The sequence below is a fragment of the Myotis yumanensis genome, unplaced genomic scaffold (assembly GCF_028538775.1).
Source record: "Myotis yumanensis isolate MYYU_CA2020_CCGP unplaced genomic scaffold, mMyoYum1.0.hap1 SCAF_2, whole genome shotgun sequence".
Taxonomy (NCBI): Eukaryota; Metazoa; Chordata; class Mammalia; order Chiroptera; family Vespertilionidae; genus Myotis; species Myotis yumanensis.
Window position 1 is genome coordinate 69,266,305 of NW_027223753.1, and position 69,394 is coordinate 69,335,698.

At 42.9% G+C, this 69,394-nt stretch overlaps 1 protein-coding gene across 1 annotated transcript; it reads right to left on the reverse strand.

The window, feature by feature from the left end:
• Positions 1-54,806: 54,806 nt before the first annotated feature.
• BARHL2 (BarH like homeobox 2) lies at positions 54,807-60,732 on the reverse strand. Its single transcript, XM_070403408.1, has 3 exons — positions 59,784-60,732; positions 57,701-57,926; positions 54,807-55,866 (listed from the first exon to the last, which is right to left on the reverse strand). The coding sequence occupies exons 1-3, from the start codon at positions 60,391-60,393 to the stop codon at positions 55,554-55,556; spliced, it is 1,149 nt and encodes a 382-aa protein (XP_070259509.1). The 5' UTR covers positions 60,394-60,732; the 3' UTR covers positions 54,807-55,553.
• Between the last annotated feature and the right edge of the window lie 8,662 nt (positions 60,733-69,394).

Genomic DNA, 69,394 nt, shown 5'->3' on the forward strand with positions numbered 1-69,394 from the left:
ATTCTGTCTTTTTTAACATACAAATTCTCCCCAACTTACCATCGGGTTACATCCTAATAAATCCATCTTAAGTTGAAAATACTGTAAGTCAAAAAATGCATTTAATACACCTAACCTACCAAATACCATAGCTTATCCTCGCCTACCTGAAACATGCTCAGAACACTTAACCGTCTACACTTGGGCAAGTATCTCGAGTTGTAGCTCAAGAGTAACTGCCTTCCTCTTCTTCTCCTCACCAGAAGCAGGAGAATCAGATGGGCATTGTGTAGACATGATGGGAAGTGAAATCACAGAACATAATAGCCAAAAAATGCTGACAACACTGTACACTGTGGGGTATCTGTTGTTTACCCTCACAATTGTGTGGCCAACTGGTCACTGTAGCTCACTGCCACTGCACAGCATCAGGAGAGAGGATTGTGCTGCATGCTAGCAGTACTTGCCCAGGAAAAGATCAACCTTCAAAATTCGAAGTATGATACCTACTGAATGCACAACATTTTTGCACCATCATAAGGTCAAAAAATCATAAGTCTGGGACCACTTCTATTAAATGAACCTTTAAACATGGTCTTTTCTGCTTAAATCACCCATCATTTATTGTTGTGGTATTTAAGATTCTTGACGTATAAATATATTGCTAACAGTGGTTACTTCTGGGGAGCAAACTTTGGGAATGGTGACTTTTTTGTGATACTTTTTAAATTTCCATATTTTTTTAACTTTATGCCTCAAACACTTCCCACTGCTCCTGTTTCCAGATAAAAGACGGCCATGTATTTTATATTAAATGCTTGATCCTTATTCTTCAAACAATAGAAGCAATTGAAGAGTTCTAAGAAGGGCAGTGCCTGGTCAGAGATGCATTTTAAAGCAGTATGAGCGTGGCTTTGAAGAGGACAAGACTACATGCAAGTGTATCTGTAAAAAGTCACTTGCAATAGTCCAAGTAGTTTATTATCAGGGCTTCAACTAGGGAAGACGTAGCCAAAGAATGGGATAGATTTGAGAGAATATTGAGGGGTAAATTTGGCAGAGAGTGGTGCCTAAATGGATGTGGAAGAGGACATAATGGAAGCTGTCAAGGGTAACTTCCAAGTTTCTTGTCTTCATGACTGAATTGGGATACCATCACATAAGACAGAATAAAAAAAAATGAGCTCTAGCTGGTTTGGCTCAGTGGACAGAGCGTCAGCCTGCAGACTGAAGGGTCCTGGGTTCAATTTCAGTCAAGGGCACATGCCCAGGTTGTGGGCTCAGTCCCTAGTAGGGGGCATGCAAGAGGCAGCTGATCAATTATTCTCTCTCATCACTGATGTTTCTATATCTCTCTCCCTCTCGCTTCCTCTCTGAAATCAATAAAAATATTTTAAAAAGAAAAAAGAAATGGAAGCAAGCTTATGAGAGATGATGAATTCTAGATGGTCTTTAGTTAAGTTCTGAGTAACTATGAGATATCTAGACAATGGTACCCAATAAATATTTGGAAATGGCAACCTAACATTCACAGATTCAATGCATCATCAGCATTTAGGTGATAAGAGTTGAAATCATGAGAATGTAGAATATCAGCTTTACAGATACACTTGCATGTAGGGAGAACAGAAAGTGTGAGCAGAGCACTGAGAAGTAAATATAGAATCCAGGAGAATATCTTAGGAATAGGCAAAGAAAATAAAGAGGATCTCATAAAAGAAATGAAGAAACAACAGTCAGGGAGGTTAAAGGTAAATAAGTATAGTGAAACATCTAGAAGCCAAAGATGTGCATAATTTCAAAAAAAAAAAGAGACAGAGAGAGAAATTGATCAACTATATGAAATTCAGTAGAAAGATCAAATAAGATGAAAGAATAATGTCCATGGACTTTGCAATTAGATGTACCAAAAAAAGAGTACATAATGAATGCATTTCTGGGGTGCTGGTCTGGAAAGGGTCTCTTTTACAAAATTTACTTAGGAACCTAGAATAAAATGCATATAATGGCTCTGTTGCTGTGGCTTAGTGGTTGAGTGTGGACCTATGAACCAGGGGGTCACAGTTAGATTCCCAGTCAGGGCACATGCCCAGGTAGCTGGCTCAATCCCCAGGTGCAGGAGGCAGCTGATCAATAATTCCTATCATTGATGTTTCTGTCTCTCTCTCCCTTCCTCTCTGAAATATATATATATATATATATATATATATATATATATATATATATAATGCCATTAAGAAGAAAATGTCAATATGGTAAAAATTATGTTCTGATTTGACCTGCTTATCTACTTTTCAAGTAATTAGGTTCTGATTTGGAATAAGGAAGGCAATTTTTACTTCTTCCTGTAGGCTCAGAAGCCCATATTTCTTCAATGGAAATATAAGCTGAAGGAATTATAAATGATCTACTCTTGAATATACACTCACTCTCTCTCTTCTCTGTTTTTATTACATTTTAAACAAGACTTTAAAAATGCTAACTTATCAGAAATACACTAGAGGAAAACGAAACAGCATGAATGTAACCCCCTACTAATGAGGCACTAATGCATAATTATTATAATACACATACTTCTCTCCATAGACGAATATTTATAAACACTGAAACAGTCTAGAAATCTCATGTACAGATTGTTTTTCTCTTGTGGTTTGTCCTTTTTTCTTATTGTGGTAATATTTAATATATTTCACAAGCTCGGCTCACTCTCTGAAAATACTGAATGAACCTATCTGTACATACACAGTATGTGCTGCCTTCAAGGAATATATAAAGATGACATATTCAGCTACATTAAACACACCACCATTATTAATTAGTTATCTCAATTTTAAATACTTAGAGTTGAGTTAACACAATATGTTAAAACAAAACCAGTTGAATTGAGTGATTTCAATAGATGGAATTTAGAGAGGAGATCAAGAGAAGCATACCATTCGAGTAGCCCCGATTAAACAATGGTAAGGTTTAAGGAAGCCCATTAAATAGAACCCCTTTCTCAGCCTGAGTTCTGAACCAATTGAGAGCTAAACAAGAGATAGAGATCAAGTTGTCAGCAGCACTACCAACAAAGGCCAGTCTGGGCTGGAGGACAGGGCTTAGGCTTGTGTCAGCAATGGATGGAAGTAAACTCATTCCCTCAGTCCTATGCAGTGCTGAAATGCAGGCCTGCCTGGCCATTAGGAAGGTCAAGCATTGAAGGAGAGTATTCTCCCAAGACCACTTTCACGTTGTATACATACTACCACTTGTTCATCTAATTTCCACTTTAGAAAATGTACATGGAAAATCAGATTAGGATGTGTGCTTCCTGTAAGCAGCTGAACACACACACACACACACACACACACACACACACAATCACACACTCAGTGGGAGCAAGTGACTAGGCTTTAAATGCCTGGTTCCTCTCTCACACTCAGTAGATAGATCACGCCTAGTACCTCTGTGGGTTGGAGTGAGTGGTGGAGCAAGAGGAAACTTCCTCTCCATGGGAACTAGAGGATTGAACAACAATGACTCCAATCCTCCTTGATAAATACAAATGCTCATTAACTGAATTCAGTCAATATTTTTCTTGGGTCCTTCTTGTCAATATTATAATAGTTAACCCTTTGTGGTCGTTTGTCTACTCTCAGCCACCAAAGCTTTTTTACCGTTCCGGTCGTATGTCTGCTCTCAGCCACCACAGCAAGGAACCGTACGAATCTTAACTCTATTCATTCATGTATCAGTTCATAATTTCTCTGAAAGCTCTTAAGTGTCTAAGCGACCGTGTCACGAACCAAAACATTGCCCCGACAAATCGGAGATATCGAAACTCAATGTAAACAAACGCGGTCGTTCCACACTCGCCATATAAAACACCGTGGTGAGTCAGTCGCCTTTTGAGACAAGCTTCGGAGATACTTCGCAAAATTTCAAATAAAGCTTTACAAATTACGTTTAACTGTAATTAGGCATTCTCGCTTGTTAAGATATTTCAAAATAATACTCCAAAATGGCAAAAAGAAAGTTACCGAAAGAAGTGTACTGCGAATCTGAAAGTAACGATGAAGAGTTTTATTTTGGCACCTTGAATACTGACTCTGACGTAGAAAGTGATAACGTTTGTAGTGATTCTACTAGTAGTGACATAGTTCCAAAAAAGAATTAATAAATCTTGTTTATCCTTCATAATCTTGCATGTTATGTATCACTGCTCTTTCAATGGAAATTAATTCCGACCAGTACGACACCCATGTCCAAATTTAATACGACCGCAAAGGGTTAATCTACAGATATGCACTGAATATGTATCTATAGACAGTTTTGTAGGGACTGGGCTTGAGCCTGAAATCATAATTCCCTGAACTAAGATCCATCTGCTAAGAAAAATTAAAATTCCTCAAAACCATCCTTGAAATTACATTCTGCATTATTCCTTCATTCAACAAGCAACTGAGAGTCTACAATACTCCAATTCAAACAGTGAGCTAAGGCATAGAGATATGAAGATGGACAATGTAAAATTCCTGGCTTTTAAGAAATAACCCCCTAAAAAGTGTTCAAAGAAATAATGTGCCAAATTATACTCAAGAAATAATGCCATCAAATTATTAAAGTTTATAAAATCCAAATATATAAGAGTGTTCGTGAAAAAAGTAGCCTCTCAGACCAGAGAGGGATAAGTTGGACCACTAGATAAGGAGTATTGAGATATCTGGGTAGTCACATGGGAAAAAAGTAAACTTTTCTGCATACCTCACACCTTAAGTCAAATTACATTCCAAATGGACCAAAATTCTAAAATGTTTGTTTTTATTTTAGAGAGAGGGGAAGGGAGATAGAGAGATAGAAATATCAATGAGAGAGAAACATCAATGGTCTGCCTCCTGCATGCCCCCTACTGGGATCGAGCCCTCAACCTAGGCATGTGCCCTGATCAGGAATCGAACCAGTGACCTCTTGTTTCATAGGTCAACACTCAACCACTGAGTTACATCAGCTGGGCTGGACCAAAGATTTTTAAATAAATGTACAGAAATAGAGGCTCAAAAGTTCTAGAAGAAAATATAGGGGATTTTTTTATAATCTTAGAACAGGGAAAGTCTTTCTAACTATGACTCAAAACCTGAAAGCCATGTTCCCACCTGGAGAATTGACTTGGATGCAAACTCCCTCATGTAGGAAGAATTTATGGCAGGTTACTTCTTCAACACCAGCAACGGAAAGCAAGCCTGTGCTGCTTCCAGTCTCTGACATCTTCAAACCCTCTAATGAGGTCAGGCCCACCCAGAAAATTTTCCCTTTTGATTAACTTAAAGTCAAGCAGTTAGAAACTTTTATCAAGTCTCCAAAATGTCTTCACCTCTAACATATTCTCTTGGTTAGAAGCAAGTCACAGGTCCTGTTCTCATTTAAGGAGAGGAAACTATACAATGGTGTCACTCAATAGGGATCACCTTATGGTGTGTGCCACATCTCCTTTGTATAGAAGAGTTCCAAGAGCTCTAAAAGAAAAACATAGAGTAGAAAAACTGGCAAAGAGAATGAATAGCTGAGATATAAAAGTTTCAGACAAAATATTCAAGTAGCCCTTAAGCATAAGAAAAAATGTTCAACATCATGCATACTAAGAAAATTGCCTTTTTAAAAATCTATCAGACTGGCAAAAATATGAAACTGTTAGTGTATTGTCAGTGAGGTAATATAAACTCTCAAGCATTGCTGGCATCAGTATATATTTGCCAAATACATATGAAGAACAATTAGTAATTGGCAATATCTATAAAGGCACATCTCCTGTGACCTAGAAATCCCTCTTTGAAAAATTTATCCTAAAGATACATCAGCATATCTGTGAAGATATACAGATTTTGGCAACATTTGTAAAAGTAAAAAAATGGAAACAACTTTAATATGAGATGATGAACAGGGGATGGGTTAAATTAACTATAGTACATTCATACCCTGGAATAATATGCAACTATATAAACACTGCTATGAAAAAAGTAATATGTAGAACAGTCTATATAAGTTATCTTTTATGTACAAAAGTAGAGAAAAAGAAGAATATCATTTGTATTTTCTTTCATATGCATAAATAAATTCTAGGATGATGATGACAAGTAGATAGATAGATGATTGATAGATAGATAGATAGATAGATAGAATCTTTTACAAATCATACCCTGTGGTTGTTTCTCCAATGCTACCTAGTCATAGTCAAACCTCCAGTTTTAAGTTCGATGAGAAATAAAGTTATATTATTCCAACATTCGAGGTGGAAAACTTCTTATAGATACAGCAGTAAAGTGGAGATTGCTGAATCTAAAATTAGCCAAATTCACCATATTCATACTTCTCATACATTTTTCCCTTCTTCCTATTCTTCAAGGTATTATAATAGCCCAGCTCTATACCTGATGGATACTAGTTACATATACTAAGTAGTTACATACTTGATGGAACAAGCGTGGTAAGGAACCTCTGACCATTACCCCCAGTATGCTCAACAAATACTCTCTAAACTAACTTCTACAGAAAATATTTTTCAGACACCTGCAATTGTGAGAATATGGCAACCCGAACTCCTGTATTTACCTCTGCTCCCTCTCATGCCCTATTAAAATGACAAGAGAGGAATTGAAAGCCATTAACCCACTAGGACAAAGCGAACAGAAAAGGAAACAAAAACAGGTGAGAGATCCTTCTATCTCACTTGAATATGAACAGGTGGTCATTCATTTTGTGAAGCAGAAAAACCTGAGGTCTGAGCCTGTAAAGGGGAAAACTAACCAAAAACTTTAGTCATGCCTTAGCAGCCCCCAGAAGACTGAATCTTAAACTGTGAGCGAGGAAAGCAGTGAGCCAGTCTAACTCATAAAGCAGAATCCCTGCAATGATCAGGAAGTAGAAATCCAGGTTCTTCTAGAAGTGAGTGCGAACAGGGGAGGATGACTAAAAATAACGATTGGCTGAAACCTTTGTTTAAGAAGCAACCAGAAAACCTCACATCTTCCTCCACTCTTGCTCCTCTCTCATCTAGGAGAAAGGACATGATTCATTCTCAGGGAAGAGAATGAACAGTAAGAGAGTCCATGACTGGGGACACTGGGGACAGTGAGGGGCATGAGCGCTATACTGAACACTGACTTACCTCCTTGGCTCCCAGAACACTGGCAGTCGATCATTCCCAGTCCGGGCAGGAGATTGTAGGTGTCTTCATAACCCCACTAAGGTCTGACTAGTCCAAGAGGAAAGTCTCAAGACACTGACTCCAGAGGTTCTTGAGTAAATAGATCTCTCTACAAGGAAGTCACAGTGACAGGCCGCATTCATGGGCTTGGAGCTGCCAATCCACTTGAAATGACATGCAATTACTCGCTGATTGGCAAAGCTCCAAATATGTGATAGTGCTCAATATTGGCTAGTATATAGGGAAACAGACCCCCTCACACACCACTAGTGAGAATGTAAATTGGCATAATCTCTTTGGAAAGCAATCTGACTATATATTTCACAGCAATTTAACTGGCAGGAATTTACCTCTCAGCAATTTTATTAGCAATTTACTTGCAAAAATAAGCCAAGCTATATGTGCAAAGATGTTCATTGGAGCACTGTTTATCATAAAAACTGGATCAGGGGGAGTGGAATTTCACCACCAATAAAAAGAAATGGTTTAAGAAACTAGGTCCATCCATGAAGTGGAATGCTATGCAACCTTTACAAAGAATGAAGTAGATCTATATGTATTGTTGATACAGTGAGAGCTGGAAGGTATACTGAAAAGTAAAAAGAAATAACATGCAGAAGAGAAATATAAAATACTACCACTTCTATGTACCAGTAAAATATGTATATATTGTATTTACACAAACTCACATCTATTTGTATATACACCCATCTATGCTTACACTTGGAAAGAAAATTTTGGTTGCATTTCTGGAACTTGTTAACAACAGCTATATCTGGAAAGAAGAATTGTGGGTCCAGGGTGAGGGAAGACTTGTTTTTCATTGTAAATGTGTGCTTAATTTTTTTTTTTACCATGTGCATGTGTTTTTCCATTTGAAAAAAACAACACCCAAACATCAACGGACATTTTTTTTAAAGTTGTGTATCTTTACCTGAAGCATTAGCTGGATTAGAAATAAAATACTCCTAAACTATATCCTTGACCTTGAATTCTCCCTTGACACTAGGACACGTAAAATGAAAATTCAATAAGTCTGAGACTAAGCTCCTGGTCTGGCTGTCTCACCCATGGCCTCCCCCACCATCAAACATGCTTCTGTTCCTGCATTTCCCAAGCTGACCACCCTTCACCCAGTCTCCTAAGTCAGAAACCTGGAAATTACACACAACTCCATCTTTCCCTTACATCCAACCAACAAATGCTATCAACTCTGCCTCCTAAATTGTTCATAAATCTCCCAATCAGTCATCCCCTCTGGCTTTATTGACACAGTTATCCTACCTCCCCCCAGATTACTCTCATCTCCTTTTTACTAACTCTGCATTCAGAATCTCTTGAATCCTATTCCACAGAATTGCCAAGGTGATCTCTCAATAGCCCCACTTTGACCATACAGTCTCCTGCTTAAAATCCTTCAAGAGTTCTTTGTCTTCTTCTCACATAATTGTGACCTGCTCCCTGCCTACCTCATCTACCCCCTCTCCACAGTTTCCCTTACCTGCCACTCTAAATATCGGCAGGCTCTCCAATTGTACCACGCAGAGCCCATGTCGTTCCCTCTTCCTGAAGTGTTTTTGCTTCCTCCTCTATCGAATTCCCATCATTCCTTAGTGTTATTTTACTTGGCACCACTACCCAGATTATGCACCTCTTTATATTGCCTCTTTTATTTTCCTCCCTCAAACTCTAGCACAGTTCCAGGACATAACAGCTCTCAAGTAAATACCTGTTGAATAAACGAGTCAAGGTAGAAACACCAGATCTCATTCTAATGCAGGTAATGACCACTCCTCTAGCCAGTGGTCAGCAAACTCATTCATCAACAGAGCCAAATATCAACAGTACTTCTTCAAAATAGACTCGCCCAGGCCGAAAACCAACTTCTGCGCATGGGCCATGACGTTTCAATCACACTGTACGCACGCCCACACGTGGTATTTTGTGGAAGAGCCACACTCAAGGGGCCAAAGAGCCACATGTGGCTCACAAGCCGCAGTTTGCCGACCATGGCTCTAGCCTAATATAAGGTCTTCCTTGAAAACAGTGATCCTTGTCAATGCATCTTTTGATTTGTGTCAATAAAACTTGTTCTCTTAACTGGAATCTTACAAATACCTATGGTCAATAATGTTTTTACTTAAGAATGTTTGCCTTAAGAATTAAAGTAGCCACAGCACATGGAGAAGCCCACAGAGAACTATCAATGAGATGTGACAAAATTGGTATACATGGCTCAAGTAAAAAAGTAATGGCTTTTAACCAATTAATCTATATATGTAAAAGCCTATGCGACTATAACAACTGAACTACCAGATGACTGGACAACCGGCCAGTAGCTATGATGCACACTGACCACCAGGGGCAGATGCTCAATACAGGAGCTGCTCCCTGGTGGTCAGTGCGCTCCCACAGCCAACCTCCTGCAGCTGGCCAACCTCCCACAGTCCCTCCCTCCTGCTGGCAGCCCCAGTTGCCCCAATCAGGACTGGGTGAGACAGCCCCAATCGGCCCCGATCACTGGCCAGGCCGAGGGAATCCATGCGTGAATTTGTGCACTGGGCCTCTAGTGTTAATATAAAGAAGTGATAAGATATTTTTTAAAAGTTTATAATCTACCCGTGGCTGGTTTTTCAAAATTGTGGCAATGTCAATAAGGGGAAAACTCCAATTCATTTAACCTAGAAAATGTTACAGATATAATAAACTAGAGGCCCGATGCAAAATATTCGTGCAAGGGGCTCAGCCCTCACAGCTGTGGCGGCTGCCTCAGCCCTTGAAGCCCCAGCTTTGTCAGGAAGGACATCCAGAAGGTCGTTTGGCTGTCCGGTCTAATTAGCATATTACACTTTTATTATTATAGATACTGTTTGCTCGAACAATGGAATCAGAAGAGGAAAATTCAAACTATATAAAGCCCTATGTGGAATGTAAAACATTTAAACCTCAACTCATTTTCCTGGTGCTTAAATGTCCTGTACTTGCAGGAACATTCTCCATCACCTTGACAGTTTTCTTTGGTATACAAATTTTATTTACCTGAATTATTAATGCTGCTTTTGTTTGTGCCCATATCTTAATTTCTCTCTCTCCATTCACATGTCATGAGTGTCCTGATTCACATTTCAGGGGCTGATGAACAACATATTTCTGGGAAAATGGGTGTCACCAATGTTTTTGTACTGCTAGAAGATTATTCTTTTTTCCCAGTTGTTTTTTTAAAATGAGCATTTCTCCTTTTTTATAAACTGTCAATCACTGAAAGTATACTTTAAACTGAATTGAATGGATAAAGGGAAGACTTTAAAGTATGGATTGTGGGTCAGATAAGACAATATAGTACATAGGGGTTCCAGTGAGCAAGCAATTCGCAATATAAAATCTGTGCCTGCAGGAAAAATTTCTCTGGCCAGTAATAACAAACACCAATTAGTAATATTTAACAAAGTATTGTTTTAGCTGTACAGCTAAAATCTTCATATTTTTACTAGCATCACCCTATATAACACACAATGTTCATGCTCAAAACCTGTTTAATTTAGAAGTTTTGTTGAAGCAAAAGTTAGAAATAGAAATACTCAAGGGTTGAGATTACAGCAAGACAAACTACTCAACTTTAATTGAAAAGGAGGGGAGGGATTATCAGTCTTTCAGATCTTTTTAAAAGATTTCTCTGTTTCATTTTACAATAAACTAAACTGTAATGATTGAAAAGGAAGAGAAAACAAGTCTGTCTTTTTGCCAAAGTTCCTTGCAACTCTTTAAGGAAACACGATGCCTCACTAACTCCCACTGAAATCACAAAGATTCAGTTAAGGTATTAGGCGACCATATAAACAAACACCCTATGATTTCAAACAGACAAGCTCATTGGGAAGAAAAAAGTTTTCTGTCTTTGATTTCTTTCAGGATGGTGAAATGAAAGGGACAGTAATACATATTTAAAGCCCTAAGAATTCACCATGGGACTTTACAATAAAGAGGTAAAAACCTTTGAACTAACAAAGCCCATCCCCGTGCACTTTCTCCCTCACAGGCACCTTATAAAATAAACCGTGCTAGATGCAGCGACCAGCTGGCTTTTGCCACTACACCTTTAGTAACATAACCCATTTCCAGACTCTATCTGCCCAGCCAGAATGGACCACATCATTGACTCCGCTTGGACCTCTCTTATCGCACAGAGCTGTTTTCAGTCCGATGCCCTGTGAAAGCATTCACTCAGCGGCTTACATCTGAGTGTCTCTTTGTACTAGCCCAAAGCCTGAAGTGTACAGACTGCATTAAGTTGATTAAAGTAGTCCCAGAGACTACCTCGGCTTTTACACTGCCCTCAGATTAAAGACCAAAAAGGCTTCCTTTTTCCGAGGACGTTTTCGTTTTGGTTGGGGACGTAATTTGGATGAGGTGTTGGGTTTTCTGGATTTTTCTTTTCTTTTTTTCCTTTTCTTTTTTTGTGTGGCTGATTTCATTTTATTTTCTCTGTAATTTTCAGAGGTCAACAAAAATAAAAAGGCTTTTCCATCAGAAAAGGAGAGAAGGCTTTTACTACAAATGATTTCTAATAATTCCTTTGTTCCATAAACACAGCAGTTACAGCTGCTGACACTGAAGAAGTCATCACTATGTCCTGATAAAGCATTCATCCTGGGCCCTGGGAAATATGCCTGGAGGAAATAGAAGTAAGTTCCCTAAATGTAAGTGAATGGAAATGGCTCCTCAGTCAAATATAAAATCTAAAAGAAAACTGGAGGCCAAAAAATCAAATAGTCTATGTGTGAACTGATAAAAGAAATTCAAGAAAACAAAATGGCACACAGCAAAATTTGAGTATCTATTTGTACCAAACTAGGACAAGGTAAAGCACAGTGGTTAAGAACACAAGTACAGGAGTTGAAACTCTGGGTTATTCAATTATGTGACTTGGGGAAAGTTAACCTCAAAAATTTCGTTTTCTTATCTGAAAAAATCTATACTAATAAAAGGGTAATATGCTAATTAGACCGGGTCCACCAGCCATTTCTGGACATCTGACTTCCTTCCAGACAAAGCCATGGTGGTGGGGGCTGAGGCAGAGGCAGTTAGGGGTGATCAGACCGATAGGGGAGGGCAGTTGGGGGTGAGATCAGGCCAGGAGGGGAGAGCAGTTAAGGGCGAGATCAGGCAAGCAGGCAGAGAGGTTAGGGGCAATCAGGCAGGCAGGCAGGTGAGCGGTTAGGAGCCAGAGGTCCCAGATTGAGAGAGGGATGTTTGACTGCCGGTTTAGGCCCGATCCCAAACCAGCAGTCTGACATCCCTCAAGTGGTCCCTGATTGGAGAGGGTGCAGGCTGGGCTGAATGACCCTCCCACACACACACAAATTTCGTGCACTGGGCCACTAGTGAGAATAATAACAGTATCTAACTATTAAGAAAAAAGTTGTCTTAAGTATTTAGCACAATACCTGGCACATAATACACTGCAGTTCAACAAAGCAAATTTAGAAATAGCAAATGGTATGGTGTGAGTCACTAGGCTTAGCTCCCAAAGATCTGGGCTTTAGCTCTGGCTCTGCCATTTGCTTGCTGTGTGACTGTAAGCAGGGTTTGAAGCTGCAATATTTTCATCTGTTAAATGAGGAAGTTAAACTACACTGAAGTTTTGTGTATTCACATGTCTTCTCAGCAGCACTACTTTATATGTTCAAAACTGAATTAGCCGCCCTGACCGGTTTGGCTCAGCGGGTAGAGCGTCCGCCTGCGGACTGAAGGGTCCCAGGTTCGATTCCGGTCAAGGGCGTGTACCTGGGTTGCGGGCACATCCCCAGTAGGGCGCGTGCAAGAGGCAGCTGAATCCATGTTTCTCTCTCATCGATGTTTCTAACTTGCTATCCCTCTCCCTTCCTCTCTGTAAAAAAATCAATAAAATATATTAAAAAAAAAAAAAACTGAATTAGCCAAACTGGTTTGGCTCAGTGGATGGAGCGTCGGCCTGTGGACTGAAGGGTCCCAGGTTCGATTCTGGTCAAGGGCATGTACCTTGGTTGCGGGCACATCCCCAGTGGGAGGTGTGCAGGAGGCAGCTGGTCGATGTTTCTCCCTCATCGATGTTTCTGGCTCTCTATCCCTCTCCCTTTCTCTCTGTAAAAAAAATCAATAAAATATTTTTTTTTTAAAAAATGAATTACTGTGGTATTTTAGAAAATAATATTAATAAATATGCATTGTGTCAAATGGGTACTGGGTTTACCAGGGGGATCACTTTGTAAATTACATATATGTCTAATCACAAGGTTGTATACCTGAAACTAGTATAATATTGTGGGTCAACTGTAATTGAAAAAAATTTTTTTAACGAAATTACTGCTATTTCCTTAAATACTGATCCATTTGATCAAAAGAGCTTTTATTTCTCTTTCATAACCCCACATCTCAGTAAACTTCCCCATTTCAGCAAATAGCACTACCGTTTATCTAGTCTCTCATGACAAAAACTTTGAAATCATCCTTGATACCTCTCTTTTTTCCATAACCCATATAAAATCCAGCAGCAAGTCCGACGGGCACCTACCCAAAATAAATATCCAGAATTTGACTACTTCCTCTTACATCCACAGCTGTCTTTGTAGTCCAAGTCACCATCATCTCTGGTGTAGATTACTGCAATATCCTCCTGTTGGATTGCATTACAATTATGAAATATCCCTCATCTCTAATGATTCTTCATACTGTAAAAGTCAACTGTGTCTGGCCTCAGTAAGGTTGGAACAGTTTTCTTTTGGCTTGAGTTTTTAAGTTCATCTTTTCCTACCTTTTTACTATTAGCTTTTCTATAACTTCAAATATTTACATCCTTTAATATTTGTAAGCAGCATATAGTTGGGTTTTGTATTTTTATCCAGTCTTACCATCTCGGTCTTTTACATGGAGAAGTCTATTTACTTGTAATTCACTTACTGGTATAGTAGGTTTATAGCTATGATTTTACAGTTTTTCTATTTTACTCTCTGTTTCGTATTCATTTTATTCTCCTTTCTTTCCTTTGTTGGATTAATCAAATACGTTTTTTCATCTTTCCCTGTTAATTGTCATACTATTCTTTTCATTGTTCTTATATAAATTACATGGATTATATCAGGTATACTTAAGTTATTATATTCTATAAAATTTTTTATCATTTCTCAATACTGCTAGAATCTTTTTTTAAAAATATATTTTATTGATTTTTTACAGAGAGGAAGGGAGAGAGAGATAGAGAGTTAGAAACATCGATGAGAGAGAAACATCAATCAGCTGCCTCCTGCACATCTCCTACTGGGGAGGTGCCTGCAACCCAGGTACATGCCCTTGACCGGAATCGAACCCGGGACCTTTCAGTCCGCAGGCCGACGCTCTATCCACTGAGCCAAACCGGTTTCGGCACTGCTAGAATCTTAAAACACTTCAATGCTATTTAATGTTCTCTTGCTTTTTGCATTATTTTATCATGCATTTAGTTATATACCAATTTAAAACTCTAAAATACATTACTATTATTGTTATACACAGTCAATATTCATTTACATTTACCTATGTATTTTCCTATTCTAGTATTCTTTATTCCATCTTGAATTTACATGTTTCTTTCTGAAGAACTCCCTTAACTATTTTCTTTCAGTACAGGCCTGGTAGCAACAAATGCTCTCCATTTTATCATGCTTTCAAGGTTCTAAATGTTCTTTATTTCATCTTAAATTTTAAAGTATATTTTCATCAGGTATTGAATTCTAGCTTGACAGTTATTTTCCTTCATCATGCTAAAAATGCTATTCCATTGTTTTCTCACTCCCATGGTCTCAATTGAGAAGTTGGTTGTAAGTCTTATTGAAGTTTGTTTTTGTAAAGATGGCCAAATTTAAGATTTTCTCTGCTAATTAGTTTTGCAGTAGTTTTATATATGAAATGCCAAGTATTGTTTTCACTGTATTTGTCCTGCTTAAATCTATGGATTAATGTCTTAATCATTTTGTAAAATGCTTAGCCATTAACTCTTTGAATATTATTTATACTCTATTCTCTTCACTTCTTTTTCTAGGACTTCAAGTACGTGTTCCTTTCAGAATGTTCCATGTGTTCTTATCTGGCTTTTTCCATTATTTTTATCCTTGTGCTTCGGCTTGTATATTTTATATTGACCTGTTTTTCAATTTAAACAAAAAATGAAACAAACAAACAAAAACATAAAGTCTTCAGACGATGCTATCTTCCACCAGAAAGGCTTTCCTGTCTCTGGAAACAGCAAGGGCAGCCAGCAGAGCAACGAGTCATCTCAAGACAAACAAGGATTGAGCTGGGTTGAGGTTTTGATGGGGTTTTGCTAAAACTCAGTCTAGCTCTGCTCGCTCTGTTCCACTGCTCTCCCAGGCCTTTTAGTTGTAAACTTGGACTTTGATTTCCCAAATCTATAAGACTGAGGGAGATTCCGTTCTGCTCTTCAGAATTTATGGCTTAGCTCTTTCACTTCCTGCTCCCCTCAACTTCCAATGTGGCAAATGTCTTCAAGAAAAGATCAGCTATGTGACTGAGACTTTTTTTTTAGCCCAGCCCCCAAAAAGTAAAAAGTTCTGCTGGTTTCTCTGTTTCCCAGCAATGGTTTTCTGCCATGGGTCAGGACCAGATTTCCATTTCTAGATGCACCCATATTTAGTAAGTGTCCCAAGTGAAAAGGATCAATAGGTAAATTCACCATTCTTTCTAGGGAATTCATCCCTTGCCTACTTTGTTTTGGGGCCTCCTCCCTTGGAGGAATCTTTGTTTCCTAACTATCATAAGACTATAAGATATATCATTCTATTTTTTTAAAGCTTTCAACCTAGCTCTTTACTCTCTATGAAGCCTCAAGGTTCAGCAAATGTTTTATGGGGAAAACTAGCCATGTATCTGAGATCCATCTAGTCTTGAATTTTGTCATCCTATCTCTACATAACCATTAAAATCTTTATTTTTTTCCAGAAGTAGCCTTCAGCCCATGCCAAATTTTGATCCCCAAGCAGTAACCAGAATTACCACCTAAAGGGGGAAAATGACTTCTCATCATCAGCCTCCTCTCTTAAGTGATCATGAATCTTGTCTTCAATGCTTCCATAGCTCTCTGGTTCATTTTAAATTATGAGTTTTGAAATGTATCTACCTTTTGCTAATTGTTTTCAGCAGAAGCCCTACCTTACCACAACTTACTGCATCATACTCAGAAGTGGAAACCTACATAAATCTCCTAACAGCCTTTGTTGCTTTCATTTATGGCCATGCTGTAAGCTATTTGTCACACAGAAGCTGGGCTGATTCTTTTAAATTGATCATAACACTCCTACTGTACTTATAACAAAATCCTAACTTTTTATCATGCTTTCAAGGTCCTAAATGTTCTTGCCCTGATACCTCTCTGACCTTATCTCTTAGCTTTCTCCTCCATGTCCTCTTTGCCCCAGCACAGTGAACAAAATTTTACTACTTCCCACTATAGATTGTAGGTAGGTGCTCCAGGCCTTCTAGTTATTCCTCCAGCAGGCTCATTGGAAATCTGTTGTGTCCTCTGCCCCTCTCTACACCAGAATATAAGCTCTATCAGACCAGGGACATTGTTTACCTTATTCAACCACTATGTTCCCAGCACCTAAAATAGGGCTAGCCATATCATAGGTGCTAAATAAATATTTACTTAATAAATGAGTGAAAAAATATTTGAAGGTGCCTTCACTGAAATGAGGCTGAGGTTCTGAAGCCCTGCCTAACAGCCTCCCCCTTACTTCCAAAGATAGCCTAGATCCATGGTCGGCAAAGTGCAGCCCCTTGAGTGTGGCTCTTCCACAAAATACCACGTGCGAGCATGCACGTACAGTGCGATTGAAACTTCGTGGCCACACTCAAGGGGCCAAAGAGCCGCATGTGGCTCACGAGCCACAGTTTGCCGACCACTGGCCTAGATCATTCAGAACTGACTATATATTTTTCAATGAAATTTTAAGTGAACTCTTATAGTGTCCAAAGCAAATTGGAGTTCTGAGTAGCACAGTCCAGATTAGAAAGTAAGTGGGTCGCTAAGATTACTTCCAATTCTAACATTCTAGTCAAAACTAACATGTCAGGGGAAAAGCTGAACAGCCTAACAGAACTGTCTTACTGATACTTTTTTTTTGCAAGAAAAATATATGTCTTTAGATACCATATAATCAAGAAGCTGAATAATAAAGGCAAAAAAAGAGCAATAACTATGTACTTACTTTGTAGTTCCAACTTATTTTCTAGCAAAACCTTTCAGTTCAGTGCCAGGGTTTGGGAACTCAATCAAAATTAGTTCTAGGCTTCTCTTTGATTAAAAAGGACACTCTTCTTCAGAATGCATTAGAATCTATACAACTGGTTATGCTTGTAACAATTTCATGAACATAGCTTAAATTTTTGCAGTTTCTCAGTTTGGGTTCATTAAGATCCTACACACAGAGTCATACAAGTTTCTGTGTAGGTGAGAAGGAAAAAAAATAAAATAACGTGTTCCCACTGACCTATGCTCTACTTTCGCTAAAGATGAAAAAAGACTTCATGCTTATGAAACTTCACAAAGTAATGACTACATAAAGTCTAAACAACTCTAGTGCCTGAAAGAATGGTATTTCATCAAAAAAGGTTATTACTAATCACTCACACAGACCTGGTATTTTCTTCCCACCTCTACAAAAAGTATCAATTTGTTCTCTGTCTCTCTGGGCAATTTCCCATCATTTCTCAAGACAAGATTTCCCTGAAGTACCAGCTTAGAAGGCACAAGGAATGTTAGGTATACCTTTGGTACCAATCCCTTTTCACTTCAATACACATCTTTCATGATTCTATGACCCAAGAAGGCCATTGTTTGGTTTTATTGGCTTAAATAAAATTACATAAGAAGAATGAGGCATTACAAAGATAAAACTTAATAGAGCTAAAACTTGAAATGAGCAATAATTACTTTATACTTTGGCAAATTATTTGGGGACAACATAAATCCATAACCCAAAGACAAATTCTTTTACAGGTAAGATAATGCAAGTTCTCTCTGCTCTGATTCTTAGCTCAACTTACTGGCATCATCAAATATTACCTTAATACCAATCATAGGCCACAACTAATATCCTTCTATATCTAAAAGAAAAGGTCAAGGTAATTTGAAATGTGTACAATTTTTACTTCTTTTTTACAATTAACCTTGATACATTTTTCATTCCTAAGTACTCATTTTAGACAGAGGTAATTACCAAATAAACCACAGGAGAATTTTTTGTGACTAGTTCAGCTAGACCTCTCAGAAACAAGGGTGATTTCTCTTCAAATTGGACTCTAGGATTCAGATACATAAAATGCTTCTTACTTCTGGAATCAAAACTGAAAACACTTTTGTCTCTAGATTTTTAGGAGCATGATGACCAAATAAATGAAAAGTGTTATTTTCACTTCTGAGGCTTAGCCTATCATTCAGAAGTTTCCAATGGTGGCCAGCAGATCAAATCCAACACATAGATGAGTTTTATTCAACCCATCAGTGGTGTTTAAATTTTTGAATTTATTGTCAACATTTAAAAACATGCTTTTAATTCACTATAAAAATTCAGATGTTCCGCTTTTCTTTTAAAAAGACTGTGCCTTGGACAGAGAATCAGGCTAAGCAGTAAATGGGGTTGACATTTAACACATTCTTATTTTCCAGGCCAGGTCTATAGCCACTAAAGGGAAGGATTGTCTTTTTCTAATTTGCACAAAGGTACCATAGAGTCCATTTAGCAATGACACTATCCCTGGGCCCTCATTCATTCCTGGTAACAATCAGCTTAGACACAGGATGTAAATTTGAGTTTGCTACAGTCCCCACCACTCCTTATTATTACCCTCCTGCTATCCTACATTATAAGACCTGCCTGGTTTCTCTGTAGACATCTGAGTTTACAACTTTTGGTCAGCAGCAAAAAGAAATGACAGTTTTGATTTCTTCATCTAAATGACTTGAGTTTAAATTCACTTTGTAGGAAGTAGGTAGTTTATCTCATCAATTGGGCTTTACAGTCAGGTAGACCTGGGTAGCTGTCTAGCATTAGGAAAGTCATAGAACCTGTCTGTGTATCAATTTTCTTATCTAGGAAATGAGACTAATATTACCTACTTTGTAAGTTTGCAAATTAAGTGAGATGAGCACGCAACATAATGCTTGGTATACATTGGGAATTTTATAAAACAATTCCATGTTGATTGCTGAAATGACACCCTCTCCCGGACCCTGACACAGAAATCTTGTCAGTACTGTATTTCTGGAATCATGCATATTTGTCCAAGCTTATTAGACTATAAAGTGTAAAGCATGAGGGTGGGAACCACGTCTATCTTTTCTTCTTTCCCCAACACTGGCACACAGTAGGAACTTTAAACTTGTTGGTAGAATCAATGAATGACTGCAGTTACTTTCCTGGCTGCACTAGGAATTGGGGAAAGAATTAGGTCCTTCTCCCTCCCTAACCCCGGCATTCTTTTCCAACATGAATCCGGGGATGCAATTAAGATAGGGTTCTGTGCCAAGTGAAAGACAAAAGGAAGATGCACTTGAGCAGTGGAAACAAAATTAAACATTTGCCTTGGGTTGACAGAGATTTCCTGGGCAATTAAACTGCATAATATCATAATCCATTAAATCAAAAAAACAGGGAGGGTCCAAGCACCCCCACCACCAAATAGATGCATAAGGAGACTATTAATGGGAGCACTAACTCAGGGCATGGGATCCAGAAACCCACAGGAAAGAGCTGCAGACTGTCACTTTTCAACTGGCCCCAGGAAGAATTTTAGGGTGACGGATGACTGGAAGCTATGTAAAAAGACAGGGATTTCTGGAGACTGGGGCTGTCCCACAGGCAGTCAATAAAAGAATGGCATTCAGTGGATGGTGAGCACTATCTCCTCTTTAAAATAAAACCAAAAGCTGATACACCCGGAAGGCCAACCTCATTATCCTCTGTTGGCAGAAATAGACTGAGACTTTGGCAGGGTTTTCTCAACTGGGGAAACAAGGTGGCTGTCACCCTCCAGTTAGCCAACTGGAGTCTAAAATGTAAAGGCAAGTGAGAGTTGTTTTTCCTAACCTATCGGTATCGTTCACCCTCCCACTTACCTTCCTTTGAAAATGTGCAAGACGGGGACAATGTACGTTAGTGATCCAGGTTCCTCATTTTTACATTAGTACAACTGGAAAATCGGATGCTACCTCCATGTGTAATGTAGCACAAAGGTATGCTCACTGAGGCGTGCAACCAGAATGTGTCAGTTCAGAGGGGAAAAGAATCCCCCGTCGCTGGCAAAATATTTTACACTAAAAGCTGTAACTTCCAATGCAAGACTTACTAAGTGTTAGACCCAGGGGTGGGGGGTCCGGGGAAGTGTCTTCATGTTGCAATAAATACCCTTTTGCACAAAGTCTGATTTGATCTACCCTCTTTTTAAAGAATAATGGATTTTTTTAGCTGTTCAAAAATGGGCAATTTGTGATCATATAACCCCTAATATGGAAGGTTCCCATGGCTTCACTTTAATCACCTAGATCTTATGCTGTTGAAAAAAAATGTATTAAATGCCGCTACTTTGATGCACAAATGCTTGTTTTTAAAGAAAGAAAATAGGTTTTTCTTCTGTTTCTACCAGTGAAGAGGCTGTGAGCAAAGCTGCCATCCGTTGATTCCTGTTACATGAGTAGGTGCCTGTAAAAGGCCAGGTGGTGTTTATGCAGATGACTGAGCAAGTTACAATGTGTTCTTCCTTTTGGATAAAACATTAGTGTATCAGATGTGACAAATCAGATGTTCATCTTCCGCACTTCTGCATTATTTTACATTGAGAATTAGACGATGTGCTGGCTTAGCTTTTTGCTTTTGTTTTCTTTTTTTTTCTTGAGAATAAGTTCATGAATAAAGTTCTCGCTACATTCTGCATAATCAGAGTCTCACAGATAGCTAACTGGCTAGGTAATATGATAATTACAACTATATCTATAACTTGCCTTGTACAAGAGAAAAGGCACATGTTCTGGGAAACAAAAAGCACACCGTTCGTGCACTCTAGGAGCTAGTTAACATATGATCCATTCCTATGCACTTGTTATCAGGGGAAAACAAGGTCTGCTCGTCTTGACATCTTGAGAGGGGGGAAGCACCTGATGCTCCGATGTCCAAGTAGGAAATGAGCATTTTCTGAGCACCAAAATGCCAGGCTCAAAACCGTTCTCCACAATGCACAGAACAAGTGTCTACTTCCAATCCAAAAGGATATCGTATGTATATTTTTAAAAATCCCAAAATAATTTTTAAATACACCGATCACATTCCTGCCTACAGAATTTGCAGTAGCATTACCCCCACTTGCTGTTATCATGCTTTCAGCAGATTCCAAGTCCCCTGAGCTACCCTCCATAGCACTACCATTCTGTCCAAGAAGACAGGCAGAGGTTCCCCACGAACAGAGACTTCCAATAGAAACAACTGAAAACTTGTGCTGTGGTGTGTAGTAGGCATCTTTATTTTGAGAGCTCCTGTTATGAATTAGAACAGCACTCACTAGTGAGAAACTAGTAGAGTAAGGCAACCGAATTGTTTAAGGGCTCTTATACGTTCTTTTAATGCTTTTAGTCATGTATCCATTTAATAAATATTTATTGAGTTTCTATCATATCCTATTCAAGATAATACCTTTTTTGCCAAGATGCATATGTAAGTGTACCAGTGAAATTTCAGAGGGCAGGTGGAATCAGTAGAGACTTTATAGAAAACATCGTGTTTTTGCTGACCCCTGGATAGATAGGCTCTAAGATGGGAGGGAGGGATAAGAAGTGGGATAAGAAAAAAGGGTTGTAATTCTAGACCACTATCCTATATAATAAAGAGCTAATTAGACCAAACAGCAGAACAACATTCTGGATGAAGCCAGGGCTGCGAGGGCTGGCAGAAGCTGCAAAGGGCTGTGAGGGTCAAGTCCCTTGCATGAATTACGTGCATCGGGCCTCTACTTAGATATAATTTTATTATTTAAAGTAGTGATTAACATCATTCACGTATGTTATAAAATATATTTGATGTATTTTATTATTAAAACTAGAGACCGGTGCACAAAAATTTGTGCACTCGGGGGGGGGGGGGGGGGGTCCCTCAGCCCAGCCTGTGCCCTCTCATAGTCTGGGACCCCTCGGGGGATGTCCACCTGCTGGCTTAGGCCTGCTCCCCTGGGAATTGGGCCTAAGCTGGCAGTCAGACATCTCTCTGGCAGCCCAGGAGCCCTCGGGGGATGTCCACTTGACAGTGGGGAGCAGGCCTAAGCTGCAGTCAGACATCCTTAGCACTATTGAGGAGGCAGGAGAGGCTCCCACCACCACTGCTATACTGGCAGCCGTCAGCCTGGCTTGTGGCTGAGCAGAACTCCCCCTGTGGGAGCGCACTGACCACCAGGGGGCAGCTCCTGCATTGAGCGTGTGCCCTCTGGTGGTCAGTGTGTGTCATAGTGACCAGTCATTCCCAGTTGTTCTGCTGTTAGGGTCAGTTTGCATATTACCCTTTTATTATATAGGATAGAGGCCTGGTGCATGGGTGGGGGCCAGCTGGTTTGCCTTGAAGGGTGTCCCAGATCAGAGTGGGGGTCCCCGCTGGAGTGCCTGGCCAGCCTGGGTGAAGGGTTGAGGGCCATTTTCAGGCTGGCCACACCCCCTTCAGGGTGGGGGGTCCTGCTGGGGTGCCTGGCCAGTCTGGGTGAGGGGCTGATGGCTGTTTGCAGGCTGGCCACAACCCCCAGCCACCCAAGGTTCTGGTGATCTAAGTGCCGTCCATGCTGTGGACCATTCTAGATCTCACATGGTTGTTATCAGAATTCAGCTACTTGCTAGTATAGGCTTGAGATATCCCCTTTCTTGATGGCAGTCAGCTGAGGGCTACCTTTAGCTCCTAGAAGCCCTGTAGTTCCTTACCATGTGGCCCTCTCAGAGTATAATGGCTACTTCTTTTAGTCCAGCAGGAGAATCCCTCTCCAGACAGCTAAAACCGAGTCCCATAGAATCAAGGGAGTGCCAGTTCCATCACCTTTGCCATATAATGTAACCTAGTTAAGGACATGACTGTCTCATCAGTGTCACAGGTGCCATTCAGGCTCAAGGGGAGGGAGGGATACAGGACACCTGCATCAGGGAATCTTGAGGGCCATCTTAGAATTCCGCCGACCACAGTGTGTTCCCAGAAGCAAATCCTTGGAAATGGATTGATGGAAAGTTACTTATTTAAACATTTCAAAACAAAAACAAACAAACAAAAAAAACACAGTAAAGGAATGGGGAAGTGGTCACGGAAGTTAAGGAAGCCAAGCAAGGGTGCCAATATCCGGCAAAGTCCCATGGGGATAACTTCAGCTCAGTTCCACAATGCAGCTATGCAGATAGCTTACGTTACATGAAAAGGCTGTCTAGATCAGGAGTAAGGGAGCTGGGTTACTACAGTCCTGTCCCTGTTGGCCATTGGTTTCATGGCTACCCCTGAAGATGTAAATTCCCAGACTCTTCAGGCATTCACAGGCAAACTAGACACCCACAGCCAAAGAAAAGCTTTCTGACAAAGCAGGGCAGGTGCTAGCTGTCAGGAGTGTATCCATTTAATAAAGCATGAACAAAAAAACTAAAAAACCAAAAAACAAGAGAAACTTGTTGACATGAACAAAATAAGTAAAGAGATCGGAGGACATAATAGGGGACATCATCTCCTACATGACTTTGGAATAAAGATTTTAAAAATCACAGTGAAAATTACATCATTTTGCTAAAAATTACATGCATATAATTAATTATTTACTAAAATTATGTAGACTTAAGGTTTGGGCAAGATGATAGGCTAAGTTAATATGCACCCTACACATACTATCACCAAAAACAAACAAACCAACAAACAAAATGCTGAGTAAATCTAGAAAGAAGAACTGGAAGAAAGCAATTCTTTAAACCTCTGTATGAAGTCTTGAATTCGCTCTCAATCTGAACATGCATGAAAACTATCTGGATCAACACCGAAAAGGCTTTGAGAATTGAACTACTAGACCAACCATGTCAAATTCGCAGCCCACAGGCCACATGCCTCATTTATTTGGCCTGTGTTAGCCTTTGAGTTTGACATGCTTGGTCTAAACCGACATTAGAACTAATCTCACAGAAACCAGGTCAGGACTTGCAGTCTGAATCTAATAGTGTTAATTTCTTTGGTACCTGCCTGTTGAAATACAGCCATTTCAATCATTTCCTGTCTCCACCTGGCTGAGAGCACTATGATTTTCTATGGAATCTGCTACATCTCTACTAATCTATGGGTTCCAGACTCACCATCCTGCCCCAGGCAGGGCCAAAGCCAGCACCACCACCTCAAGCCCCTTGAATCTGCCCCAACCAGGTGCCTAAGAAGCTATCTATTGCTGGACCATGGCCACAACCATGGGGCATCCCAGCACTAAGCATGGCCAGGGTTGCACATGGTAAGCACATGGAATACAGGCCTCTAGCCAGGTTCCCCACACCTGAATGACATTTTTAAAGTGTTAAATGACAAGAATTATCAGCATAATCCTGTATCAAAAATACCCATCAGAATGAAGACAAAATAAAGACATTTTTAGATGAAGAAAACTAAGAAAATCTGTCACCAGCAGGTGTGTTTTTTAAAAATTCTAAAAAAAAATTTCTTCAAGTAGAAAGAAAGCGATAACAGAAGGAAACACAGGTCAGTAATGAAGAAAGAACAACAGAAATTGTAAATATCTGAGTAAGTAAAATAGATTATTTTAGCATGTGTTGAAATGTGCATGATTGCCGAAAGCAAAAATTATAACACTATCTATGGGATTTTCAATGTACGTAGGTGTACTATATGTGACAACTACATGAAATATTTGGAAAGGGCAAAGGAACCTAAGATTTCTTAAAATATTAATTCTAAAGAGATTGTATAAAGTTTTATATCTATAATGTTATCTCTAAAGCAGCCATTAAAAGAAAAACTGGACAAAGATATACTAATATATTGAAAAGCACTACAGATAAATGCAATGAAATCTAAATATCCAAATAAATACAAAGAAGAGAAGCTAAAAACAAAGGTATGAAAAACAAAGAAGATGAACAAAAGTCTAATACAATAGTAGACCTAAATCCAATCATATTAATTATACTAAACGTTAATGGTCTAAACACACCAATTAAATGGTAGAAATTGTCAGATTGAATTTTTAAAAAAACTCAACCATATACTGTTTTAAAAAATTCATCTAGAGCTAATGATTTTTAAAAGGTTAAAAATAACAAGACAGAACAGGATATAACATGTAAATACTTATATTAAAAATGCTGGAGTGGCTATATTAATTTAAGATAAAGCAAATGTTGCCTAAACCGGTTTGGCTCAGTGGATAGAGCGTCAGCCTGCGGACTGAAGGGTCCCAGGTTCGATTCCGGTCAAGGGCATGTACCTGGGTTGCGGGCACATCCCCAGTGGGGGATGTGCAGGAGGCAGCTGATCGATGTTTCTCTCTCATCGATGTTTCTAGCTCTCTATCTCTCTCCCTTCCTCTCTGTAAAAAATCAATAAAATATATTAAAAAAAAAAAAAAAAAAAAGCAAATGTTAGAACAAGGGAAATACCAGAGACAAAGAAGAAATGTACATACTAACAAAAGATTCAATTCACCAAGAACACTTAACAATTCTAAATATGCGTTTGCCTGCCAGTGCAGTGATATCCTCTCTTTCATTCCTGATGTTGAGAATTTGTTTCTTACCGCTTTCTCTTGATCAATCTGGCTAGAATCTCATCCATGTTTTATTTTTATTTTTTTTAAGAAAGAGCTTTTGGTTTCATTGATTTTCTCTTTTGTTTTTGTGTTCTCCATCTAATGGATTTTTTCTCTTATCTTTATTTCCTTTCTTCTGTTTCCTTTGGGTTTAGTTTCTCTTGTTTTTTAGTTTCTTAAGGTGAAAGCTTAGATCATTGATTTGATATATGTACATCTTTTCTGATAATTGCATTTATTATTATAAATTTCCCTCTAAGCACTACTTTAGTTATAACCCATGGATCTTGGTCAATTTTTCATATTCATTCAGTTCAAAGTATTTTGTAATTTCTCTTAAGGCTTTTCTTATACCCATGGATTAAGTAGTGTGTTATTTTATTTCAGAATATTTGGGCATTTTCCAGATATCCTTCTGTTATTGTCTTCTAGTTTAATGCTGTTATGGTCACAGAACAGAATTTGGATAAGTTCAATTCTTTAAAATTTAATAATGTGGTCTATCTTGGTGAATATTCCATAGACAAGTGAAAAGAATGTATATTCTACTATTTTGGGGTGGTGTTCTATAAATTTCAATTAAGTCAGGTTGGTTGGTAGTATTCAAACTTCCTATATCTTTTCTGCTTTTCTGTCTAATTGTTATATTGATTATTGAGAGAGCAGTGTTGAAGTCTCCAAGTGTAACTGTGGATTTGTCATATGAACAGTCTTTTCAACAAATGGTGCTGGAACAACTGGACATACAGATTCAAAAAAAAAAAAAATGAATTCCAACCTATACCTAACACCATTTGCAATGTTGACTCAAAATGCATCAGGGGTCTACATTTAAAACAATAAAATATAAAACTGTTAAAACATTAGAAAAAAATCTTCATGACTTTGGATTAGTTAAAGACTTTTTTTAAAATAATGTTGTTGTTAATATTTTTATTGATTTCAGAGACAAAAGGAGCGGGAGAGAGAGACAGAAACTGGGGATCAAGCCCACAACTTGGGCATGTGTCCTTGACCAGAACCAAACCCAGGACCCTTCAGTCCCCAGGCTGATGCTCTATCCACAGAGCCAAACCAGCCAAGGCAAGACTTATTAAATAGAACATCAAAAGACCAATCCACAAAGGAAAAGAATTCAAAAATTGGGCTTTATCAAAATAAAGATATGTTGTTCTGTGAAGGAAATAATAAAGGTTGTGAGAAAACAAGACATAGATAGAGCAAAAATATTTGTAAATGACATACCTGACAAAAGATTTGTTTTCAGAATATATAAAGAACTCACAGAACTCAACAATAAGAAAACAATCAACCAATTTTTAAAAATATATTTTTACTAGAGACCTGGTGCACGAAATTCATGCAGGGGGGGAGGGCGTCCCTCAGCCCAGCCTGCGCCCTCTTGCAGTCCGGGACCCCTCAGGGGATGTCCGCCTGAAGGGGATTGGGCCTAAGCTGGGAGTCAGACATCCCTCTGCCAGTCCGGGGCTCTTGCAGTCCAGGACCCCTCACTCCTTACTGCCCGCCTACAGCGGAGGTGGGAGAGGCTCTTGCCACTGCCGCTGCACTGGCCAACAGTGAGCCCAGCTTCTGGCTGAGAAGCAATCCCCCTGTGGGAGCACACTGACCACCAGGGGGAAGCTCCTGTGTTGAGCATCTGCCCCCTGATGGTCAGTGCGCATCATAGCAACCAGTCATTCTGCTGGTCGTTCTGCCATTTGGTCAATTTGCATATCAGGATTTTATTATATAGGATTGATTTCAGAGAGGAAGGGAGAGGGAGAGAGATAAAAACTTCAATGGTGAGAGAGAATCATTGATGGGCTGCCTCCACACTCCCACACCAGGGATGGAGCCTGAAACTCGGGCATGTACCCTGACTGGGAATCGAACCTGTGACCTCCTGGTTCATAGGTCGACTCTCAACCACTAAGCCACGCCAGTCGGGCAATCAACCAATTTTTTAATGGAAAAAAATATGAACCAAAGAAAATATATGAATGTCAAATAAACACATGAAAAGATATTCAACAACATTAGACATCATGGAATTCTACATTAAAACCACAATGAGATACCTGTACACGTATATTAAAATAGCTTTTTTAAAAAGGCAATTCCAAGTGCTCATGAGTTTGTAGAGCAACTGGCCCTCATACATTGCTGATAGGAATGCAACATGATACAACCACTTCAGAAAACAGTTTGGTTTAATTATAAAATTAAACCTATTTTTAAAAAATAAAATTAAACCTACACCTGCCATATGAATCAGAAATCCTACTTCCAGGTATTCATTCTAGCAAAATGAAGACTTATGCTCACACAAAAACCTGCATGAATATTTATTGCAGCATAATCGCCAGAATTAGGACTCAGCAGAGAAAAGCTCTCTTACCCATGGTTATACCTCTTCCCCGGGGAAAGACTGCATCCAGTGCAGTGACAGCCTTGGCCTCCTTGCTTCAACTGAGACAATTTTACAGGGCTATCCCAGCTTCAGGGGAGGAGGAAACATCTGTTATGACTGCATCACAATTCAGCTTCTCCCAACTTTACCCAATTTTGTCTCCTGAGGGCATCCCACAAAAAACCTCCTGGGAAACCCAGCCTGTGATATAGTAAAATTAAATGTACCTCTAAAGAGGGAGAGAAGAGGATGGGATTTGGAACAAGATTGGGAAAAAGTTAGTAGGCTTAATCTGAATATGTGTTCTTTTACCCTTTTTTGTATGTTTGAAGGATTTTATAATTTTATAAATTCGTGCATGCCTTCATGAGATACTGTGAGATATAGTATGGTAATTTAAGCCAAAAATCTCTGCCAATTATGTAGTAATTTCTAGAAAATTTGTAATATGTAATTCAGTTAATAATCTGGCCCAAGGGAAAAAACCCTCAAATATTTAAATGTCAAGTGAAAAAGTCTACGTATTTTCCTAAAAGTAACCTGTAAAAAAAAAATTTTAAGGTTAGAAAAAAACAATTTTGCAATAAAACAAATAAAAGAAAACAGAATATTATCTATTTTCACAAAATAATAAAGCCTTTTCTAACATAATAGAGTTTCTTTGTATTGGTTTTTATTACAATGTAAAAGAACAATAGTATCAAAAGGACGTTTATATCACATTTTACATATATTATCTCATTTGATCAATAAAATGTGTTTAGTTATAAACCCCCCGAGTTGTGTGGCCACAACATGAAAATGAGCCTTAATTTTACTCTTGACAACTTTACATGTTAGCAACTTGCCAAATCACAGGGTGGCAAGTCAAGAAACTGGGAGGGAAAACTGCTATCTTATAACTTTCCAGAACTGAAGAAGCTGTTGGCCAGGTGAATCATCAGGGGGAAAATTCACCCTCTGCCTCTTCATCCTACTCACAGATTCTAAAACTGGCTGAGGACACTTGAAAGAGCCTTCTTGGTGAGAAAACTCTTTTTTCTTCCTGACATGTGCTCACACACACAAGCATGCAGCACTTCAAGTTCAAGAGCCTGCAGCAGAATGGGTCTGGAGAAGGGAGATGGTCCCTAAAAGGCTATATATATAAAGGTTGTCAAAAAAAAAACAAAACTGCCCACAAGGACTGAAGTTCCAGGAGTGCTGGTATATGGAGTGGAGGACAGATTAACCAAAAGTCTGTCTGCAGAATAAACATCAAAAAGAAAAGACGAGACCAAATTCCCCTTAGAGTAAAACTTTTTTGTTTAGTTCTTATTTTTAATGCTTTCCCACAGAGAATAGAATATGAAACCAAGGAGCCAAATCTTATCTCAGAGAGAGAACATTAAAGAGCATAAGAAAGAGAACTGAAGAGTTATTCAACGGACAAAAGATGGAAGAGCTTTGGTGCTATTCTATTTTTCTGGAGGACGACTTAAGCTACAGGAGCCTGAGGGAAGAAGTAAAAAGTCTTGGATAAAGACTAAGACTGGTAAGAAAGACAGAGTAGAAAAGAGGAATGGCTCTGCAGTGGCAGCCAGAGGCCATTTCAGGAGTTGCCATCTGCTTCCTAGGATTGGAGCTCTCTCAGTGATTGTCTCTAAGCCTGTGTTCAAAAAAACAGGCAATGTCACTAGACAAGATTCACATTATCCCAGAAAAGAACATCTGGGTCTGCCAACACTGAGTAACTGACCACAGCATAAAGCATACTCTGTCCTTTCAAGGGAACAAATTCCAAGTCTCTTGTTTTCAAAGATTTTGTCATTCAATACAGGAGGAAATAAATCAATATGGGGTAACATATGATTGTTAAAAACATAAGTTTATGTCTATAATTAACTACTGTTGTGTAACATGTGAGAGTTAAGTACTTGGAAAAGGAAGAAAGCACGGAAGGAGTAATGAGAACCAGGTAAAGAACAAGGGGTAAATATTTCCCAGGAGATGTAAGTTTTACACATATGGTAGGTGTCACAGTTCTGTGGAGAAGAATATGGGGAATATGTAACAGACAAAAAATACTGTCACCCTCTAGAGTTCCAAGGCAGAAATGAAAAAGGTGTCATTGAGATTTGCCTTGCTGACGCATTTGCTAAGATGTATCAATAAACAAAAACGTGCAGTCAAAATAAGAGGCAGATAGAGATTGAACATGTATCATCAGTTTTCATAATTAGTCAATTAATTGCAAAGGGGCATGATTGTAGCTTTATGTGGGATTGGGGAGAATAGTTTAAAACTTTCCAGAACTATGAAAAGTCTGAGTTGTTACCTTATTTGCAAACTGACAAGTTAGCATGTAGAAATTATGAGATTCTACAAAGGACCTAATTGTTCATGGCCCTGCCGGCCACATGAGCATCATTTTTGCATCAATTACCCTTTACCCTCTAAATGCCACATGGATTCTGAACATGCAGTAGATTTGCATCCTAGCTGAGAAATACCAAACTTATGAAATCCAAATCTTTATAATGGGCAGTAAGAAAACCTGTGTGATCTTTGCTCCACAAAGGCCTGGTGCATGGGTAGGGTACCTAGGCCTGGACGGCGATCGGGGCCTTTCTTTGTTCCACGCTGCCCCCTGGTGGTCAGTGCACACCATAGCAAGCAATCAAACTCCCTGGTCTCTGGTCGAACTCCCGAGGGGACACTTTGCATATTAGCCTTTTATATATATAGACTAGAGGCCCGTTGCACAAAGAGATTCATGCAATAGGCCTTCCTTCCCCTGGCTGCTGGCACCGGTTTTCCTCCGGCACCCAGGACCCAGGCCTTCGCTCTGGCCACAATGGAGAAGCCAAGCCTGGAGGCTTCTCTGCTCTGGCTACAGCGGAGAAGGCAAGCCTCAAGGCTTCTCCTCTCCTACTGCAGCAGACAATCCAAGCCTCTTCAGTCTTCAGTCTTCAGTCTTCACTCAGGCTGGAGCCTTCAGTCTTCGCTCGGCGCCTGCATATGCAAATTAACTGCCATCTTTGTTGGGTTAATTTGCATACTCATCCTGATCGGCTGGTGGGCGTAGCGGAGTGATGCTGATTTGCATGTTTCTCTTTTATTAGTGTAAATACTGGACAGTAAGTAAACCTGCATATTTGAAAGGATCGTCCAGAATAAAAAGGCAGTTTATGTTTCTGCTCACAAAATACTTTAAAATTCAGGAGACCAATGAAGAATTGTCTCCATGCAAGTGGAGCATAGAAAAGCCCACAGAATGGTTGAATGGAAAAAAAATTCAAATATGAAGGAATGTAACAAAGCAGTAAATACAATGGGGGGGGCAAAAATATAGCTTCTTTGCAGAAGAATCAGCAAAAAATGTATCATGATCTGAAGGTCTGAATCTTTAGGAAAAGGCCTGAAAGGACAGGAGTGGGAAAGACTCAAACAAAACTACTCTGTATTAGTCATCTATTGCTGCGTCATAAATTACCCAAACCTTAGTGGTCTACAACAATAAACATGCCTGGCAAGTTAGAGCTGGGTGTTGCTAGGAAGCCTCAGTTCCTCCCCAGGTAGACATCTCCGGAAGGCTGTGTGAGTGTCCTCATGATATGAAAGTTGGCTTCCCCAAGAGTGAGTGATCCAACACAGAGCTAGGAAGAAGCCACAATGCTTTTTATCATCTAATCTTGAAAGACACACACTCTCACTCCTGCCATCTTCTATTCATTAGAAGCAAGTCACTAAGTCTAGCTCACACTCAAAAGGAGAAATAAGCTTCTCATCTTAAAGGGTATGATATCATGTACTTTGTATGTATATTTTAAAACCACCAAACTCTCCAAGTTTATGGACCTGACATAGCCATGGAGCATATTATTAGTGAGCAATAAACTATGTCACTCTTTGTGAGACTGTAGTTGAAACAAGGGACAGGTTTTAGAGTAGGGTGCAGGAAGATGAGCTGCTTTGGGTATGGTGAAGATGATATACCCCACTTGCAAAATTTCTAATTTGTTTATTATGAAAATTTATATTTTCTGCTATTTCTTATCTCATTCTATCACTGGTACCTAGTTCAATTGTAGATAAATATCCATATAATTGTTTTGGTTTTATCTTGATTCGAGTGTAGTGCAAGTTGTTGTTCCCACAGCAATTTTTTAAAAATCAAGCAGTGCTGTCCAGGCAGAGGGGAAAAATTGATCCAGATGCTGAGGAGAAAATTGTGTTGATCTCTAACAGAGATCTATTATGCTGAGGTTACAATCAGTTCCGTTCCGAGTCACAGGGTTCTTGTGGTCAGGGTGAAGAGCCAAAACCTTCTAATCTCTAGCCGAACTCAATTTTCTCCGTGGACTTATCACTTCTTAACGTTTTGGCTTATTGTTTAATAGTACCGTGATGGTTAGATCTGTGTTTATGCAGACTACTCCAGCAGTGTATGAGATGAGTGAGGTTATAGTCAGGAATGCCAGGTGGGGTTCCATTACAATATCCCAGGGAAGAAATAATAAAGGCCTGAGTGCAGGCAATCTCACTGAGAGTAAGAAAGAGAGGAAAGTTTCAAGAGAGATTTCTGAGATTGATCCTCAGAGCTTGGTAACTAATTAGAGGTAGGAGGTAAGGGAAAGGGAAAAGTGGAGGCACCTGATTAGGGTGACCAACTAGTCCCAGATTGTCCAGGACTTTTGCAGTTTTACCACTGAAGGTCTCGTGTCCTGGGAAACACCTCAGTCCCAGGCAAACTGATACATACAGAGGTCATATGACAGGAAGAGCATTAACATACATGGAGAATACAGGACAGTCTGTGATAGAAATAGCATTAACTTAGAGGATACAGGACGCCTGTGATAGGAGTAGCAATAATTTATAGAGTAAATACAAAAGGAGGAACATGTTTTCTGTGAAAATAAATTCTGTGTGTGGACACGTTGGATTTAAGACAACTACAGAGCATACAAGGAGAGACAAATTGCAAATGCATTTTCAGAGCCCGGTGGAGAGGCTGGGACTGGTTACGGAGAATTGTTCATCATCACGTGAAAATTGATGCCATGCAAGAGGATGAAGATCTCCTAACGAGGACATATGAAGTAAAAAGGAAAGGGGAATGAGAAAAAGATTTAGGTTGGGAAAAACATGAGGAGTGTGCACACTAGTGGAAGAAGAGAACTCATCAAAAGAAACTGAGAGAAAAGTGGGAAAATAAGAGATAGTGACTATCCCAGAAACCAAGGGGAGGGGGAATATTTAGAAGATCTGAAGGAAGGGCAACAATGTCAAATGTGGCCGAGAGGAGTCCACAGGACCTGGAAATTAGGTCTATTTCCTGTGGTGGTGGAAAGGGGGTGATATTAGAAGCCAGCGCTAGGACTCTTAAGGAGGGCACCTGGGCCCAGCCTCAGCTAAATTAAGAAGGTATGTCCAACAGATGCATGTCCATTGGAGCCCCTAAGAGTCGAGAGAGAAAAACCATGCATCATCCCATCCAGCTTACTCTCTATTCCCAGGTCTTGAGAGGCGATTCAAGCTTTATCGACAGCTTTATTGTTAAAAGAACTAATGGATATTGAAAAGCCAGTAAGAACCAGGCACCTTATATGCTTTATTGCATTAATCATAGTAACACAATGAGGAACTATTATGAAATACGTCATTTTGCTCCTCTTCAATATCTCTCCATCTTAAAAAAGCTCTAATGCTAAAAACTGAACAATTTTCTACAACATACCATCATCTTCCAATAACATTCCCCTAGTCTTTGAGATTGTTCAGTATCTCTGAATTCTAAGTCACTATTGTTTGCTTTGGTTCCCAAGTATCAAATGAATATTTTTCTAATTTATTAAGGTATCTTTAAATTCCATTATAATTTTCTGATAATAGAAATATATATTTCTATTATTTTAAAATGTATAAAAATATGTTTATTTTATAATATATAAATTATAATTTTTATTTTAAAAATATATATATATATATATATATATTAAACCCACCCACTTCATGCTAGCTACCAGGTTAAGGAAGGCCAAACTATGATTCTTTCTAAAAGAATGCCTAAATAGGCATTCAAATGTCCATAACTCTGCAATATTAAATTCACAACCTCTGCGGTTGAATAGCTTGCTAATTGTTTTATGTTGGTAACTTCTGTTTACCTATTAAATGATAAATTTCTGGATGCCAGAATCCAAACATCATACTCTTCTCATCCCCTACAACAACAATACCTAATATGTTATTGGGCACCATTAGCATTTATTAGTATTTAATGATTGAGTCCTAATACTCAGAAACAAAACAATGACCAGAACATTCTTGCACCCTCTCTGTGATGGTCTTCGAGATTCCCCCTGGCTGAAATACCAGTATTTAACCACATTAGTCTGAGCTCTTCTCACCAAATCCGTTCATTAGCTGTAGAATTCATTTATGCACTGGATGAAAATGGAAGACCACAGAAACAAAAATATACACGATGTGGTAGTGCCCCATAACAGATCAGGTGAATAAAAAGCCATAAAATGAATTGGTATCATCTCAAAAGCCTATTGTGAAAGATCAATATAAACTTATATTTTGCAGTTATACAAGCTTCTGTATACATTTTCCCTATTATATTGGTAGTAGCAATAATACCATATTCCCAACTCACCAAAAGCTCAAAATCTCAGAGATGGAACATATATAAGCAACTAATGAAACAGACTCTGCTTTTCCCTCTCTGCATTTCTCAAATTGAAAAAAAAAAAAAAAAAAAAAACGCACCCAGAGTTATCAATTCTTCTGTCAGACATGCAGGTCTAGGCTTGTCTAACTACAATTTCTGCTAACTGGCCACAGGCTAGTATTTTCACACCTTTTCTGCACTAAATGGTTAGAACTGATCACGCCACCAGAAGCTGTCACGGAGACATCTTCATTTAAAAATCTTAATAATACGTGCAGCAATAGGATTGAATGTTTAAAATATTTTTCTACTTTCTTACATTTCAGTAAACTTGCAAATGCCATCCATTCACCCTTTGTAAAATTATGCACACACAAATGCCTGTTAAGATTACTGAAAACACTTTTATTCAATTTGTGAATATAATCAGTCCATTTCTAGTCTGGACAACTCTTTGGATAATTACCTGAATTTTTTGTAGGTGTTTCAGATTGCTCATCTACCTTGGTAAAGTGGTTTGCTAAAAACAAACAAACAACAAAACAAAACAAACAAAAAAAAAAACTAAGGGCAGGGTGGAGGAGGGAGGGAGTAAAACACCAAGCTTTGCTAATAAATAGTTCTCAGAAATATCAGCTCCCAATTTACTACTTGTACACAATGGGCCAGTTGGAACTTGTATGGTGATCCAATTTGCCACAGCTCTTGTTTTTAGTCTTTGTGGAGCTGCTGTGTGAGCACAGTGGGGGCCGCTCCCTCGCATCCCCTGAGTCAATCAGTGGGCTTTTGTTCCTGCTGGTCAAAAATATCAGGTGGCTTTGAGAGTCTAATTATCAATGAAAAATTAAATTCAATACAGAAACGTAGCCATCAGCACCCCTCTCGTCACCCTTCCTGTGCCCTCCCCACCCGAGGCCTGTGATGGAGTATCAAGTTATACCTTGGGATTCCAAAAAGATTGCAAGAAAAAGAGGCCCAAGCCTGGGGAAGCAAGCAAGAATTATTGATTTTTATTTACACAGTTTTCTCCTTTTGGGGTGGATGACTGTTCTAATGGCCATGGACGTTCCAGAAATTAGCAAACATTAGGGAGTTTTCTCTTAGAATTGTCAGGCCACGTTTATCTCAGCATTGCTTCATAAAATTTTCTAGCCATGGTTTCCATCAGAAATTGAATAAACAGAGAAATGAAAGATTTGTGTTGTTGTCAACAACCCCAATTTACTTGATAATCCAAATATGCCTTTTCTGATGCCGTGAGGGAGTTCTTACTGTTTCCGAGCATATTCTATCCTTTCTTTATTGATTTTTTTAGAGAGAGAGGAAGGGAAAGGGAGAAAGAGAAAAAGAAACATCGATGTGAGAGAGAAACATCGATTGGCTGCCTCCCACATGCATCCTGACCCAGGATCAACCCTGAAACCTGGGTATGTGCCCTGACCAGGAATCAAACTGGCAACTGAACTGGCAACCTTTTGGTGCCCGGGACGATGCTCAGCCAACTGAGCCACACCAGGCAGGGCAATGTGCTCTATCTATTCTAACTCTATTTCAGGCAGTTAAGAAAACATGAAGTTGAAAATGCTTGTAACTGTCACTTAATTCAAATGTCAAAAGTCAAGGCCCATACAAGTTCCTCTCTTTACATTGCAAGTCACAGAATAGAATTCGAACTCACCAAACCCAGGTGAGGCACAGCCTTAGTTTTCCACACATGTGCTCTCTTTTAATCCCCCTCTGTCTTTTTTAAAATATGTGCCTTATTTATAAGTGATCAATTAAGCTTATAGTAGGGAGGAAATGCTACCATCTCAAAATATATACCCTTATCAAATTTCCCCTTAAGATACTCCCCACAAAAATGAAATATTAATATTAAAGCCAATCAACGCAAGCCTTTTCATGGTACAAAAATAGTCTAAATATAGTGTCATAAATTATTTTTTTAAATCCCACAGTAAGTATTATGGTTGATTCATAAATTCCATTAAAGTGTTCTTTCATAGGAGGAACTATCATGAGATGATATCAACCTTAAGTTAAATATCTCTAGACACTATTTTTTTTAATATATTTTATTGATTTTTTACAGAGAGGAAGGGAGAGGGATAGAGAGTTAGAAACATCGATGAGAGAGAAACATCGATCAGCCGCCTCCTGCGCATCTCCTACTGGGAATGTGCCCGCAACCAAGGTTCATGCCCTTAACTGGAATCGAACCTGGGACCTTTCAGTCTGCAGGCCAACGCTCTATCCACTGAGCCAAACCGGTTTCAGCTCTAGACACTATTTAATCAAACAATATTCTTTTTTTCTATGAGTTCAAAGGTATAAAAAGTTTTGAATATATTGTTAGGTAACAGATTGGACTAAAAATTTCTCTAAGGCTCCAAATATCTTGAGACAACCATTATGTAATTGTCACAAAGTCCAATAACCAAATTATAGCTAACCTTGGCCAAGAGTACTCTGGGAACTCAATAGTAAATATAATAATTTAAAAACACCCCCGTGACTAGAGGAAGGCAGAAGAGGGGGATAATATTACAAGTAAATTTATAATACATGAATATATGAATTTTTATTTTTAATGTTTAAATAAACTTTTCATCTTTGCAAATATGAGTATTCAGAAACAAAAGATAAATCCATTTTGTTATTTGGTGACTCTACTACTACTTTTAAAGCAGAGACTTTTATTATATACTGAAGCATATGTTATTATTCATTTGAATCTTATCTTAAATGATCAGATATTATGTAACTAAAGAATCACCTATTTTTGAACATGGCATTATTAATAGAGAAGAGCAATTATTTGACATTCTTTGGTTTTGACACATTTATGTGAATTTTGCTAATCATTTTGTCTTACTACCCAAGACACAATATACATGTACATAGCAGTACTACATCAGGAATAGTTACTGAACAACTGTTATTCTTTACAAATTAACAAAAGATAAAATCCTAACAGTTAAAAATGATAACAGATATAATGTAAACTAGACAAAGATTATTTTTCAATGGATTTCAAACCTATAACAATCAACGATATTAAAGATTGTGTTTCTGTGCTGATACCTCTTTGTTGAAATTGGCTTAACTAAATGGGCACAAATAATTTTTCTCATCTCACTTATTCTCTTAGACTTCATTGACTAAAATCAATTTTATCATTAAAATGTAGTTGGTTGCACAAAACACTATCCTTTTCCTTTTAATGGATTCTTATTGTCTACTTGGAACTTTTTAAATAAAAATGTTATTTTATCTAAAATAGACAATTAGTATAAATCATATATACACATTAGTCTAAACAGTATGGTCTGCATTAAGACAAAAATTTAGCAACATAAAAGAGAATATCTTTAACTGAGATATACTGTAATTACTATGCAAATGAATTTCAGGTTTTCTGTTCTTCTTGACATGCAACCAGAACTTTCTAAAAAGAAGCTGACATGCTACTTAAAGTTGTATCATACATTTTATATCATAAATTATTAAAGAACTTAATGGACAATGTATTAGAAAGAAAGCTGGCAAATTACAGAATAATTTAAAGTTGCAATGAAGCAGAGCAACTTGCAGGACATTAAACACTCTATTTTGACATGGAATGCCTGAAGCTAAAGCAATTAAAGCTGCAAAATATTGCTGGCTGACATAATGTGTATGTAAATTTGTCATTCATTGGCAAAGGTTTGCACCAATCATGGAATGTTCACAGTAAAACAACCCAGGTACCATAAAATGCATTTAGTGAAGTCCTCTAAAAAAGTAGCTTTATATCATTTAGGTTTCAGATCATTATCCATTGTAAATTTTTGGGTTAACAAGAGTCTTCTATGGAGATCACCTTAAAATTGAGAATTAGCTCTCTACATATTACTTATATCTGTATTTGTTTCTTAAAGGAAAATATCATTTTTAATACACCCCACAACAGGAATACAAGCTAGAACTTGACATTCTATTTAATTTGGTTGTTTTTCCTTAGGTATCTAAAAACAGGCCTATCTTTGAGTATTGTATCAAACTCTACCCCCTAGAAATAGAGTCTAATGGGGCCATACTGAATTATAGCCAGTGACCTGATTTATCTCAGCTTAGAAAGAGTGGTACTCTCCCACAGGAGGCAGGAGGAAAAAACACAGTAATCCCCCAAACGCAGTGTTGCTATGGAAGAGAGGGGGATGCCTGCTGAGATTGAAAGCCACAAAATATTTGGGCAGTTGAGAAAATGTAGGCCCATCCTCTGTTGCCAAAACCTGAAGGTTCTTTGCCAGGACTCCCTGGTATTTGGCATTACAGAGAGACAGAACCCTAGTGGAAGATATAAGGAAACCAGACACACTTTAATATTCACCCATTAAAGCTCTCCAATTATTTTTTTCAAATTAGATGAACAAACAAGAAACTGGGGGCCAAAGGAGCATTTTAATAAATACCAAAAATGAATTCATAAATGTTCGAATAGTCAAATAGTATCTTACATTTCTTAGACATTTCACCAATAAATCTAATTAAACTTTCCCAAAGCCTATGAATGGGAGAACATCCTCTCTCTCTCTCTCTCTCTCTCTCTCTCTCTCTCTTTCTCTCTCTCTCATTTTTCTGGAAAAGAGCTGGCTCATAACATTTCACAATTCCAATTCCCCTTTCTAAGATGCTCTATTTCAGTTTTTCTTGGCTGCTGTAGAAAAGAAATAGAGGGTTAATCTCCAGCCTTACGTTTTGGAGATCATCACAAACCACAGGCTCCATTTGGTAAATAAGCTGTAGGGGAGCCCTAGCCGGTGTTGTTAAGTGATTGGAGCATTGTCCCATGCACCGGAAGAGTCCCTTGCTTGATTACCGGTCAGAGCACTCTCTCTCTCTCTCTCTCTCTCTCTCTCTCTCTCTCTCTCTCTTCAAGAAAAAAATATAATATCTTTGGGTGAGGATTTAAAGAAGAAGAAGAAGAAGAAGAAGAAGAAGAAGAAGAAGAAGAAGAAGCAGCAGCTATAGAGGAGACCAAACCAATCCAAACCAATCATTCTTAAACATTTTGTCAAAATTAATTAGAAATTTACATTTATATTTGCAGATACTAAAAAAGAAGAAGAAAATCCCTATTCTAGAGTTTAATGATCCTAACAGCCTCCTATGTAATTTGCAAGATAATAATATTAGTTTGTGGGAGTTCAATAGCCATTTATTGAGTATCTCTCATAGACATGGGAGGAATTTTTTCATGTGTATTATGTATCCTCCAAAGGTTTATGGCAGTGGTTGGCAAACTCATTAGTCAACAGTACAACGATTGAAATTTCTTTTGAGAGCCAAATTTTTTAAACTTAAACTATATAGGTAGGTACATTGTAATTAACTTAATTAGGGTACTCCTAAGGCTTAGGAAGAGCCACACTCAAGGGGCCAAAGAGCCGCATGTGGCTCGTGAGCCGCAGTTTGCCGACCACAGGTCTAGGGAAAAAAAATAGACAAATAATCAATTATCATACACAAATCAATTATAATTTCACAACAGTTTTAGAAGTATATGCCTCTTACTAGGTATCTAATATGTCTATGAAAATAAATGTTTTAGAATCTGCTTCATTCCTGGAGTTATAACTCAGAAAAGGAACAGATAGTCTTGACATCTTATGCCAGCAAGACAATTTCTAAGTTGAAAAAGTGATCACATATTTCAATGTTTCGCAAACAATAAACATGAATCATAGCAAGGTGACATAGTGTTGAATAGATTTCAGAAACCTAAGAAAAAAATTAAAATAATTTTAAAGTTATATCTAACTTTGAACAGTAATAACTATTGGTCTCTTTTTAATCTAGAAGCTTAAAAAATCTAATGTTCTTTCTCCTAAGCCTTAATATAGTAGGAGGAAGTTTAAATGTAGTCTCCTTTGTTATATACATGTTGTATCTATGAAATACAATATTAATCCCATTTGTACAATAAAAGTATGAGCCGCTTGAGCTTTGCTCTCATGTGAATTATGAATCATTGCAGTTCTCTGGGGACAGTTATCATGAGTCTAAGGTTCCTACTTTCTTCCACTTTCCCTTCAAATATCCTGGTACCTAAAGTATCTAGGACACGTGAGGTCCCCATATGAAATATCTTACTATATTCTTTCCACTTACTCTCCACTCTTTGCAAAAATGTGTAGCTTAAGAAAACCAGACCACCAAATAAAACGAAACTAGTTCTATTTCATCCTGTGGAAGGAAAGGCCACTTATTACAGTCTTATCCCTCCGGTAAGTAGCTACAATAGCCAATTAATAGGATTTAACCATCAGACAGAAGTTGTTTTTAGAATAATGAAAATGTGTTGTCATTTCATTTTTATTCCCTTGTGTGTTTTTTTGAGATGTGATTCATTATAACTTATTTTAGCTGTTCTGTTTTCTAATTCCTCATATTTTCACATCTTTTCCAACAAAATAGTAATACATACATAATACCTGACAAGATTTTACAGAGTTTTCCCTATTGGTGTGCTTTTGCTCTCTAAGCATCTTAAATATGGGTGTGGTAAAATACAGAAAGAACCTGGATGTGAGCTTTCTTACATGAAAAAGAATCAGTTTTCTCTCTTTTCCTGTCACACTAATTGCAGATTCCAGTTAATGATGCATTCAGCAATACAGAATAGTAATTTTGAATCCAAACATCATGCCAAATACTCCCAGTGAAAAATAGTTGTTAAATGTAGCTTCATTTTAAAGTCACTGTTTTCATTAACAGTGTCTTCCAACAGCCTTGTTTCAATAATACTACCATTAACCATGAAATTTAGCTGCTTCTGTTTACTCTTTGAATTATAAGTATTAAATTGCCAACTCAATTTATTTTCCCAGTTGTCATTAACCTGTTAAGAACATTGCTAACAAGCTAAAGGTCTCTTTATTCCTTTCCTTACTTTATGTAGATGCCTGAATTTACTTACCAACACAATTTAGGATATAGGAGCCAGTGAAAAGTGGACTCAATTCCTGGCACTGGCCTTTACTCCAATCCCTACTAAAGAGTATCATTTTTAGAAAAGAGTTGAAAGAAGAGTATTCCATGCATTTCTCTACTTGCTATGCTTTATCAACAACAGCAACAAGAAAAATCTAATGAGTCACATAACAAATCAGAGCTATGAAAAAAGCATGAGTTTAATTAGAAATTAGACCACTAGTGCAATTAATTCAAGAATAAACTGATGTCACATATCTAATACAATTTTACCAGGTTCTATTCTTCTCACTCACATCTACAAAATGTTAGCCAAAGGCCAAGTGAAAATTAAAATTAGATTTTTTAAAAATTATATTATATCATCACCATTGTAAATAATGTAACAAATATTCATTGTACCCTTAGGATTCTGAGCTAATGTGCCAAGTACTTAAAATACAATGAAAGATCAGACATGGTTCCTCCCATTAGGAAATAGATATCAACTTGCAAACATAATTTGTATATGCTGTTTTTAATTAATCGATGACTTCGCTTTCAATTATATAAACTTTTTTGAGTCCCTACTTTACAGTAGCCACTAACCTAGGGATTGGGGACAAAAAGACATATATAACACATATTGAAGAGAATGTTAGATGTTAATTCACTAGTTCTGATCAGTAGTATGTGCAGATTAATATTCTTGACAACAATCCAGAACTTAGAAACCAGCACTTAGCAAGAAGGAGATGTGATGGCACTTCCTTTAATAAGCGGACTCGGAGTTTTGTGTTTCATCATTCCCTGAAAACTGCCACTAAGCGTTTTCCAACATAACAACCAATGTCTCTCATGCTGGAATGAGATTAGGAAAGAAACCCCAAGAGTAAAGTGATCAGCTGAAAAATTAATTGAGATAAATGTTTATGTGCATACTGAGTATTCATGGTAAGCTGAAATTTTTCTTAATGAAGAGGTATTCAAAGTTTCACAATTGTATGGGATGCCTAAAATGTTGTCATAGTTAACTGCAACAGATACAACTCAGCCGGTTTTTTTTTTAATCTGAAATTCACAAGATAGTGGATCAGATTTTCACCCATGTAACAGATAATGAATTCTTTGACACAGAGTTACTTCAAGATCAGCTATAGAAGGGCTGATCTTAGTAGACTACAAGCAAATCATAGTACTTCACTCTAGGGAATATAGAATAAAGAGGACCACCAATTATAGTTGCCAAAAGCCAAAAGTCAAGTTTTCTGTGGATATGACCAAGTCACTATGTAAACAGCAGAAGTACATGTCTTCCCTAAAACTGACATCTCAAACATACAGAGTTAAGATACCTCACAAATTCAGTGATACCTCACAAATTCAAAAATCTGCACTATCCATAATTACCCATACTACATATATTCTTAGAATAATCTTGAGAAACTCCAACATTCACTCCACTACAGTCTTAGACTCCAGTTGCTTTAAGAGGTTTTTAGTGATACAAAATAATATTGAATGTAAACTGTAAATGAAAAGTAAACGAATAAATTTAAGTACTTTTAAATAAGGTTTCTAGTAAAAGATAACATTTGTCCATGAAAAGAAATAAAAGAATACAGTATGATGTTATATTTCCAGATTGCATCTAAATAAATGTCATTCTATCTTTTGAGTGATGAGGAACTACATGTCATGGAATTCTTTCTGCCTACGCATGAAGTTAGGCCAAAGCAAAGTATGGGAAAGGGTTGATAAATCTGGTACTGAGGGACAAGACTAAATATTATTTTTCTAGGCCAACTGTTCTAAGTTTGTTCCTAAAATTGATCTGTGATGCTTTGAAGAACATCATTATTTGACTCTTGCTATATTCCAAATACAGAACAAGAACTTTTGTTACTTCAGAGTCTAACTATATAATAATATGTATTTCAAATTATTCACAAACAAATTTAAATTAAACTATTTTAATATTATTTTTTAAAATAGTTTTTTATTGATTTTAGAGAGGAAGGGAGAGGAAGAGAGAGAGAAACATCAATGATGAGATAGAACCATCAACTGACTGCCTCTGCATAGCCCCTACTGAAGACAGAGATTGAAAACCAGGCATGTGCCCTGACGGGGAATCAAACTGTGACCTCTGGGTTCATAGGCCGATGCTCAACCACTGAACCATGCCCACTGGGCATTAAATTTTCAGCCCTGGCTAGTGTGGCTCAGTTGGTTGAGCACCGTGCTGTGCAACAAAAGGTCACAAGTTCAATTCCCAATCAGGGCACGTACCCAGGTTGCAGGTTTGATCCCTGATCAAGGTGCATATGGGAGGCAACCAACTGATGTTTCTCTCTCACATTTATGTTTCTTTCTCTCTCCTTCTTCCTTCCTCTCTGAAATCAATAAAAATATATTTTTTAAAAGAAACCTATCCAATGCATTATGACTATGAATCTTACATACCACATAAAATTATCCTATAATGAATAAAAACACAAATTTCTAAAACCAAGTATTTTTAAAATGCATATTTATTACTGTTTCTAACATGAGCATTGGGAGCCAGAATATTGACTATATCCAAAAAGGGTTTTTTATTTGTTTTGGGTTTTGGTGTTGTTGTTGTTAATCCTCACCCTAGGATTTTTTTTTTTTCATTGATTTTTTTAGAGAGAGTGGAAAGGAGGAGGGAGAGACAGATAGGGAAACATTGATGTGAGAGAGAAACACATCGATTGGTTGCCTCCCACATGTGAGAAAGACACATTGATTGGTTTCCTCCAGTACTCGCCAGCCTGGGGCCAGGGATCAAACCTACAATCAAGGTATGTGCCCTTGACCGAATCAAACCCAAGACCTTTCAGTCCTCAGGCCTACCCTCTAATCATTGAGCCCAACTGGCTGGGGCTGCTTTGCTTTGTTTTTAACATGGTAGCACTATTTCTCTTTGACTTGTAAAAACCTAAGGTATTATCTTTTTGTGATGTTAATATTGGGCAGTAAAAAACATTTACATTATGGGCTCTATGATGTAGAAGAATAACGATATGTGTGATATAAGAAAAGATATGTACTCTGCATTACAAAACAGAATAACTGATTTGATCTTCCCTACAACTCAAACCATATTAAAGAGTGTGCCTCATAATGGGTTTACACTATGTTGTTCCACAAACCATTTCTAGCCACTATAATGATAAACTGATATTTCAATATTACCCACATAACTCCAAATGGAGTTTTCAAATCACAATTCCATGCAGAAATCAGCCTAAAAGCATTACAGCATTTTTAAACACTTAAAAGTGTTATGAAATTGTCTTGGATGCTGAAATATTTTATATGTAACATGGCCTTGTAGAGTATTTATGCAGGAGAATAATGGTATAGTAAGGGCAGATACGCAAATCAGTGCACATTTGTACTATGTGGATAAAGGGATGCTTCTGTTTGCATATGGATATTCATGAAAATTAGGAGAAAAAAAGTCAAAACTAAATAAATATTTAACATATCTGCACCTGTCATAGTTTTTGTGTGTGTGCTTTACTATTATTGACTAGCCGTAGTACTGCTACTCTAACCAACTTCATTAAAGAATAAAAGAAAAGTAATAAGTCATTTCACACTCTGTCTGACCATTATACAATAATAGCAAGATTTCATGCAAGGGTACAACATTATGCCCATCTGCAATCACAGTCTCTTTGCAAAAATCTCAATTCACACTTCACATGCAGCTAACCTTGTTACCATCCCTCCCTAAATCCATCAGTGTTGCAGCTGCACGTCTTCACAGCCCAACGTCTTAAAATTCATCACTCTGGCACCTTAGCATCACGATAGGTCAAGATAAAGAATCCAACCAAGAATAATTAAAGGGCACCCAGATGTTTAGTTTACTTATCTCAAGCCTTTCCTTTAACATACTCCAATTGCCTGTGTGTACTATTTCTTTCATAATTTTAAGATATGTGCAATGTGATTATTTTAAGGGTATGAGACCTGGAACAATACATTTCAGACTTTTTTTACAAGTATAGTTCTTTGTAGTTGAAATTTGAACAAGAGACATGATAATGAGTAGGTTGAGGGAGAGAAAGGTGTTATCTCATTAAGGTAATTACTAAGACATCCTCACCATTATAGCGGTTTGAAAATGTGGCAATTAAAGCGCCCTACATGGGCTCCTGGAGACAAGAGAACAAGACAGTTCTCTTGGAACTTCTATGTTACGGTTAATGTGTGTCATGTAAATGAAAGGGTAGACTATTGCTATTTAATTCTTTTCCTCAACTCTCCACCCCCACCCTCAAATTTCTTTGTGGTTTATGTGGTGTGTTTTTCTTTAACCTGAACTTAGTTCTGATGAAAGGTGCCAGATTGACAGCCCCAGAAGCTAACACATTCTTTTTACCCACAGAAGAGTTGGAGCACAGAAAACAGTAGGACAAACCAGGCGGACAACGTGCTATCAACCTAAATCAGAAGAGACCTAACCTTCTTCCTCCTTCTTTAGTCAGGCGCGTTTCCTCTGATGAGGAGACTGCCAGATTCATACGAAAGTCCGTGAAGCTCAAAGTACATACACATAAGAATGCAAGTGGTGTTCTTAGTTGACTTCGCCACAATATATACAGGCTAATGGGCACAGCTCTCAATCTGCTCAGGCTGAATTGGCACTATTCACCAAAACCACTCACTGCCTTCGGTCAGGAATTCATTTCCCGTCTTGAGCTGGTCATCTTCTTGTATTTCTTCCACTGCCTAATCAAGATAATAAAGTGATATGCAAGTAACATATAGAATCTATTCTCCAAAATCTTGCTTTAATGCTCATTGAAGCATTATTTATCTCAAGTTAAGGGAAACAATCTAAATGTCCAGCGATGAAAAGAATAGTTGACTATTATGAGAGAGAATATTTTGTATCAAATATTATACAGAGAGTTTGAAATAAGAACCAGAGAAATACTGGTTCTACATGGGGAAAGCATAAATGATATTCCAGATAAAATGTGTTCACAACTATGTAAATATTCACAGGAAAAATCTAGAAATAATAAATCAAATATTAGCAGTTGTCTTTGAGTGATAGAAGACGGACTTTATTTCTTCTCTCTACTCTTCAGTAATTTATAAATTTTCCTCAGTGAGCATGCATCACTTTTATACTAAGACAGTTATTTTAGTAATTTTTATAAAAAAGTCTGTTTCTTTTGTGAGTTGACCACAAAAGTTTAATTCCATTAAAGTTGAAAGTCAAGAATAATCTAAAAATACTGTAGTATCTCTTTCCTTCCCTTCCTCTATCTTTACAGGGAAAAAAAATGGGAGAGAGAACAGGATCGAAAGGGGAAAAAAAACACTAAACAAATATGTTGTAGAAAAAAATTAAAGCTTAAAATAGGTAATAAACCAGATGACCTTTGAGATTCCTTCCAATCCTGGGTTTGGATCAAAATCAGTTCTGCTTCGAATCCAATTACTTGTTAATTCGGATGTTGGAAAATAACCTTTTGCCAAATTTCTAGGCAGAACCCAGTAAGAGTCATGCTCCCCTTTGGGACGAGGTCATTTATGGGAGGAAAGGAAAAGCCTGTAAATATGTTGGCGAATAAGGGGGATCCTTCCTGAAATGCTACTGTTAACAAGCACTGTTTTCAATAGTCCCTTTTTTTCTAATCCTATTCCAAGAAATGAATAGTAAGATTCAATAAATTTATTAGCTTAATTCAACTTTTCAGCACTGACATCCCTTAATAGAAATGTTTGGCCCATCACCTTTGCCTCCATAAAAACATCCCAAATACATAAAATAGCAAAGTAAACATCAGAAGGATAAAAGCAAGGTGGGAATGGAGAGCAGAACTTTGAGGACATAGGCCCTTTTTCTTCTTCTTTTTTTTTAAGTCTCCGGGCAGACTAGAGTCTTTCTTTATTGAGTCCACTCACCAGATCCCTAGCCATCAGATCTGTTAGCAGTTCCTGAAATGAAAGCAGTCATTATTTCTTTACTAAATGAGGTGGATAGGTCTCAGTGTTTATATAAATTCTAATCGAATTCTACCCTAATAAATATCTTTGTGGGAGGACTTTTGGGCATGTGAAAATAATTATGCCTTCTGCGGGGATAATTAGGCCACCAGCTGCACCGTGGCATGCACGGAGCTGCAATAATGTCATCCCTTTGGCCCCGTCAAGGGCAAAGGGCTGTAACCCAAAACGATAGCTAGAGGGGTTGAGGAAAGGGGTAACAGAAGTTTGGGCCTGGCCTCTGGAGCAAGGCACACCTGGGAACACTCCACACAGGGCTGAAGGTGGAGTAAGCAGAAGTTGCCAAAGTCCAGGCAACACTACCTCCACTTTCTTACCTGTGCTCTGATTGGGCAAGGCTGAGGCGGACTGGCGGATGGCTAACACGTGACACAAATGGGTGGGACTGCAAAGAACTGGCTCCTGGTCCTCTGCTGTGACATAAAACTAGAGAAGTTCAAGGAGGAGATCCAAAATATAGATTGCTGAAACTTCCAAAAGCAATCCAGAAAAGAAGATACTGTAAAATTAAGAACCCCATGCTGCACTTCTCCATTTGTGCTTTATATGACTTTATAGGCCAATTTATTGATACATGGCATTGAAAGATTATGTGATAATTATGCATTGATTCACATATGAACATGTTTAATGTAATGCCAGTATGCTCCCTTAAGGCTGGGGAGGAGGTAGATGTCCTTTTGAAATCTTAATTTAATGGAAACTGTTCCAGAAGCTTCCATTATTAATAGAACAAGTTTGTGGAAAATGAGTCGGATGAATAATAATTTGATGTTTTAAAGTGATTTGTGGCTCTGATACACCCTATTTCCAATGGGCAACTCTGTCTCTTAATACCTGGACTAGAATGTCCCTTCCCATGGTTCTGCAGATGTCCACTCAGCCCGGTGGAAGGTAGAGTTGGTGCAAAAGAAAATTGGGCAACCAGCTCTTTCATCGTGCTTACCAAACACTATTTGCATATTTCAGATATCATGACATGCCCGTTTTCTCAAATGAGAAACATTGAGAAAATACAAAGTTTCAAATTAGATCACTAGAAAACCATTCCGTAACAGATGACTCAACCAGAAAACTGTCTCATGAGAAAGAAACCAACTGTGGTCTCTCCACTGGGTCTTTTCATTACGGAAACTATACCAAGTAACTTAGCTACCTTACAATAGGAAGTGGGTAGCACCTCCTCGTCTCCCTCACATCCTGTCAGCCTACTGGTTTTAGAACGTGGTAGAGCGGTTTTCCACCAAGAGCACTCTGTGTAGCATAGGAGTAGGGAAACAATGCACCATTGATGCTTAATTCTTCTCTCTTGAGGCGGCATTATATATACATATTGGCCTGTAGAAAACTTCTCCTCCCCTTCCCCCTGGAACACCTACTCTTCCACCAGCCCCTACGGGACTTGCTGGCTCACAAATGGTGCCTGAGCTCACAAATGAGGGTAATCTGTGCTGCTACAAGACTCTATCCGTTTCTAAATTCCACTTAGTCGTTTCATCCGTGCAACAATAACGGGAAAGAGAAAGAGGAGAGCCAGAGGGGAAGCATGTGTGAGGGCGGTGGGGGGTGGGGAGGGTCAACAAAAAGGAGTTGGCTTCCAAGAACTAAAGGAAAACCTGAAGGAGGCAGTCATTTGTAGCCATGAGGTATTTTAAGTGCGGGGGGTGGGGGAGGTATGAAGAGGGATCCAGATATGAGCTCCCACCTGGGCAAAGATTATTATCTTCATAGAAAAAGGAGAAGGCTTTAGACTCTAAAGCGGTTCTCAACCTATGGTTCGCGACCATCGGAAAACACATATAGCATATCAGATATTTACATTACGATTCATAACAGTAGCAAAATTACAGTTATGAAGTAGCAACGAAAATAATTTTATGGTTGGGGGTCACCACAACATGAGGAACTGTATTAAAGGGTCGCGGCATTAGGAAGGTTGAGAACCACTGCTCCCGAGCCCACAGAGATGTGAGAGAAGGGACCTGCTTCTGCAGGCCCAGCCAAGCCCCGTTCGTGAAAGCAACTCGATTCCTGTCCCTGGTCTGTAGGGTCCTGATGCGCGCATTCTTCCCTGAAACTCGGTCCTTAACCAGGCGAGGGAACCGGAGGCCACAAGGCTGTCCCTGGGGCGGGAGGAGCGCGAAGGCCGGGCTGGGACGCACACCGAGGGAGACCCCCGCGGAGCCCGAGCGCTGCAGCCGGGCTCGGAGCCCTGCGGGAACCGCTGCCTGCGCTCTATTCGGAGTGGGAGGGAGGACCGCTACGCCAAGGGCCTCTTCACTGAGGAATCAAGTCCAGCCGCGGAGATAGGAGGGGGCGGGGGCGGGGGCGGGAATGAATCGCTCCACCAGGTGACAAAGCCCTTTCATCGTAAATCAAGTTCAATCTCGCGCTCCCGAAGGTTCTCCTCTTTCAGCGGAACTCCCGCAGGGGCGACCCGCGCGCCGTCCAGGGCTGGACAGTAGCCGGATCTGGGAGAGTCTCATACCCGCGCGGGGGAGATACGGGCTGGGAGCTGCCTGCGGCGGAGATCAGGGCCTCGGCTCAACCCGAGCTCAGGACGGCCGCCCCGGAGCGCTTCTCCGGGGCTTCGCTCGGCGGAGGCTGCGCGAGCGGGGGACGTGGAAAATGCCCTTTAGAGGGGGTTCCACTGGCGACCTCGCCGGGCGCGGCGCGAGGGCTTCCAAGCAGCAGCCCCGAGTCCCCGCTCCGCCCCAGTCGGCTTCCACTAAGAACTTATTAAACAGGGACGGGTTAGCGTCGATCTGTCACTGAGCACTACTTTCCCCGAGATCTTTTGGTTTGTGAATTACTTTATTGATCTGCAGATTTTGTTCTTTGGAACGGGCCCCTGTTTTGACTTAGGGTTAATCAGGAAACGCTGCCAGGGCGGTCGCCTTGTAATCGCTTCGCGGACGCCTTCCGCGAGCAGCGCGGACCCTAAGCCGGCGCGCCCCCTGCGGTCGCCTTTGCTTTGTCGGGAACCCGCCCGCCCCGGGCATTGGCTCCTCCGCGCGCCCGGGGAGCTGTCTGTGGTGCTAGGACAGAAAAACCCAGCGAGGGAAGCAGGGGGTTTCCAGGGAAGGCAGAGAGGAGAGAAACTGAGAACGCCAGGTTGGCCTAAACGGTCCACCCAGCAACACTCAGGCTGACAGACACCTTCAAAATTCAGCCGTAAGGCGGGGAGGGAAAAGTCCCTTCTGAGTCATCTCACCGACCTGTTTTTCCGAAGCAAGAAGCCAGGAACACCCCCCTTTCTCTGAAAGCACATACCCCCAACCCCACACACCGACCCCTACTCAGCCCTGGGGGTGTTCAGCCTGCCAGAAATAAGAAGGGAGGGGCAGTGGACCCTGGCCGGGCGACCCAACTCCAGGGAAAGGGGTGGTAGAGAGAATGGCTGGAAGTGGCTAAGGGAGTGGGACTGGACAAAGACCTGGTAGGAGCCTCAAGAAGCCTGGAGGCATTTTTCCAGGATCCACGGGGGAAACCCTGGGAAAGCCCACACTCACTCTTCCTCCCACACGTCTCTAGACAACTGTCAAGGGCAGGACAAGCCCACTTTCCCTCACCAAGGACCCACGGCTCTGGGGGAACATCAGTCCTTTCGGAGGCTCAGTCCTGCTCCTGTTCTCACCAGTGGCAAAAAGTCAGTCTCCTTCCAAGTACGTTGACTTCACACCGTGGCTGGCTTTTTAGAAAACCGAGCAGCTCTCTCTCCCCGTATATTTTTGTAACCACGTGGCTTAACCGGAGCTAAAGTTTCCCTAGCCCTGGGGAGAGCTTTTCCAAATATTTTTAGAAAGTTAAAAATACAGCAAAAAAACAAGCTACTCGCAAGCTGCCTGTTTAGAGAGGGGAGGTCGGATCCGGCAGACTTCTGGGGAAGGGCTGCCTAAGCAGGAGTCAGAGGGCAGGAGGGAGGAGGGGGGGTGTCTTAGTTGGAGGGTAAGCCGTTTTATTCGCAGCAGAGGAAATCAGCTATCTAATTTGCCATCATGTGAGCTTTCATTTTAAGGGGTGGAGCAAAAATAAACTGACACGGGGTGGTAGGTATATTTGCTGGAGGCATGGAGGCAAACAGCAATCATTACTTTGCACTTCATTGAAAACGGCTGGCCAGAGCTCGGAGGAGCTGGTAGCTGGGGAGTTAACTTATTTCACACTCACTACGGATTCGTGCTTGGTTTGCTGGGGTCCCAAAGCAAATCTAAGGGGCCTTTGTGGGTGTTTAAACATCTCTTTTAAAGAAGTTCGTGCTCCTGTGTTTCTGTAGCCAGCAAAGATTGCCACAGAAAGGCCGTTTTGCCAATCCCCAACTTCATCAAAGGAGCAAACCAAATGGAGTCTAGCTGTGGAGTGCCCTTCAGACACCCGCTGAAGGTGGGAAAAGACAAGGAGCGCAGCTCCCAGGGACAGCTTTCCTCTGGGCCTTCGCGACTAACTCTAGAACTCCCCTGAGAAGAGGCCTTTGCCCGTTATCTTGTTCCTTGCTTTTCAGAAAGTCTGGGGTTGCACTCATCCCCTCCTAGCCACGCCTTCCCCCACTTTGTTGGGCAGGCGCGGAAGGACTGCGGGGCCTCTTCTACAGGAGAGGGCTGGGTTTGAGTTTAACTTGTAAGCAATAGTTTGGGGACATCTGAAGTGAGGGTCGCCTGCTGAGAGTCACCTTTGTAATACTGCTATAGAAAGAAAAGAATGGGAACAAAAATGGAATCCAGGACTCAACTTTTTTCCTGGGACAACCCCACCTCCATCATCCAATTTGCCTAACTTAGATGCAATAGGAAATAATCACATTTAGAAGAATTGACACTTTCAGGGGCATGGTTGGGGGGTAGGGAGAATATGACTCTGAAGAAAAGCACATTTGGGAGGACTCTGATGGATAGAGAGCGGCTGCTAGCAGCAGTGGAATATGAGGTTAACTAAGAAACCTTGGTTTCTGTAGATATCCTGCTTTGTCCATCTATGGAGCCCAAATTCAGCCTTGAGAGTGAAGGGGCAGTGGCAGGCTCCTCAGCAAAATGGCTGGTGAGCTGCTGGCAGCAGATGGGTGCTACAGCTTTGTTTGTATTTGTAGGGTTTGTTTTTTTTTAATGTATTTTTCCCAACTGGACCTGAAGTCACTCTTGGTGGGGAACTTGGCATGTGTGAACTGCAGGCCCCCCTGTGCCAAGGCTGACCAGCCCCAGGACCAGTGCAGACAGAGGCTGTGGGAGCTAGCCCCCAAGCCTTGGGGAGTGTCCTTCAGGCCCAGGCAGCCCATTTGGTAATTACTCTAACTGGACTGTAAAACTCAGCAGCAGCTAAGATGGCGCGAGGAGCATCTGCTGAGCACCCTGGCACTGGCATTCCCACTGGCCACAGAGGCACCCAATTTCCAGCCCCGGCCAGCTCCCTGCATTCCCCCGGCTCAGCAGGCAGAAAAGGAAAGGGGCAGGCCAGGCCCCTTTGTTAGAATCCAACAAGGCCAAGACCATTTTTTAAAACCAACTGATGAGCTGGAGAGAAATCTGCAAACCAGTCCCTAATTAGCAAAGGTCTGATCAAGGCACCGGAGGCCATTTCCTCCTGGACTTCACTTTTTCCCTTCTTCTTTCCCACTCCTCCCCAACACACACTCCCACGACAGACACACCGCCGTTTTTAAAATGTTTTTTAACTCTACTAAGGCTCAGACACCCAAGAAAGTTGGAGGACAGGCGTGGATGTGTTCAGTGGTGTGTCTTACCCCTGTGACCCTGCTCGAGGACAGGAGTGAGGACAGAGGTCTGCGGTTATTTAGATGCGAGGTCCTCCTCTCTGGCTCCTCGGGAAGCATCTGGGTGCTGGAGATGGGCGCAGCCCCAGAACTGCACCTCCCCCCGCCCCATTCAGTTTTCCCCTCTTATAGAACTGAGTGCTGGGGGAGAGAGGGGAAAGGGGACTGTTACTACCCATTCACACACACTCCTAAAGCGGGCGGCGGCCTCCTCCACCCTCCGGGCAGGTCCCCTCATTTTGTGGTCCCAGCTCATCCGGAGGCTCCGATAACAAGCCTGGCCCGCCAGTCCCGGCCAGAGTTGCATTCCCTCTCCAGGCTTCCCGGCACAGCCTGCTCACTAGGACCGGAGCCTCGGCGCGGGCAGGGGGTTGGATGCCCGTCGGGAAGGAGAAGGCAAGGATCAAAGCCGCCACGAGAGTTTGTTAGCCCGGCCTCCGCGAGTCCCCCGGGCGTCCTAATTGCGCGCCCCGCAGCCTCCCGCTCGCAGGCTGTCCCGCTGCGCCGTGCCGGGCCGCAGGCTTCGCGACAGCTGCGAGGCCCACGGAGCCGCGGCCGCCCGCCCAACGCCGGGGACCCCGGCGGCCCCGGAGGAGCCCGGGGAGAAGGAGGAGGGGCGGGCAGACCCGGTTGGGGGGTTGGGGGTTCCAGGCAGCCCGTCGGCTGGGAAAGTTGGCCGCTCCCGTAGCGATCGCCGGCAGCCTGCAAGCGCGGACTGTCTCCGGCGGCTGCTCTGAAATGTCCATTTAAAAAGAAAGGCAATCACGCATAATAGCGGCTCTGAAGGGGCCAGCATGAAACTCGGAGCTGTGTTTATACACGTCAACGCAACGTCTTTACCGATTTTACAGATTCTTAATATTCCCGGATTCTTTTTTTTTTTTTTTCTAAATCAAATCTGACGCTTCATCAGAATACATTCTCCTTTAGTAAAAGCAGCTCGCTCGGATTTCATCGCTTGTTAAAAAAAGATAAACTTTATTTTTTGTCATTTTCAATCACAAAAAAATCTATATTCTTGTCTAAGCATGTATTTTACTGAATCAAAAAGACATGAAAAGGAAAATCATATTTTACTAACGTATATAAGTGACTCTTTTTTTGGACAACATATAATAAATATGATATATCACTTATCACTCGGTCTTTTCAATGTACACTTTTTTTTTTTCCATATCATGGAGCATGCCACTTTTCCAAAAGAAAAAAGGTCATGAGAAATCAGTGCAAAGTTCTCAGTCACCCTCCTCTTTTCTCTGCAGACGGCGTGTCCACGGCGACGCCCGTCTGTCCGTCTGCAGGTCTCGGCCCTTGCAGTTCGCTCTCCGCGCCCTTCTCGCTTCTCTCCTTGCCCCTCCCCGTCCCTCCCCCTGATCCCTAAAGTCATTTTTTTAAAAGAACTTGAGGTTTCGGTTTTTTTTGTTGATGCTTTCACTTACTGGTCGAACTTTGTGTGGGGTCAGCGTTCTCGCCAGTCACGCTGCTGTGGGAGCTCTCCAGCCCCGTCCCTGGGGGTGGGGAGAGGGGCGCCGGGGGCTGGCTCCTCTGGGGGGGCCCCGCCCCTTGCTGAGTGTCTTCCTCTCTCGCTCGGCTTCCCGGGGCGGCTGCCGGGGAGGCCCTGGGCCGGTGCGGGGAGAGGAAGCGCAGCCTTCCGACTAGGGGAGGAGGCGAGGGAGGGACCGCCGCACCGCACCGCCTCTGTTCCCCTTCCTCACCGGGGGTGCGGGGTGCCGGGCATGGGGTTGGACAAAGGGTTGAGAGCCGGCTGGCCCCCGGGCCCCAGGCCGTGGATGAGCACTCGGGGCACCAGGGGCCGCTGCAGCTGGGGGTGGGGCGCGGGGGGAGTCCGGTACATGCTGCTGTACATGGCGGCGGCGGCCGCGGCGGCGGTCGTGCTGTCCATGCTGCCCAGCAGGCTTGGGTGGTAGAAGTAGGGCGACGGGAACATCCTCTGCAGCGCCGAGTAGTTCCCCGCCTCGGCCAGCAGCTCCAGGCCCACCGCCGTCTGCCGCTTCCACTTGGTCCTGGAAAGAAGTGGACGTGCACGCACCGCGCGGCCCTGGGCACAGCCCGGGCACCCAAGTCCCCTCTCTGCCCTCTCCCGCCCTCTCCTCCGGGGGGGACAGGAGGCCGACAGAGCTCTGAGAACCCACAATGAACCGCATCCCCTAACACCCCCCCTCCCCGCCAACACACACACACACACACACACACACACACCTTCTCCCGGAGTGACCACCATCCAAGTCAATTTCTTAAATTACACCGTCAATGGCTGAGACGTTCGCCAATGGAACTCTACGAGCTCTGCTGCCTTTTCCTGGCCCTCTGCTCCACTGCTGCCCCCCGCCCCCCACAGTTTGGGTACCTCCTGAAACTTTCCCGGCGGCCAGCTAAGGCCACTGTGTCTACAGGCGGTCTTCTCCCTCCTCCTCTAATTCCCTTTCCCAGCCAGTGGCTCCCCAACAACCCCAGAGGGTCCGCTCTCTGCCCTTCCCCCCTTTCTCCTGGCCGAGTGGGCAGAAACGGTAAACAAAGGGACGCAGGGACCCCCGAGCCGGGGACCCTGGCCCTGCTCAGTCCCCGGGGGTGTGGAAACACATCTCTCTCATCAACCTGACAGGACCTTACGGCAGGCAGGGGACTGGGGGTGGGGAAGGCGGTGACGAGGTTTCCAAACAGAATTCGTTAGAGGGAGGGAGGGCTCTCCCGAGGGGTCAGAGCCTCGGGGCCATTCTGGGAGGGGGAAAATGCTTTTCCAGATATTGTCTCCTCGGGGAGAGAGTAACAATTAAAACCTGTGATCAGCTTCTCTCGGTCTCCTCCCGCCCCTGTGCACCTCTGTTAAGAAGCAGAAGAGAGCAGGCCTTGGCGCAAATGCCACACGGAGGAGCTCAGGGCTGGTGGGCCGTCCATACCCAGCGGCTCCAGCCAAATTAATAAACATGCCGCCCATTTTAAATTGGCTACAAATGACGCTAATGTTTTCCGACAGAATTAGGGTGGCTGAAACCGTATGTAATGAGACAGAAAATTATGGTAAAGATGACAACTGGATGGGCATTTCCAACCACACTTATGGACGATTAAAACACAAACGCGAGCAAAGGAGGGGGAGAGAGAAAAATCGAGACAAGAGAGACAACTGCCAGGCTTGGAAACACACTGTAACCTGGGCCTCAGGTCGCCTGGGTTCCCTCTGCAGTTCGGGGGCCTGCAAGCTCTGCCAGCCGCTTTCCTAATTTCCTTGCAAGGTTCCAGGCGAGCTCTGAATTCGTTAGAGGGAGGGCCGGTGCAGGGAACAGATACCCAGGCTGGATGCTTGGCCAGCTGCCCCGTCCTCCTGCCTGCTGCTGACCACCTTACCTCTCCTGGCTGCCTCACAGGCCAAGGCAAGGACACTGGAGCTAAGGCCAGTGGGGCAGGTCTTCCGAGACTGAAATAAGTAGCTAGGACGTGTGGCCAGCTACAGACATTCAGAACCAGCCTGGGGCAGGCCCGAAGGGGGCACCTCGCATGCTCTGCCAGCCTGAGTGTCAGCTGCCCAGATGTCTCCATTTGAGAAGGTGGGGCCTGATGGACGTGGGGACAAAGTGGGGGAAATTCCAACCACTCGGATTTAAGAGTGAAAGTAGCACATGTTAAGATGCTTATGCAAACCTCTCTGAACTCCAGCTGCTCCTCAGCAGCTCTTTCCTTGGGGGAGTGGCTGATCCCTGCCCCTGCCTGAGAGCCCCCAAGTGACCGCTCCAGGCCCTCTGAGTCCCCTCTTTTCTCCCGAGGCCAGGAGAAAAGATTGGTGCTCGGGTCACAACCCGGATGGCCAGGCGCTTTGCTCCCCCACACAGCCTCCCTTACCTGCGGTTCTGGTACCAGGTCTTGACCTGGGTGTCAGTGAGGTTGAGCGAAGCTGCCAGGTCCATGCGGTCCTGCACGCTCAGGTACTTCTGCCGCTCAAAGCTACGCTCCAGTTGGTTGAGTTGGTGGTCAGAAAAAGCCGTCCTGGCTTTGCGAGGCTTTTTGGCTCTCACAGGGGGACTCTCTCGGCTACTCGTAATCTCCCGGTCCCCTTCCTCCTTTGTTCCTATGATAGAAACCCAGACACAGTTTAGTAAAGTAACCTGGAATAGGGAAGGGTGGAGTGTCCTTCTGGCACATACTTCCACATTCCCAAGCCAGTCGCTGGTCTTCGGGGACTGCACTCTTCTTACACACATACTTGGGCCTCAGCCAGTGTGGAAAAAGAGGACCCATTTCTGGATAAGGAGTGTGGAGCCTTGTGCAGAGCTCCCAAAAGCGTCCTAAAAGGGTATCTGATCTCCCCGCCTTTGAAATGTAAAAGAAAAAAAAACTTTACAATAAAGTATCCTTTTGTTATTGTCTCCTTGCTGGAGGGGGTGCAGGGAGGAAGGAAGATCCTGTCCCTCTCCTTTATTGTCTTTCACTAAGATTTTTTTTTTTTCTGATTTGGTAGTTTTCAAAAGGTCTTTCTGCTGTGTGTGTGTGTGTGTGTGTGTGTGTGTGTGTGTTTTGAGGAGGGGGCACCTTTTTCATTTTACTTTTGCTGTTTACTCAAAGTCATAGCATTTGTTTTCCTTTTTCAGGTGCACTTGGGAAACGTTGGACTCAAGCTCTCTGCAGCTGCTTGCATCAAACCTTTTAAAGCTTCAGAAAGAATGTGTCACCCAGACCCCGAGCTGAGCTCAAAACCACTGAGCCCATTCCGGTGACAGCCCAGAGATTTCCGGATTCCATTTGTCAACTTTGGTTTTTTACTGAAATGCTGGGAAATCGATATGTCAATCCCTCTCTGCTTGTACCCGTTTTTGCTGTGCTCCTTGATCTTCCCTGCAGGAAGAACAATAATCTCTCTAATTGACCCACTGGGGAGGTTGGTGCACACAAAAATCGCAGGACCAGACTGTACATCTGTTTGGGGCACTATTATGCTAATGCTGTGATAGTAAAATGAGGAGCCAACATCCCATCTTCCAGACAGTCAGCACACATCTTTCCCAGAGATGGCAAAGATTAGTAATAGTAATAATAATAATAATAATAATAATGAACATCTTAGTAAAGGGGGGAAAAACTTTCCTTTTATGTTAAAAGTCGTTTGCCATAAAGACCAGAACACTTATGAAGTTGTCTGGGGAAATAAATGAAAAGGGGAGTTGAAAGACAATTTCAATTGTCATCTTCTGATTTTACAAAATTAGATAAATTAAATTCCATAAATTTTACTTTTATAAATTCTCCCCCCCCCCCCACCAATTTCTAATAAAGAGCCAGAAATCTTCCTAAAATGCAGCTGTTCAGTTGGGGCCATCGGGTAAGAAGGGTGTTCTAAAAATACTGAAAAACTGATTATAACATTTTACCTTGTGAACGTTCCTATGTAAACCACGATCTAATTTTTTTTTAAGTTGCTCTGTTAATCAACTCGGAAATTCTTCCTTGATTAAGTCTGGTAATTCCTGTGATGGTGTTTAGGAAATACGGTGTGGAGGGGGGATGAAATAATTTTCATTAAATAGTAAGTACCACGTTGTGATCCCACCCGAAGGCACCAACTAGCTCAGCCCGTTTCTCTCTCCCAGTCTCCCTATTCCCACTCACAAGGTCTCTGGCCTGAAAAACCTCCAGTCCTTTCCCGTAAGATCACCTCCGCCGCTGGCCCCTTCCTAATAAATTCAAATCAAGTAAAACCACGAAAGAAGGTGTGTGTCGGCGGCGTGGGTTGAAAGGTAGACCTGTAACAACAAACAGAACTTGGGCCGAGTCCTCCCTCCCGCTTGCGGGTTTGGACTGTGGCGGCGACCTCGCCCGAGATGATGCCGGAAAAGCTCCCCATCAGAGAAATCTGCGGGAGACCGCAGGGGTGACGGGGAACCCGCAGGAGACGCCGGACGACCGGGGCAGCCGAGGCAGCGCGACTCACCGTGGCATTTGAGGTCGCCCTGGGAATCCTCCCGCTTGTCCAGCTTGCTTTTGCTGTCCTCCTGCTCCAGCTTGGGCCTGAAGCTCTCGTGCGCCGCGTTGCTCTCCGGCTTCGGGGTGTGGTGGGGCGAGGAGACGCTGGTGCTGTAGGGCGCGCAGGCCGCCAGAGGTTTGCTGTCGCCCAGGATGTCCTTAATTAAGAAGGAGGAGGTGGAAGTCCTGGGGGCTGAGGCGGCCGAGCCCGGATGCTGGGCGGGAGGCTGCGGCGGCGGTGGCGGCTGCGGCGGCGAAGGCTGCAAACTTGGCGCGGGGGCCGCGGCGGGCGGCGGCGGCTGGCTGTGGTGCAGGTGGTGGTGATGCTGGGGCCCGTCGGCTACCAGATGCGGCTCCGGAGGCTCCATGGTGACGGAGATGGGAGAGGAAGGCGCCGTTCCGACCGTATCAATCTCTGAACAGGGGGACGGAGTGGCCTGACTCCTAAAATCCGCGGTCCTCGCCTCGCCGAGCGGGCGGAAATCTCCGTTCATCATGCCGGGGCTGCCCGAGCTGGCACTGGACAGAATCGTGTCTATTCCGAAACTCGACCCGCTGGCCCCTTCCATTGTTGTCATTTCTACATGAGGTCCACGCCGCTCCGCCGCTCTGCAGCCGCCCCAACAAAGCAAAGGAAGCTATCGATCGCAAAACAAAATAAACACTAAACAATGTTGCCGCTTAAAAAAAAAAAAGTGGGGAGGGGAGGAAGGATAATGGGGAGGTGGCAATCGGTGGACAGTTTCGACACAACTTTTTCCCCTTATGCAAAAAGTAGGGGTGAGGAGAAAGGAAGACCGGGGCAAAGTTACAAGAATTGTTGCGGAAGCCTGGAGCTCGCGCTCCAGGGACCACCGCGCATGTGGGGCGGCGGCGGCGGCGCGAGGGACCCCGGCGAAGACGCAGGCGACGGGAGGGGACCCCTAAAGCCGCTGCCGGTGCCGCTGCCGCTGCCGCTGCCGCCCGGGTCTGCTCTCCGCCTGGCACCAGGCGGCAGCGGCGGCGGCGGACGCGACAGGTGCAGCGACCGCGAAGCCCCGGCGGCTGCGAGCCCTCGATCTCCCCCGCGGCTCCCCAGGTGGCCGCCGCGCGCGCCCCGGCGCCCCGGAGCGGAGTTTCTGAACTTTCTTGCAAAGTTGCGGAGCCGACACCGCCGCGGCGGCCGCGGCCACTAGAGGAGGTGGAGGAGGGGAAGGAGGAGCAGGAGCAGAAGGCGGCGGAGACGCAATGCCGTGCGACTCCGGCCGCTGCCGGGCGCGTTCGCTTGTAATCCGGCTCCTGGCGGGTGGCGCCGACCCCCTCCCGTGACGTCACGGCCACGGCCGGCTCCCCGCGCCGCCCCGGGCCCGCGCCCCCCGCCGCCGAGGCCGCGCGCCGGGCCCCGCGCCCCGATTGGCAGCACCGCGCCAGCGAGCGACGCCGACGTGCCGGGAGCCAATGGCCGCGCGGCTCGCGAGCCCGTCAGCGCGCGCGGCTCGGCCCCGCTGCTCTTTTGAGAAGCCTCTGATCCCGGCGCCCGCAGCCCCCGGCCCAGCGCCCATTCCTGCAGCGGCCCCCGCGTCCTCACCAGGCGGGAGGGCAGAGAGAGAGGGGGGGGGGCAGAGAGCAGGGGAGCCTGGAGAAGGGAACCGCGGGGGTAAAAGAGAGGCAGGATAGTCAGGATGTGCTCGTTTTCTTAAGAAACCCGAAGAGGGAGGGAAAGAGTACAAGAGGGGAAAAGCAATCTGGCCGGCTTACCTTTAGACTCCCGCGCGCCCCCCCGCGCAGCAACCACAAACACGCGTTTGGTTAGGCGGAGGCCACGGAGAGCAGAGGAAGGGGGTCCCCGAAGGAGCCCGCGGGGAATTGTGCAGACCAGCAGCCAGAGCTAGGGGTGCGCGGGGGGACTCCGAGCTCAGATTTCTCCCCCCACTCCCTTCCCTTCCCACCCAGGCGCCCGGGCTCTGGCTCTGCTCTGTGGCGGGTCCCCAAACGGGGGTGGAGACGGGTCCGCGCCCACGCGGCACTCTCCGGAGGAGTGGGGAAGGGACCCAGTCTCTTGGCCCTCCCGCCTAGTTACCAATCGGGGCCTGTGACGGAAGAGGCGGCTGGCCGAACACTTTCTCCGGAGCAGGGGAGATAAACCCCAGGCATTCTGCGCTGGCGAGGGCAGCCGCGCTCACTGCGGTGTCGGGCGGGCACGGGGTTCAGAAACTTGGGTGGTAGGTCCGCAGCCAGTTTTCAGCCAATATCTCCTCTCTCTCTCTCTCTCTCTCTCTCTCTCCCTCTCCCTCCCTCCCTCCCTCCCTTCCTCCCTTCTTCCCTCCCCCCTCTCTTGTTTGGAAAGGAAACAGTCACTGTGGATCCGCTGGGGGACCTGCGGCTGGCGTGACTGCGACGCCCCATCGGAGGGTATCAACTTGCATTATTTTCTCCGGGACGTCTCCAGCCTGTCTCTTGTTGAATGTCAGCGTAATGGGAAGTGCCAGTGACAAGACGGCGTATTACTCCTGATTAAGTGCCGTGTCAACCTAATTAGCAGAGTAATTATAAGGTGCTAATGAATGATTCAAAGTTCTTTGAGTTACATTTTACTCCGAATTACCATTTTAAGAACCCTATGCATCGGAGTGGCTGGCATTTCTTCCGCGGCTAGGTGCAGAGTGATGCTGTAAAGTGGCCTTTAAAGTCTTCAAGGGCTGGGCCGAAATCTGGGGTTTCGTGGTGGTCCTGAAGGTCACTGCCTGGAGAACCGCTTTCCTCTTTCTTTCTTTCTTTCTTTCTTTCTTTCTTTCTTTCTTTCTTTCTTTCTTTCTTTCTTTCTTTCTTTCTTTCTTTCTTTCTTTCTTTCTTTCTTTCTTTCTCCTTCCTTCCTTCCTTCCTTCCTTCCTTCCTTCCTTCCTTCCTTCCTTCCTCCCTCCCTCCCTCCCTCCCTCCCTCCCTTCCTTCCTTCCTTCCTTCCTTCCTTCCTTCCTTCCTCCCTCCCTCCCTCCCTCCCTCCCTCCCTTCCTTCCTTCCTTCCTTCCTTCCTTTTGTTTTTTCGTTCTTTCTTCTATTGAGGGCCGGGGATGGGGGTGGGGGTCAGGGAGGCAAATGACCTCCTGGGACCCGATACCGCCTGTCTGTCGAACCGGATCCGCGCGAGCCCTGATCAGGAAGGGGCCCTGGGAGACGCATCCTCCCTGCGTTTTCCCAGGGAATTACATGCGTTTGACCCAGAAAAGGCCCGCGCTGTTGCAAGGGTGTGTGGAACTGTGTCTTATCTTCTGCACGCCGTCTTTTTCAGGGGTCTGTCTCTAAAAAAAAGCAGCGGGGAGAGAGACGGAGGCGAGGACATGTGCATTCCGGGCCGCTCTGGTTTTTGTCGGAAGGCCAGGGGCGTTTGGCTGAGGAGTTGGGGTTGGTGAGCCATGGCGGGGATGCGGGGCGCGTGGGGGGCAGAGGCCCGCCAGAGGAGTGCGGGAGGCCCTCCGGAGGCGTGTTCGGCCGGCTGGCCAGCTGGGGTCGAGCCCCTCTGGGCCGGGAAGCCGCAGAGGGCCCGGATAATGCCCGGAGCGGGCTTAGATCCTCCTGGGAGCCCAGGAGCCCGGGACTCGAAGGGCGTCTATCACATGGAAGGCTGCAATGTCCCTCCCTTAAGGCTGGTGCCGCACACCTTCGTGGCCTCGGCACCCCGCGCCCCTGGCGCAATCGGCTACTGTGGTAAGGGCGCCGGGTCTGTCCGAACTACAGGCCTATGATACACATTCTTCCCTTCAAATGATCAATTAGGACGCTTCTCACTCAGACATCACCCACTAACTTCGCAAATGAGGCTACAGCCTACACTTTCCTCGCAGGCTATTCTGGGTGGGCAGTAGGGAGGAGGAAAAACAAATTTAAGATCCAGAACTGGTGGCACTGCACAAATCAGTTATTCTTGACCTTGATAAATAATTCATTTCAGCCTGTTTTTGTTTTGTTCCGATGCTTGAAATGACTCAAGAGCTCAAAAGGCTGAGCACGCAGTTGTGTTGGGCTGTTGGACAGGACTTTTTGCTTGGAATAATGTACATTAGCGGGAGAGACAGAGATATGACCCTACCCAAAAAAATGAAATCTAGAAAAAAAGGGGAGAGAGGAAGATGAAAGTGTTAGGGGAGGGGGAGTGTTCATTTTATGAAAACTCCAAAGCAAACAAAACAGATGCCCAGTAGGCCCCACCTTGTGAAGAGCTCGGATCCTGTTTTTCTTAAGGAAAGGTTAAGATCCCAGAAGTTTTCTTTGGGTGGGAGTTAGGTCAGCTTTCCAGAGTAACCATTCAGAGGGGAAACTGGGACCTTCACTTTATCAAGGCTCTCATCTTAGGGCGCCTGCCAGAGAGGAAATGCTACTAGTGCCCTAAAGATCCAAAAGAGGGACTCAAAGACTAGACCGAAAACTTTATGAAAAAAAAAATTCTTCGGGGGTTGGGTTTTGTTGCTTAACTTTTCACAGCTCTTTTTTCTCCAGACACATTTCTCTTTTGCTTTCTGGAAATATATATATGCAAAAGTAGGTTTACAGTCATGAGTATGTGAAACAAAGTTTATACTTGTTTTATTATTTGTTATTGTATTCTTTTCCATACGAACAATTGTAAACTTACTTTTGCACCACCTTGTATATACACCCAAGAAATTATGCCCTTTCTAGCAGAGCAAATGATTTAACTTTTCATTTTAAAAAATAAAAATTCAGAAATACAAGAATGCAGATGAATTACATTTTCAATACCCATGTAACAGAAAAATAAATGCATTAACTGAATTTAATCTGAGGTTTTTCCCCACTGGATTTAAAATACAAACAAATATAATTCCTAAACTGGCATGGATTTGAAAATGATCTTCCACTTTCAGGCCTTCATTTCCTTTAAAAGAAGACAACGGAAGGAAGAAAATGATTTAATTTTTGGAATATTTTATAATACTTTGCATAAAAGCAGTTATTTGCCAACTGTGGATAATAGAGAACAACCTTTCCTTTCTGGCTTTGAAAGACACCAGTCCTGATCACTAACGATGCTCCCTCCCCACCACAGGGAAAGTTTCAAACGCTGGTGCATTTAACGTTTCATTCCTCAGTACACTTCCTCAGAGGCTCACTGTTATAACTGAGATTTGGGGTAATCTTTAAACTGGAGCATCAGGGTTTTTTTTAAAAAAAAAAAAAAAAAGCAAAACGGAACTGAACTTTGAAGAGTTGCACCTATAGATCATGAGGAACTTGGAAGTAGTGTTTCTTCCTGTCATTTTGTTTGAACGTTTCTAAGGGTCCACAAGATAATGCCAATTGACCCGAATGAGGTGCAAAGGCGCTTGTCTCCACTGGGCGGCGCCAAGAGCCCCAAACCAAGAGAGCGGCTATTGTTTCTTTCTATGAAAGATGCACGGTAAACAAATAAGCTCTCCCTTTCTAAGGCTGACTCCCTGACGGTAGTGTGTCCTCTCGCCACCGTTTCAACGCTCCCCCACCCCAGTCTATCGATATTTATCCAACTGTCTAAGGGCTGGTGCGTATTTGCTTAGAAAAATAATATAATAAAGAGGGAGACATGAAAACACTGAAATTGAGCCACTTAACAGACTGAAAAACACTGAAAAAGACATGAAAACACTGAAATTGAGAGCAAAGAGAGAAAGGGAAAGTGGAAGAAAATGAATAAGTTAACTGAAATCTGTTTCAATAGAACCACGGGTTAAAATGATAGTCTATGTAATTACTAATTGTCCCAGGGGAATAAAGGATTTGAGAGATCATCCTGTTATCATAATAAAATTTGAGAGGACTGTAATTTCACCACAACCTTACAGATCAGTAGTTTAGAAGAGATTTAGCAAAGTTGGCTCTCCCTTGGGAATTAGAGGTGCGGGCGTCCTGCTTGAGCAATCAGCACGAAAGTTGATGTAGCGATGTAGATGAAAGAACGCTGGAAGGGGGGATTTTAGTCTTATTTTTGCCATTTTCCGGTGTTCTTGAGCAAGGCACTTAACCTTTCTGATCACCAACTTCCTTCTCCAGTAAAGCGGCAAATCCTTGCCTAGAATAGGGTGATCGTGGTGACCAAATAAGACCTTCTGTGTAAAAGCTCTTCGTGAAATGTGAAGCAAGAGTTTGACAAATGAACAACACAAAGGTGGCAGCTATTCCTGGCTGTAGTTACCATACAGTAGCCATATTTCCCCCACTTCTTCCTTCCCTCACTCATTGTGTTCAGTCACTCAGTCCCTAAACATTTCTGAACTTGCATTCTGGGCCAGGTGATTGAGAATGGGACACGAACCCTCCTAAGAGAGTTGACAGGGGCTTCAACACGGCAGAAATGCCAGGAGGCCCACGTGAACCCGCTACAGTGGGGTCGCAAAGGCAAGTGGAGAGTCCTGCCTCGGGAGGAGTAGAGGGAAGAGAAAGGCTTCCTCAAGGGAGTGAAGAGTGTGTGTCCCTTCAGTCATGAAAGAAAAGGGGTGGGTTCCAAGCGGAGGGACATCTAGAGAGGAATTCATTTGGTAGCTATGAGGCATCCTGTAAACATGCCCAGCAATTATTTGAATGTGTCATGTCCCGAGGGTGAGTGGGCTGGCTGCAGTCTGTGGGCATGTGTTGGCTGCAGGGATCCCTCCTGAATGCTGCAGGGAGCTACTCCTGGAGCTCCTTGGCAGGAACAGGAAGCCAGTGCACCTGCCCACGGACCTCGGCAGCAGGATTGCACAGCAGATAGGTTTCCTCCCAAGAGATGGTCCAGCCCGCTCCAACCAGACTGACCAGACTGTAACCGCTCCTCCCCGCTCCTTTCTGGAGTTCCAAACCCTTCCAGCTGGGAGTGGAGGTGGAGACGCTGACAGAGTTGGAGGGGGAACACGGGGAGAGGTTTTATTGCACCCTTCCTCAGCTGACCCACCGCCCGCCCGGCGAGGGCTGGCTCCCGGAGAAGCGGAAGGGCCCTCTGTGGCACTGCCACCTCCCGCTATAAAAATAAAACAAGCCCTAGCTGGTTTGGCACCATGGATAAAGCGTTGGCCTGTGAACTGAAGGGTCCCGGGTTCGATTCCGGTCAAGGGCACAGGCCTGGGTTGCGGGCTTGATCCCCAGTGGGGGCTGTGCAGGAGGCAGCCGATCAATGATTCTCTCTCATCACTGATGTTCCTCTCTCTCCCTCTCCCTTCCTCTCTGAAATCAATAAAGATATAATTTTTAAAAATAAATAAATAAAACAAAACACGCAGAAGCCGCCAAGGCTCCAGAAGAGAGCTGGTTTTCCTAGCCACTCCCGAGGTTAAGAGGGAATGGAGGGGCCGAGGCGGAGGAGAAAGGAAAGCCGCGGAGAGCTGGGCGAACACGCCAACCCGGGAAGGGGAAATTCATTTGCGATGTTAATTAACAAGCGTCTAATTAAAACGGCACTTTGAGCGCTAATCAATCGCCTTATTAAGTTAGAGCCATCACTGGAACAAATGGAAAGCTCCCCGCCCCGGCTCCTGCCTTGGGTGCGGGCGGCGCCAGGGGAGGAGGGACCGCCGCTGCCAACTCCCGCAGCCTGTCGGGGGTCTGCCTAGTCCTCCTGGTCCGGGGTTCACCGATCCCGGACTGCTCGCCCCTGCCCCGCGACCTGCTGACCTAGACGTGAGGCCAGGAGGCGATGTCTCTTCCAGACGCACCTGGCGCGGGAGAAAGGGGAGCATCAGAGAACAGCCGGAGCTGCTAACACCGACTTTGCTTCTGGCAATAGCGTCCCCCAGTGCGCGGGGCTGTGAACTGAGGGCCGCGCGAGGCGGGAGTGGGGGTGGGGGGTGGAGGGGAGCAGTTTAGCCCGAGAGGGGGCGCTCTCCGGCTGGGATAACACCTTTACGTTTCTCGGAACCAATGCATAGCCTCACTTTGGGAACTCTTAGGCCCGTGCCAAGGTCCGGCCTAGCGACCAGGAGAGAGCGGGCCTGTAGCTGTCAGGAAGGGCGGGACAGTCCGCGGCCTCTGTCTCCTGGGGCTGCATGAGGTGGGGTGGGGTGCGAGGGGGGAAGCGGGAGTGGGAGTGCTGATCGTATGGTATGGGGCACACTACCCCAGCCCCCCCCCCAGCCCCCACCCAACCCACCCCTGCTTCCCCATGCTCTTGGCCCTCCAAACTCGCTGAGGAAATTATGGTTTTGAATCTCTGTTTTGAGCATTCCGCATTTCCTAGTGGTTAAATGCCTGCTTTTCACCAAATTCCCACGAGAGAAGCATTTGGCGGTAAGAGAGGACTGTGAATTTCAATGCTAATTAAGTGGGTCCTTCTCCTCCAACCCCACCTGCCTGGCGTCCGGGTTAAGGCCGAACAGGCGCGGCGCTCACACGGCCGCATTCCTGCGCTGCGGAGCAGAAGCGCAATAAAGAGGGACCCCCTCGGACCCCTGAATGGCCCGCCTTTTACGGCCTGCTCCGGAGAAAGAGAGGACGCCATTGGAAGGAGGCCTTTTGCGTGGTGGGTGCTGTGTGGCGTGGGCCAGGGTGTGGCTTATGTGTCTGCGATGACACGCGCGACCTGAGCTAGCCTGTGGGCTCACCTTCCCAGACGTGCACCGGACCGCGTCTGGGGGTGGGTCTGAGAATGCTTGGGCAGGGAGGTGGGGGAGGTCCCGGGAGAACCGAAGGAACGGCTCCCACGGGCAAAGTTCAGAAGCAATATTTTCATTATATTATCATTATTCAATATAATAATATTTGCTCGGTTAGCGGCACTAATTAGGCCGCATTAAAACTGTAGTGTCTCCCTAATGGTGCGTAATGTGCCCACACTCACATTTTTCTCTTGGAGGATGGGAGGCTCTTGGCAGAAGAGAGGAGAGGAGACAGGCAAGCAGTGGGATGGGTTGAGGTGTGGGCCCCCAACACATACAAACGCAACCCCCCCACCCCCCACCCCCACACACAGATCCAAGTTTCTGCCGGGTGTTGCCCGCGTCCTGTGCGCGGTGAATGGGACCCTCCACTGCTCAGTCGGCCCTGCGCCCTGCGCCCGGCGCCCAGCAGCCTCCTCCCCAGCCCCAGGCTTTGGACTCAGCGGATTGATTTTGCTACCCTTCCCCCTTTTGTGTGTGTGCCTTCAATTGGTTAGGTTTTTAAGGTTTGGGAGGGCCTTTGTGAAAGAATTAAAATACTCTTAACTGGAGCCCCTCGGTCCAGAGCTGGAGGTCTCGCCCCCTAGCTCGGGGCTTTTAGGATCTTCTCCCCAATGGGAATTTCTTTCCGAGGTTCGAGGGCGAGAGTGAAGAAGAAGCGCCCGCAGAGCAGCGCGGGTCTGGGTCTTCTCCCCGCGGCCGGTGCGGCCGGTGCGGCCGGTGGGGCGGGCGCCCGCAGTCCTCCGCAAGGCGGTGGTGAGCCCGGGAACGCGCCCCTCCCGCGGCGCGGCGACATCACTCTGAATATGTAATAGATTTGTGACGCGCCCGAGTGTGCTGTGTGTTCCGGCACCGGGGTGGGGGATGGGGAAACTGAAGCCGGATTGGGGGGGGGGGGGGCACAGAACTCACATTCCATCGCGCACTCTAACAATCGCAACATTCCTTTATTAAAAACTGCCGCGTGACATTTACACTGAGCTGC

What these genes read in the sequence shown, in the direction of transcription:
- BARHL2 (XM_070403408.1), bottom strand. Translation starts at nt 60,393, where the DNA reads ATGACAACAATGGAAGGGGCCAGCGGGTCGAGTTTCGGAATAGACACG. An exon ending in GGGCGACCTCAAATGCCACG is followed by an intron (nt 57,927 to 59,783) that starts GTGAGTCGCGCT and finishes TTTCTATCATAG; the next exon opens with GAACAAAGGAGGAAGGGGAC. An exon ending in ACCTGGTACCAGAACCGCAG is followed by an intron (nt 55,867 to 57,700) that starts GTAAGGGAGGCT and finishes ACTTCTTTCCAG; the next exon opens with GACCAAGTGGAAGCGGCAGA.